The 71904-nt window shown below is 33.8% G+C and overlaps 4 protein-coding genes, 2 long non-coding RNA genes and 1 other non-coding gene across 12 annotated transcripts; 3 read left to right on the top strand and 4 right to left on the bottom strand.

The window, feature by feature from the left end:
- The first annotated feature begins 6576 nt into the window (after window positions 1-6576).
- TRNAG-UCC (transfer RNA glycine (anticodon UCC)) lies at window positions 6577-6648 on the top strand. The gene has a single exon. It is a non-coding gene; the product is annotated as a tRNA-Gly (tRNA).
- A 116-nt stretch (window positions 6649-6764) lies between these two features.
- LOC146933375 (NAD(P)-binding Rossmann-fold superfamily protein) lies at window positions 6765-12778 on the top strand. 2 transcript variants are annotated; one of them, XM_085705170.1, is made up of 16 exons: window positions 6765-6848; window positions 7089-7325; window positions 7466-7611; window positions 7698-7748; window positions 8823-8957; window positions 9142-9165; window positions 9309-9420; window positions 9882-10007; window positions 10115-10164; window positions 10415-10573; window positions 10655-10750; window positions 10840-10955; window positions 11044-11167; window positions 11626-11739; window positions 11874-11954; window positions 12261-12778. In XM_085705170.1, exons 3-16 carry the CDS (start codon window positions 7510-7512, stop codon window positions 12405-12407), a joined length of 1437 nt encoding a protein of 478 aa, XP_085561296.1. In that variant the 5' UTR covers window positions 6765-6848; window positions 7089-7325; window positions 7466-7509; the 3' UTR covers window positions 12408-12778. The 2 variants fall into 2 exon arrangements, with proteins under 2 accessions (XP_085561296.1, XP_085561295.1); XM_085705169.1 differs by having other exon boundaries at window positions 7450-7611.
- Window positions 12779-14191: 1413 nt separating this feature from the next.
- LOC146933374 (uncharacterized) lies at window positions 14192-19627 on the bottom strand. Of its 2 annotated transcripts, none has more exons than XM_085705168.1 (6): window positions 19432-19627; window positions 17427-18174; window positions 17219-17345; window positions 16847-17134; window positions 16163-16267; window positions 14192-16053 (listed from the first exon to the last, which is right to left on the bottom strand). In XM_085705168.1, exons 2-6 carry the CDS (start codon window positions 18167-18169, stop codon window positions 15568-15570), a joined length of 1749 nt encoding a protein of 582 aa, XP_085561294.1. In that variant the 5' UTR covers window positions 18170-18174; window positions 19432-19627; the 3' UTR covers window positions 14192-15567. The 2 variants fall into 2 exon arrangements, with proteins under 2 accessions (XP_085561294.1, XP_085561293.1); XM_085705167.1 differs by having other exon boundaries at window positions 17427-18169.
- A 2673-nt stretch (window positions 19628-22300) lies between these two features.
- On the bottom strand, window positions 22301-23936 carry LOC146933373 (putative WRKY transcription factor 65). Of its 2 annotated transcripts, none has more exons than XM_085705164.1 (3): window positions 23595-23936; window positions 23290-23439; window positions 22301-23083 (listed from the first exon to the last, which is right to left on the bottom strand). In XM_085705164.1, the coding sequence occupies exons 1-3, from the start codon at window positions 23729-23731 to the stop codon at window positions 22636-22638; spliced, it is 735 nt and encodes a 244-aa protein (XP_085561290.1). In that variant the 5' UTR covers window positions 23732-23936; the 3' UTR covers window positions 22301-22635. The 2 variants fall into 2 exon arrangements, with proteins under 2 accessions (XP_085561290.1, XP_085561292.1); XM_085705166.1 differs by having other exon boundaries at window positions 23290-23436.
- A 1806-nt stretch (window positions 23937-25742) lies between these two features.
- Window positions 25743-27493, top strand: LOC146933372 (uncharacterized). Its single transcript, XR_015008422.1, has 2 exons — window positions 25743-25907; window positions 26532-27493. It is a non-coding gene; the product is annotated as an uncharacterized LOC146933372 (long non-coding RNA).
- Window positions 27494-34117: 6624 nt separating this feature from the next.
- LOC146933371 (uncharacterized) lies at window positions 34118-38393 on the bottom strand. Its single transcript, XR_015007444.1, has 2 exons — window positions 38180-38393; window positions 34118-36670 (listed from the first exon to the last, which is right to left on the bottom strand). It is a non-coding gene; the product is annotated as an uncharacterized LOC146933371 (long non-coding RNA).
- Window positions 38394-59756: 21363 nt separating this feature from the next.
- LOC146933370 (uncharacterized) lies at window positions 59757-62011 on the bottom strand. 3 transcript variants are annotated; one of them, XM_085708392.1, is made up of 3 exons: window positions 61882-62011; window positions 61629-61778; window positions 59757-60174 (listed from the first exon to the last, which is right to left on the bottom strand). In XM_085708392.1, the coding sequence occupies exons 1-3, from the start codon at window positions 61969-61971 to the stop codon at window positions 59890-59892; spliced, it is 525 nt and encodes a 174-aa protein (XP_085564518.1). In that variant the 5' UTR covers window positions 61972-62011; the 3' UTR covers window positions 59757-59889. The 3 variants fall into 3 exon arrangements, with proteins under 3 accessions (XP_085564518.1, XP_085564520.1, XP_085564519.1); XM_085708394.1 differs by having other exon boundaries at window positions 61629-61739; XM_085708393.1 differs by having other exon boundaries at window positions 61629-61754; window positions 61882-62010.
- Between the last annotated feature and the right edge of the window lie 9893 nt (window positions 62012-71904).

The raw sequence follows: 71904 nt of genomic DNA, 5'->3' as shown, positions 1-71904 counted from the left end.
CAAAAAAAACAAATAATTAGAAGAAACGTTTTTATGTTAATTAATTATTTTAAATTTAAAATCTTGTTGTGAATAAAAAAAATGCAGCAAGAGAAGCTTGAAAATTAGCAAAAAAATGCGAGCAGGATAAAAAATGCAGAGATAAAAGAGAAGATGAGTTGTGCAAGAGGGAGAAAACAAAAGAGATATGTGGGAAATTATAGACATGAGGCGAGGACGATTAAGGAAGAAAATTAATTATTTAATTGCCAACCTACTAAAAAGGTAGAATTGATTTGGACTTGCCGCAAAAGCTAGGATCTTGAGCTTCTCATATAGATTTTTTTTTCCGACCCTGTTTCCCAAAAAAATTTCAAAGTCGACCCCCTATGAGAAAAAAATACAGAAATGACTCACTTTCTATTTTTTGTGGTTTTTTTTTGTCGTTTTCTGCCAGTCCCGCCATTTCAAACGGCGGGAATGAGCCGTCTCCTGACACATGTCACGTCGTGACAGGCTGCTGCAGGTTTTGTCTTTTATTTTTTATTTTTTTTGGTACCGCCATTTGAAATGGCAGGAATGAATATTTATATTTTTTTTTCGTTTTTTTAATTTTTTGGCCATTATTTGTTTATTTAAAACACAAATAATAATAAATGAAAATTAATGATAATAAATATTAATTTATTAATTTTAAAACACTAATTATTTTATTCATACGAAATAAAAACAAAAACTACTTTCTCCTCGGCAACCATTTACGCCAATATAAACTATGACCTCCCGTAGCACATAATTTATCTTTTTTAGTTCGTACGGTTCGTTGATCTTGCTCTTCCTCTTCCTTGATAGACGTTTGGCAAGTGCACCAAATACTATCGAAGTAGTAAAAATATCGATCCCACGAGGACTGTTTTTAACTTCAATAATTCAATTTACGTTATAGAAATAGGATGTGTAAAGTTTATTTTTAGTTTGCCACTAGGCAGAAGATTTGGTTTGATTTTAATTAAATCAAGTAACAGAAAATAAAGATTTGATAAGAAAATATGAGAGAAAGATGAGATCAGATCCGTCGAATCCTCTAAGTTCCCCTAATTTGTCTACTGCACCTATTTGTTATGAATCCTCTTCTAATTTACGATGATTAACAAAATAGCCCTAATCAATCCCTTGAGTTAGGACCCTCTTCTTAAACTACAGCCCCTAATTCCTTAGGTGGTCTAATAATTCTTGAAGGTTTTACCAAACGTTAACCTATTATCACTAACAAACGATTATCTATTCCTAGACTAATCCTGTTTATTAGAACAATTCAATTAGGTCTAAGTTGAAAGCCATGGTCAGTGGTCATTCATTCTCACGAAATCAAGTTATATGTGATCAAGATATAAAAAGCATTAAGAACAATTGAATTGAATAAACTAGAATTGAATTCATAAACAAAATAGAGTTTCACAGCAACATGTGTCAATTAGGGTTACAAAGATTCATCTCGGATCTAATCTCTAAGAGATTTAGCTACTCATAATCGAGTTTACAAATAGCATAATCAATGAAATAATCAAAACATACATGAATTGGTAAAAGGTTGAAGAAATCGCCCTTCTAGCCGTCTCCGATGTCTCAAAATCGCACTTTGCTCTCCAAAATCGTAACCCTTGTTCTTCAGATTGAGTGCAGTATTTATAGAAGTCATGGGCCTGACCCATCAAAATCGCGCCGCGCCATGTATATAGGCGTGCCGCGATTTCCCTCAAACAGGGAGGATGTAATTTTGCTTCAAAAATCGCAGCACGGCTTGAAATTGGCGTGGCGCGATTTCCTTCGAACAGACTTCAATATTTAAGCTTTTTGCACTCCAGAACAGTATAAATTGCATGAGAACTCTATCAAAATGTCACAATAAGTCCTAAAAATTACGTAATGACAGCATGTCATCATTCCTCTTCCTCTTCCTCTTCCTCATCTTCTTCCTGTTCCACATCCTCATCAGGAATTTCAGCATCATCATTAGTTTCTATAGCGACTTCATTTTGCACTTGTGGAGCTGAGTTGGTCCAGATTTCGTTAACGAAGTCATCGTCATTAAACCCTGCTGCCAGACTTTCTATAGTATTAGTTTGTGAATTTGTCCAATGAGGTGCGTAGTTTGTTTGGGGATAGTTTACAATGTGTGGGGGGGTTGGTAGGTTGAACGAGGAGTACTGTGATTGGTCTGGGTAACTGGTTTGTGTGGTGTACTAAGTTGGATTGTAGTCATCAAATGAATAGTTTGATGTTTGGGAGCTTTCTCCATGATGACTTTGTTGAGAATAGGTTGGATATGGGATTGGGGTGTTATATAAGATTTGGTTTGTGGGTTGTGGCGGTGATTGGTAAGTTTGGTTGTAGTTGTAGTTGGTGGATGGGTTAAAGCTTTGGTCAAAATATTATTTGTGTTTTAAATAAACAAATAATGGCCAAAAAATTAAAAAAACGAAAAAAAAATATAAATATTCATTCCCGCCATTTCAAATGGCGGTACCAAAAAAAAATAAAAAAAAGAGACAAAACCTGCAGCAGCCTGTCACGACATGACATGTGTCAGGAGACGGCTCATTCCCGCCGTTTGAAATGGCGGGACTGGCAGAAAGCGACAAAAAAAAAAACCACAAAAATAGAAAGTGGGTCATTTCTGTATTTTTTTCTCATAGGGGGTCAACTTTGAAAATTTTTTGGGAAACAAGGTCGGAAAAAAAAATCTCTCATATGAGTTTGGAAGGCAAAATCGATTTGGAAAAAGGAAACCAAACATGAAGGAAAATGAAGGAACAACGTTCAAGGCAACTAAACGTGGGTTTATGGGTTGGAAAAGCTCAACCAAACAGGCACTTAATATTGCTGACTTTGATGTGGTAAATCACGTTAAAGGATTAGAGGAAAAGGAGTGGAAAGTCACACTGTCACTGTCTTATTGAATAGAGCTACACAGTGGGAATGTCAAATGAATAAGTAAAATAAAAGGGTATGAAGGTGGTGGTGTAGGGAAGAATGGATACAGAAAAGACATTGATTTATTTGCGTGTCACGGCGATGGTGATTCCCTTGGGACATGATTTACCTATTTACCGAAAGTACACAGCCTTGTCTGGTTTTGATTACTCCCTCCGTCCCATATTAAGTGACCTAGTTGACCATGTCACGTATGTCAATGCACAATTTTGAACTTAAATATCTTTAATAATTTATTAGAAAAAATTATGAAAATTTGATATTTTGAAAATATTCACCGTGACGAATCCAACAAGATCTTATATGCTGTATTTTGTATTTATGTATTAATAGGAAAATGAGGTCAAAACATGTTATATGACTAGTACACTTTTTAAAATTAGGCCATTTAAAACAGGACGGATGGAGTATAAAGTTTGAAACACCAAATAGTAGTACAATGGTACATATATACAATAACTTGCTTTATGATGACCATAATGATGTAATTTAGATTCTTTTGAAAGAATAATATCATGCATTTGAGATATCAATAAGGGGAATTAGTCACTTTAGTTCCTGAATGGGTAAAGAGTAGTCACTTTAGTCCCTAAATGCAGAGAAATTGTAAAACAGTTCCTAAAGTAGACTATGTTGGTCAATTTCAAGGACTAAAGTGACTAATGGAGTCTACATTCAGGGACAAAATTGACTAACATAGTCTGCATTCATGGACTAAATTGACTAGCAGAGTCTGCATTCAAGGACTATTTTGCAATTTATCTGCATTCAGGGACTAAAGCGACGATTCCTTTCCTATTCAGGGACTAAAGTGGCTAATCTCCCTATCAATAATTGTTTGATCAATATCGGACAATTTTATAACAATTTTATTTTATAATTCAAAATAACACGGTTTCAATATAGATTGTAATGTGTTGATCAAACAATCATTGATGTCCTGATTGCATGGGAGCCGATCTATAATAATATGTGTGATCCTCTCTCATATGTCTTCCTTTGAAAAAGAAAAAAAAATTATGCCTTTCTCTTTTTCTTCTATATTTATGAATGACAAATATTTGTCCCATTTTTTTTGGTCTATCAATGACTAATATTTTAATACTGTTTTTTTTATTAGTACGAAATATTTAACCCATAATATTTTATTTTAGTTTATTTAAATTATTTTTTTATTTTAGTTCTTGTAATTATACAATTTTTTGTTTTTGGTCATCATTGTTTTAGTCTTTGCATATTTATTTATTTATATATTTATCAGTAACAAAATTATTCCAATGTGTTTTATATATGTTAGTGGAAAAAATTTGTCCTTTTTCTATTTATAAGTGACAAAAATTTACATCATTTTTTTTATGTATTAGGTACAAATATTAGTCTTGTGTTATTTTATGTATCAATGACAAATATTAGGTACAAATATTTTATATATGTTAGTTGTAAAAAAAAAAGTGGAAGAGTTTTTTTAAGGAAAAAAGTGGAAGATGTTAACTAAATAAATAATATGTATTTTGATATGTGCGTGTCTAAATCATTTTCATTTAAGTTTGTGACTAAGTATGTGTTGCTCATTCATTAAATAGTACAATTGAAAAGAATAAATTAACATTATATCTAAAATTAAAAGTCGCATTCATTATGTGTTGCTCATTCATTAAATAGTACAATTGAAAAGAATAAATTAACATTATATCTAAAATTAAAAGTCGCATTCATTATAATGCAAATTTTTTTTTTGGTACAAATAATGCAAAAAAATTAACAAATGTCATTGCAATTCAAATATTGGAAATATTTGAATAATATTATTTTAATATACTATATATATTTTGTGTGTGTAAGGTGATAATTTACATCCAAACTTATGAAGATGTAAGGTAGCAGCGTATATCCACTTGATTCTCAAAAAATAACAACTAGCATAATCTTTTGTGTTGCATTTAATCCAAACATCTTTGGGAGGGTGTCAAATCACTTCTTAAAAAAGATGCCTTTGAAGGATGAATATTTACCAAGAAAGCTTTTAAAACATGTAATACATGGAAACAACTCTACTGAGCTGGGCCTCCCAAATTTTGAGGTCTAAAATATTTTTTTATATGTATAATACATAGAAACAACCAATATATATTATAAACATGCCCATATAACAATATAATAAGGGTAGTGTTAACTTGTGCTCTTAGGACACATGTTAAGAAATCCAAAAAAGAAATATTCTCTAATATTTTATGCATTCAATTTATTAAAAAGTTAAAGATTAAATATAATACACACATTCCAATAAAGTATTTCTATATTTAGTTGATTAATTTGTGCCTTGAGAGCACAAGTTAGCATTTCCCATATAATAAAGGTAGGTTGTTGGTAGAGAAACACATTTATATGTTAAGTGGCGTGGTTTCAACTCCCAGCAGTTAGGCTTATTATTTTTTTTCAACGGGATCGGCCTCACTTTTGGCCTAATTTATCATGGATTTGTGTTCTAAATATCTTTAATACTCTCTTTTCCTTTAAAAACAAAATATAATTTTTTTTAGAACACTTGTAACTTTTGACTCATAGTTATCATGTAAAATAGCAAAGTTTTAGTTATAAACTTTATTTTCTCTTTTAACAAAAAGTTGTGGTTTTTTCACCAGAGGCCTATCTTTATAACCAGAGTCAAGCCTCCAATTTCATAGGAACGACCCTGCATCACAGTTACATAAATTGTACAAATAAAAAAATCTGATACCGTCTTCTCATAAGTTGATCATCGGTTGAAAGCTTATTACGCAATCATTTTCTAGAAAGCATGAATAATTTTTCCACACCAAATGATCATTACTATCAAAAGCAGAAATAATGACATTGTGCAGAAGTTGGCATTCAAATAAGGATGTTTATTTTGATATATTTGAAGGGCATGCACCAAGGGTTTCTTTATCCAACTATCATTTTAGGAATTATGTTGTTGTACTTGAATCAATGAATGCTAGTTTTTTTCATTTCTTGATTGCATATGTGTTTTCATTGGGTTGGGATTTCAAAATTCGGATATGTATTTCGTTATTATTTACTAAAAAAACAAACTTTACACGTCTGGATTTTGAATTTCAGAAAAAATGTGTTTCGAGAACCATGCGGGAAAAGAATTTCACAAAATATTTTGGATTGCTCAATTGTGAGGTGGCAACATGATAACTGCTTATAAAACTAACTTTAGGTTAATGATCGTTATTTTATTTTTTGAATGTTGCTTTAAGAATGTAGTAGTGTTAAATATCTTGAAAGAGAGTTTAACGTTTAACTATTCCATTGTGATTTTCCCTAACTCAAGCATTTATTCTTTTGTAATTCCCTGTATCATCGGTACCAGGTTCACAAAAAAATACATTGATGGAGAAGGATATCAAACAAAACTCAAGGGTGACCACTTATAAAAAAAAAACCAAAAACAAAAAACTTATGGTGGCCCTTATTTGAAAAATTAACACTTTTACTTTTTTTTAATTTTAACCAATTAATCAGATTTATCATTTATAGCATTTTTAGGTTTTGTGAAGCCCAAAAATACACAGATATTGATTTAAAACATTCTGATTGGAAACAGAACATGAAGCGTTTGTAGTCCAACGGTTAGGATAATTGCCTTCCAAGCAATAGACCCGGGTTCGACTCCCGGCAAACGCATTTTGTCCTATTTTTTGTTAATAAACTATAGGTATAGGGTACCCCACTTAACGAAGAATTGTGGTCCATGTTAATCTTCCACTGCTAATATCACCACAGCCATAATATCTTCTACTGCAACAACTCTAGTAACTTCCCTAATGGAATGGTGTTCCACAACTCTTTCTTTCTCTTCTTCCATTCCACTTCTCAATTTTCAGGTCAAAATTTCTTAACTCATAAACCAAAAACTAGCTTATGATTAACTATTGTTTATCAATATGTGATGCAAATAGCTTACATTAATTTGTATTCTTTTGAATCATTCATATTCATGCATGTTGATTATTGATTCTAACGATTGTTGTTAATTAGTAAAACTAATTTTATACTTATGTCTCATTGATATGTTTTTTTGTTTTTTTGGCTTTATCTTGTTTTTCTGTTACTATGTGCTGCAGAACCATACATTTCCTAAGAGGAATTTCTGTCACCAAATTTCAAACCCTACATTGCCTAAACCATTTCTTCAGAATTATGGTAGACCACAGACATTAATTTATGAACAAAAATCAACAAGACTTTCTACTGGAGCATATAGAACAAACATATCAGCTAAAGCTGGAAGACAAAGTTGGGATTTTGGAAGATTTGTAAAAACATTATACTTCTTCAATGGACCCCCATCTCCAGCTAAGGTAACCTTTTATTTTTTATTTTTTTTAATTATGTTAAATTGGTATAATTCAATGAATAATAGAGAGAAAGATAAACATTGGTATGGATCAACTAATGAATATTTATCATTTCTGAATTGTGAAGTTCTTTGACTTTCTAGTTGGGAAACTATCAAGTTCTTCCACAAGTGAATCAGTTAACTCGATGGGGACTTCGGATATTGTTCTAGTAGCTGGAGCTACGGGTGGTGTTGGTCGAAGAGTGGTTGACGAATTACGAAAGAAAGGAATTCCAGTTCGAGTATTGGTATTGTTTTGTGACTTACCTTTCAAATTATTTGAATTCAGCGAATGATAAATATTGTATTTAACTTCTGTATCGATATTTATCAGGTTAGAAATGAAGAGAAGGCTCGAAAGATGTTAGGCTCTGATGTTGACCTGGTGAGTTTTAAATGAATGTGCTGAAATACTTCACAAATGATAAAATTATCATGTATTTTCTAGAGATGAGAACGTTGCGTTGGATGTGTAGAAGACTAGACGAGATAGAATTAGAAATGACAACATTAGAGAGAGAGAGAGAGAGTTGGAGTAGCACCTATAGTAGAAAATATGGTAGAAACTAGACTTAGGTGGTTTGGGCATGTAGAGAGAAGACATGTGGATTTTGTAGTAAGGAGAGTAGATCAAATAGAGGGGAGTCAAATCATTAGAGGTAGGGGAAGTCCCGGAAAAACTATAAGAGAAACTATTAAGAAGGATCTAGAGATTAATGAGTTGGAGAACAACATGGTTTTTGATAAAACACTATGGCGTCGTTTGATTCATGTAGCCGACCCGACTTAGTGGGATAAGGCTTGGTTGTTGTATTTTCTTTGTTATTGGTTCATAAATTTCAAATTGAAGTTTTGATGTTGTTGAAAATGAGCTGTAATTGGACCTAATATGATGGATCCAATAATAATGGAAAAAACATGTTACTTCTGGAGGATATGTGTTTGTTTGCAAGAGATAACAAATTGACTGCCAACCATGTTCAGAGTCTAGACTCTTTACCACTTTTTGCATGAAAAATTTACAGAATTGGACCTAATATGATGGATCCAATAATAATGGAAAAAAGATGTTACTTCTGGAGGATATGTGTTTGTTTGCAAGAGATAACAAATTGACTGCCAACCATGTTCAGAGTCTAGACTCTTTACCACATTTTGCATGAAAAATTTACAGAATTTTTCAAGACTAGTTGGTGGATGATAATGATGTTCACCAATGCTAAACTTGCTTTATATATAATGTGTCTAACTGTCTATGTCATAGAGATTCGACAAAGTTTTACGTTGGTTGTCGAGGCCTAACACAACCCTCTCCTTTCGCCCGGGCTTGGGACCGGCTACTCATAGCAAGGCTATGCCTAGGCAGAATTGCTTTATATATATTGTGTGATTACATATATTATACAGCATAAAAACTGATAAATTTTCTTTACCCTCTATTACTTTGTGGCCAATTAAGGTTATTGGAGACATTACAAAAGATAGTACTTTGATCCCTGAATACTTTAAAGGAGTGAGGAAAGTGATCAATGCTGTTTCTGTCATTGTTGGCCCTAAAGAAGGAGACACTCCAGACAGAGCAAAATACAGCCAAGTATGTTCACTCACTTTATTAAGAATAGAATTTGATTTATTCTATCAAAGTAATTCTATCATGACAAATGCATGGGATATTGCTGACTTATATCATTATCAACCAATTGATTTTCTTAATGTAGTAGTTATTGAAGGCTTCATAATTATTTCTCTCTAACTGATTGAATTTATTTTTGATGCAGGGGATTAAGTTCTTTGAGCCAGAGGTAGTTAGCTGATTTTCCTTTCTGCTGAGACTATCTTTGGAATCATATTTCTTGTCTATTTACTTTAGAAGTCCAGTTTGTATGCAAGCTTCTTAAGAGAAATTGTAGAATATTTTCTGTTAATTGTTGGTTATTGAAATCAGATAAAAGGTGATTCACCAGAAAAGGTAGAGTACATAGGAATGAGAAACTTGATCAAGGCTGTGAAGAACAACCTTGGACTTGGAAGGGGGAAGCTGTTATTTGGATTTGAAGGTAGGTTGCTAATTGACAGAAATGCTTAATTGATTCAACTTCATTATTGCTTGATCTAATTTTCAACATATGAATGACCAGTGACCACTAACCACCTAACTAGAACTATGCACTTGACTACTAACAAGAAAACCATTAAAAGTTAAATTTCTTTTATTTTCTGAGGGGGAGGGAGGATGAAGTATGGTTCATGCATTTCAAACGAGATTATCTTGCTGTTGACATTTGATGACATATTCTTGTAGGCTAATAATAGGAGTAAAATTTAAAGGATGAAATGTTGGATATTGAGTTGAACATTAACTTTTTTGACTGATTGGAATGGCCTTCTGAATTAGCAGAAGACTCTCTCTGTTGCATGGATTGACTTTCTGTTACCATTGCTTTGTTCTTTGTGACAAGTGATTTTATTTGCCTTGTGCAACTTATTGATATTATTATTTTTTTTATTTTTCTTGCAGGAGATAGTTATAGACAGCTTTCTTGGGGCGCTTTAGATGACGTGGTAATGGGTGGAGTTAGTGAAAGTACCTTTCAAATTGATCCAAATGGTAGTGAAAATGGTGGACCAACTGGTGTTTTTAAAGGTATGTGTCAGATTTCAGTAAACGCATGCCATTGCACTTTGGGAGGACTAGAATAGCCTGTTCTTTGTTTTTTGCCGCTCAAAATAATACACCCTTGTCTAATCCAGGTCTTGTTTCATCGGCAAATAACGGTGGCTTTACAAGTATCAGAACAAAGGTAAACTTAAATTTTTTATATCAACTTTTCAGCGAGGCCTGGAAATTGTAGAATAGTGTTCTTTATATGCACTTGAATCAATATGTAGACCACAATACAAAAACAATGGGTCACATTATGAAGTAATTTGATTCATATTATTTTTTCTTGTTGCCTTGACGAGCATATTTATTGTCATTTCACTTTAATCAAGTACTTTGGGAAACTAAGTTCTAAAATGAAAAGAAGAGTTTACATAAATGGTCTTCAGAATTTTTCAGAACCGGAGGATCTCTCTGCATATGATGGTTTGGAGTTCCGTCTAAAAGGTGATGGGCGTAGATATAAAGTCATTGTTCGCACAAGCGCTGATTGGGATGCTCTTGGGTACACTATAGGCTTTGACACAGAGAAAGGCAAATGGCAATCGGTAGTTGAAATCTAATACAATAGATACATTCTATCTTATCTAATGACAACTCTCAAGTATTTTTTCTTCTCCTTTTCACAGATTCGATTGCCATTTTCTTCTCTTAGGCCCATATTCCGAGCAAAAACTGTATCTGATGCTCCACCATTTGATCCAAGCAATGTCGCATCATTGCAGGCATGGCTCTGCTGTTAGTATTTCTTTATGTCTTTTGGCCTTGTAATCTCCCACGCTTGTTTTTAATGATGAAGCAAAATTCTCTGCAGCTCATGTTCAGCAAGTTTGAATATGATGGTAAATTAAATGAGACTTTTGTGGAAGGTCCGTTTGAGCTTCCGGTGTCTAGCATAAAAGCATATATAAATGATCCAATAACACCTAGGTATATAGCCTTATTTTCTGGTTGTCTTTCCCTTCTTCTTTTTTTCATCCCTATATGCTTAATTTTTTGCTGTGTTTCTGTCATTAAGATTTGTACATGTGAGCTCGGCGGGAGTTACCAGACCGGAAAGGCCCGGACTTGATCTAAGTAAACAGCCTCCTGCAGTTCGATTAAACAAGGAACTGGATTATATCCTCACATTTAAACTAAAGGTAGAAAACTGTTGATGGCTCCTTATTTGGCAGTTAGCAAATTTTCAGGTCTCCAGTCTGCAAAGAATGATGTTTGTTAGTCTACTTGGTCTCTAGTTCGCAAGACTGGTTTTGTTAGATAATACTTTCTCAGATATGAAACTTGAAGCTGAAATTGAAAATCAAACTTTTTGTCATTGAGATAGAGCTAGACCTCTCAAACATCTATTTTTTGCTGTCCAGATATGTGTAGCATTTTTATTTTTTTAGTCTTCGTGAAATCTGAAAGATTGAGGTAAACTGTGAGCTGTTTAGATGTTAAAAACTGGGGTACATTTAGTGGTCTGCTTTCTACATTTTTATCAACTGAGTAATGGTGTTTACAAATGCAAATTCCATTTGCTGAGCTGGTATTTAAAATGGGATTGTTATTTCTGTGTTACATCTTCATTTGCTAACGACAATTAATGTTGCGATAGGGTGAGGATTTAATTCGTGAAAGTGGCATTCCATATGTGATTGTGAGGCCTTGTGCATTAACTGAGGAACCTGCTGGAGCTGATCTCATCTTTGATCAAGGAGATAATATTACGGTATTGAGAAAACAAAAGTTGGATACTTTTCTTGGTTTAAGAGCTCTTGCCAAACATTAATCTCACAATATATCTCAGCATAGTAGCATTGTGCTTCTGTGTCACTCACCTTTTCCAATTTTATTTATAAATAGGGTAAAATATCAAGGGAAGAGGTTGCCCGCATGTGCGTAGCTGCACTTGACAGCCCTTATGCATGTGACAAAACATTTGAGGTCAGCCTTTTCCTTTATAATTTCCAATTCAAATTTTTCATAATTTGTTTAGTGTTAGTACTTTTATGTTTAATTTCAGACGTAATTTAAATGGTAATATCAGCCTTTGATAATTATTCTATAGTTGTTTCTATCTGCTAAATACCACAATCACATCACAGTGCATTGCCATTTTATACAGGCGAAGTGTATGTAATTGTTAAGGATTAGATAAACTATGTTTCCCTATATAGATGAATCTAGTAACTTGATTGTGGACAGTCTCACTCTAGTTTCGAAGCTTTACATGATCTATATCTATTTCAGGTCAAAAGTGTTATTCCATTTAGCGAGCCGTTTACTGTGGATCCAGAAAATCCTCCTCCAGAAAAGGACTATGACATATACTTTAAAAATTTAAAAGAAGGCATAACTGGGAAGGAGGCCCTCCAACAAAGTCCTACGCCTGTTTAACATTCCTGCATTGTAGTTCATCTATGGATATTGCGGACATAGTACAATATTGAGAGCTGCACATAATCTTTGAATCCAAAGAAATATATAGACCAAACAAATCTGGGATACTTCATAAAACTAAACATGACTGTTCCTTATACAAGATACATGTATGTTCATAGTACTTAAACAGGCTTTCCTTTTCCTTGTTTGCTTTAGCAGATAGGAAGGCAAAGAATTTTCATATTCATAATCCAGACGACCACACCACACTTTCATAAACCAAAATAAATTTTGTTTTGACACTTATATCTGTATGAAACATTTATCCTAGTCTGATTTATTTTCACTTTAACATATTGGTATTTGACATTTTGCTGACTCCAAAATATAAGGTGCAACAATATTGAATAGGAAAAAGGACGCCTATATATTGAGTTCACTTACTTTTAAAATAAAATAAAGTCCTCTTAATTTTTTACTTCTGCATTTGATGTGATTAGGCTGCTGTGTTTCCTAATATAGTACCACTTGATTAACAACAAAAACGAGACTCTCCTACCTGTTGATTGGAAATGATGTGGTCATTTTCTAGATTTTAGTCTTTCTATTGAAAAACCAAGTCCTGCTTTGATTAAAAATCAAGTCCCATGTTGATTAAAAATAGAGTCTGAATAGTTATCAAAAGTGACACTCCTTATCTTGCACACCAGTTTTGTAATAATGAGTTGAGCACGATAAAAAAAAAAAAAAAACATAATATGCAATCGAAGTTTATCAATTCGAACCACCCACCGTTTATATTCACACATTAAGCCCAACAGTGTTGGTCATGGGTGTATCGAAATGTGCAAATATACTGCACTCGTTTTTCTTCTTACAATTCTAGAAGCAAATCTATAATATGGGATAGCAAGGGCAAGAATGGGAGATGAAGAAATAGTCCCATTTCTCCCTTCTTTCTTTGTTTGTGAGTAGAGAAAAGAAAAAGATAGGGCCCACATGTTTTTAGTCTCTCTTTGCAAGTTCTTTTCATACCCCAGACAAGGAAAATATACCTCTCTCCAACTTCATCCAAACCAAACTGTATATGATTGTTTTGGATGTTATAGAATAAGTCTCATTTACTGTTGAGAGACATGTGGGTAAGTTGATGAAATATTCACATGTGTCCTCTCTAACCAACTGTCATCGGGGTCTCAGACTTGAACTACAGTTCACAATGCTAAAGTTTTGATTCCAGATTGTTGTCATGAAAATATCATGATTTCATGTTTTTGGGAAAATACCTCAATTGGTTCTACATTTTGAAAGTTAAAAATGATTCTATATGTGTCCATACTCCATATAGGGTTTTGATTGTAAGACTCACAAGGCACATGGCCCTTCGTACGTTTTTGGACAAAATGGCTTAGTCCCATTTTGTCAGTACAAAAAAGATAATGTATGAAACGTTATATCATCACAGCGAATTTATTCGAAAAAATTTAATTAATTTATTAACACATTGCCCTAACAAATAAGGAATGTTATTCCCACTTCAAAGAGTCCTTTATAACAAATTTAAACAAGTGATTCACTAGCAGCTTTAATCACGTTAGATCATGTTAATGTAGCAAAAGGACCCCATAAAGGTACCCTAGGAATCTCCGCTAAAAAAAAATTCATTCAGAAGTCACAACAAATGAAATAATTCATACTATATATGCTTCTAACATGAATGAACATATACAATAAATTATACGTCAATTTTGTCTAGGGTAAAAGAAAACAAACATTCAAATAAATATAGTAAGTTCATATGAATGAATATGATAATTCAGTAACACTGAAAATTTTATTCTCTTTGTATTCTAACATGATTCAATGATGAAAATCTTCATTCATACTTTCTTCACATTCTCTGTCAGAAACAACAGAACACCTGCCAAAAGAACAAGATTGGAACCAATGAAACATGAAAATAAAGAAGAATCTAATGTACACAGAAACAGATTCTGATTTTCTTGGTATGACTTCGTCTTCGTGCATTTTTGCTTCTAAGTCTTTCAAGCATTTCTTGGTCGGTGAATATGCTTCCTGGTGAGCTCAAGAACACTGTGCGTGGAACCGGAGGAGACCATAATCCACTTTTTTCATAATCAAAGTCGAATTGTGGTTCATCATAGAATTTCAGCAGCAACCTATCAGAGACAGACTTTGAAACAAATTGAACCTTCTGTGGATATGTTTCGTGGGAAATGTGGTTTTCAGCTATCATTTCACTCAGAGTTATGAGAACTATAATTGAAAATATGAAGAATGAGAATGGTAATATGCCAATGTAGTAGTGCATGTGATTGAGATAATGAAAATACAGGTTGGGAGTGATGGTAGCATTTGTAAAAAGGAGACAAATTTGAAGAGGGGCTAATGATGCAGAAGGTGGGAACTTTAGACAAGGACGTGTATGGCTGTATGCAATCATAGATAGGTCGTGAGCACCATCATATGATGATATAATAATTAATTAATTGGTTTGAGATTCTAGTTTGGTGTTTGTTTGAAAACCAAGTGTATAGTTTGGTTGTATAATGAACTACATTTATATATAGGAATTATTTGGTGGTATTGACGTAACGGAACAACACAACCTCAAGTGTGGCCTGCCCCTAGTTGGTTGGTTTTATTTCAATTTAGGTTGTTGGTGACAACATATTCAACAGAAGCATGTGTAAATGTGGACTATGCGGGACTAATCATTTCTGGGACACCATATTTTTCCACACGTATTTATCATATGCAAATTATATATTGTTTTTGATAAATAATCATATGGAAACACAATTAGGAATTATATGCAGATGACAATAATTTGGCTAAACAGTAATTTATGATACATCACATGGTATTAGTCTTGTTTACTGCTGGGCTGTTATGCACAATTAATAAATATATGCACAACATAATTTAGTATAACATAACAACTACTAGAAAAAAGGCTTATAGAGACGACCGTATTTAGAGACTTTAGTGACTAATTTTCTGTCACTACTTCCGTCTCAAACAGATGGAGTTTTTTTTTAAACTAGTGGTCAATTAAACATTTAATATTAAGTGCTTGAAAGTACTCATAAAAAAAAATACATCATATAAACATCATATGTTTTAGTCCTAACAAAATGCAACATACTTTTTTTCATTCAGATTCACTATCTAATTCCTCGTCATAATACTCACCACCAGTGTCATCATCATCACCAACCTCATCATCATCATCATGAACTCGGTCTCTGGTATGTGACATGTGCCGAAAGTTCAAGCTTTCCATCAATTGTTTTAGCATTTGGTTGTTTTGCTCAACAGCTCTGTTTGTTTTAGCCAATTCCTTACGAAGCTGATCTCTTTCCTTTCTCATTTCCTCAAATTCGTGTCTTTGTTGATCTCTTTCATTTCTCATTTCTTCAAATTCATTTCTTTGTACCCACTCAGTTGATGAAGAACATGAGCCACGATAATTTGGCCTCCCCTTCCCTACTAATACAGTAGATTCCATTCCAAGACCATACACTCGTCCTTTGTTTATTCCTGCAACCTCGCACCACACATCTAATTCTTTTGGTGGGGGATTCCCTTGCAAAGACGATGCTTGGGTCAATTCTTCCAATCTTTGTGTAAACTCTCCCTGTTAACACAAATATAAGCCTAATTGATATTTTGAAACACATTAAAATAGAATGAAACAACATAATAAATAAGAAACAATATACAATTTAAAGTTGAGAGCGCATTACGTGCACATGTTCCGATCTTCTGTCAACCCAGGTGTTATTCTTACGATTCCGGTGTGTGTAAAGAAACAAATCTGAAGGATTGGGAGGGGTGCCATTCAATTCCGTCTAAAAAAAAAATAAGAATATGAATTAAAAACATGTTAGGATATAATATATTCTCAAAGACAACTCAAATGTGCAACCAAGCTTCAAACATGGCATTGGAAGAATAATGATAAGAATAACACTTATAAATTGCAACCTCAAAAGGTTCAAACACTCCATTCATAATTTATATACACTTCATTCATAACAGCAACTCCATACGTTTCAAAGTCTCCATTCATAATTTATATACATGTCAATCAGAATTTTACATAAAGCAGAATTTTCACAAACCAGAATTTTCCACAAAGCAGAATTCTGCATATCAGAATTATGAATTATCCACAAAGCAGAATTTAACATAGCAGAATTCTACCCAGCAGAATTTTCCATACTGCAGAATTTAACACTCCAGAATTTGATCAATTATGCAAAATGTCTACAAAAAAAATAGGATTTATACATAGGCAGTTGAGGCTATATAGTCTATTTCACATAAGCATTTACACACTCCTTCAACTTATACACAGCAACAACACATATTGCAACTATTGAATCATATATAAACGTTAATATAAAGAAAAAGAAAGGAAACTTAACCATATTAGCTCTATGTTGGGATGTGGTGATTGAGCCACAGGTGTGAAAGGACCCTCCAAAACCTCCACGGTCAGATGCTCGATTTTTTTTTGCTTGTATGCTCTTCTTTTTAAATTCATGAGTTCCCCAATGATCACATAATGTACTCCACACAGCTGGACGAATCCATGTTGGTCTATTCATTTGGCTACGGACCTTGTTTAGATTGTTTTTCAATACTGTTGCACCTCGTCTTTCAAAGTTCTTTCTAGCCCACACATCATCCGGTGGACAAAATGAAAATTGTTTCTATAAATATAAAAAGAAACAGTTAGATAAATTAACTCATAAATATAGATATCAAAATTAAACCTAATTATATATGAAACATACCTTAAATTCTGCAAACCACAAGTCTCTTGTATCAACGTGTATCTTTTTCCATGAGGGCCATGGCTCAGTAAAATTAGTCCTGATGATATCTCCGATCCCATTAGCAGCAGGATGCGAAGGCAAAAATCTACAAACAATACAGGTCAGTAGTTATGAAGTTTACATAAAGTATGCTGAAATAACTGAAAATACATATGAATATATTTACCCTTGTCCATCAAGGTATAAAGTTTTCTTGCCACCATTGCTTTGTGTCTCAGATGCAACAATAGTTTCACTAGATCCTGGGGTGTGTGCTCCTTCGGAATGAGATGATTGTGAATTAGATGGTGATTCTACCCCTCTTGTTGAGGGTGGTGTGACAGGAGATGTCCTAGGTAGACGTGTGACATGAGATGTCCTACGTGCTGGTATAACATGAGATGTCCTATGTGATGGGGCAGTAGCAGATGTCCTAAGAGGAGGTGCAACATGAGAAAGTGTGACATGAGATGTCCTAGAAGGAGCAATGCGAGATGTACTAGAAGGAGGTGTAGCATGAAATGTCCTGAAAGATGGTGCAGCATGAGATGTACTAGAAGGTGCAACATGAGATGCCTTAGGAGGAGGCGCAACTTGAGATGTATTATGAGCCTGTGCAACACGAGATGACTTGGGAGGAAGTGGAACTTGAGATGTATTATGAGCAGGTGCAACACGAGATGCCTTAGGTGGAGGTGGAATATGAGATGTCACAGGAGGAGGTGCAGCACGAGATGACCTAAGACGGCGTGCAACAAGAGATATCCCAAGACGAGGTGCATCATGAGACGTCCTAGGTGATAGAGTAGTAGTATGAGATAATGCAGAAGGTTTTAAAGAAGACGGATTTTTATGTATTGAATGTTTGAGATGCCGTTTCGATTGACGACTCTTGGAAGGTTTTTCTTTACCCTGATCTTTGCCTGCCATCTGCACTTGATATAAAAAAGTTAGAATTAGAACTGTTTATAGCATACTTAGCATGATAGATGCGAAAGAAAGAAAAAAAATTGGTTTATTGGTATTGCATTGATCTCTATTTGCGTTTTGTATTCTCTTATGATAGACATTTATTTGAATCCTAAAGGTTGAATGATATTGTTTAATATGTATATATATGGCCGAATTTGAAGAAAGAAACTGCAATTTCGATGAAGAATACTGAACTTCTAGAAGTTTCGAAACGGTTCACAAATCATTATTAAGTCCTAGAAAATTCTACTAGCCAACAAAGATGACAAAGGTATTGCATAATCTAGCAGCATTTCTCAAATCTAATAATATAAGATTATAATTAATATGCTAACATAGTAACATGTGGAACTAAATTGATGAAGGGACAGTCAGAAAAAGGGCATGGTCTCAAAATTGTGATAGCAAATTATTTCATATGATCAAAGGATATACAAATCATCACATTCAAAATAGAACACAGCCAAATTCAGTGTTGAGTGGATGCCTAGAAGTAGTAGGAATACTATGCAATGAAACAATTGAAGGAAAGCTAAAAACTTTGAAACCTATTCATGAGTGATGACAATGAAGTCAGTTAGATACTATACCAACAACAACAACCAAGCATTATACCACTAAGTGGGTTCGGCTACATGAATCAAATTACGCCATAATGTTCTATCATAAACCATATTTCTACCCAACTCATTAATCTCTAGATCTTTCTTAATAGTTTCACTTATAATTTTCTCGGTCTTCCATTGCCTCTAGTGATCTGACAATCCTCCATTTGATCTCTCCTGACTACAAAATCTACATAGTTTTCACCATCTATTCTACTATAGGTTCTACACAACTCAATTTAATGTTGTCGTTTCTAATCATATCTAGTCTAGTCTTACCACACATCCAACACAACATCCTCATCAGTGCTACACTTATTCTATTCCCATGTTGTTTTACCACCCAACACCATCGGTCTTACCGTTACAGCTACAAAAATAAAACTCCCAGTTGTATATTACTAAGCCTTAACGGAACTTATAAAATCATACATTTGCAACCAAGATTGATTCTTTCAAGGAAGATGCAATTGCAGATCATAGAAGTTAGAAATAACGAATAGAACTTAATTCAAGGGTCCTACTTACTAGTTGGAAACATTCAATACTATCATACTAGAAATCAATGCATAAACAAAGTATCCATAAGTAAACATCGTTATCTAAGAAAACTACCTGTTGCAGAGAAAGAGGAAGCGTTCGGTGAGTTGCAGAGGATGCGTTCGGCGGTTGAGCAATTCGCACGAGAATGCAAAGATTCGATTGGGAAGACTGAGTTCGATGGCTGTTTCTTAGGGTTTGCAAGAGAAGGTGGGAGTTATATGCGCAAGAGTTGAGTTCGGTCGCTAACTCAATCTCTAAAATGAGTCTTGGACCGTCCGTCCCAATGGGAGTCTTAAAAATTTAAGACTCGATGCCTATTAGCTAAGTCAATGTCAATGTGACTCATAGTTCATTAATAGGTCTTATTTAAGAAATTTGTCTATAGATGGTAGGTTGGAGAGATTGAAAAACTATAAATAAGTTATATGTACTCCCTCCGGTCACATTTATAAGCAAAAAACAACTTTTTAGTTACATTGAATACTTAATGTATCTAACATATAAATGCGACCAGATACATTAATTATTCAATGAATCTAAAAAGGCGTTTTTTGCTTATAAATGTGACCGGAGGGAGTATATGTGAGACTCATTTAAGTATCTAAAAATAGATATCTTCATTGTAGGTGCTCTTAATGAAAAAATAGAGTTGTGAAATGGGTCGGCCCAATCTAAATTGATCTCATGGGCTAAATTGTATAAATTGGCGAGAATTTTTTGTCGATTTCATCATACTTACAAAACATTATTGGAAACTAGCATAATGGCCATCCGTCCGATTTTTTATTGTGCTAATGCCTATAAATTACAAACAATATTTCTAATGAAATTTTGATTTTGATTCAAATTATAGCTATATATAATAGATATTTTGCAATTTTATATTGTAACAAACTATAGTTATCTTTTTCAATGGTATTAACAATATAGCAAATATAATATAAATTCTTATATTTTTAAAGAACACCAACAAAATAGCATTCTTATACCTATAAAATAGCATTCTTATAGTAAAATTTGTTTAAGGATATAATTAGAAGTGATAAAGTCAGCCCTAAACCATGTATTCTCTTTATATATAATATATATTATATAATCTTATTCATATCTAAATGTTGTTACATTGTCCGGTATTTGAAGTTTAGTTGCTCGAATATTTTTTTATGACAAATGTTAGTATATTAATTGTTATATTATGTTTTTTTTTGTTAAGATTATTACTCTAGACTTCTTTAAAAAAACACTCTAGACTTTTAACAAATATATCACATTTGAGACATTTCCAGCATTTAAACAAGAGGTTAGTTTGCATTTGCGTGAATATTTGATGTTTCATTTGTGTTTCTTTTTCTTCTTCTGGATATTGTTTTTTTTTTTTTAGAGTTTTGGGTTTGTTTTCGAATTTTAGAAGCCGAAAAATGTTCATCGGCATTTCGACGTCTAAAATCAAAAATAGGCTATGGATCTTAAATTTTGATCTATCTCAGAATTTTGGTCATCAAATTGTTTTGTCTTTGGGCTTTGATTTATTTCAGATGCGTTCAAACTAACCGTATTAGAGGTAACATGATGAGAACGACTGCCTCGACTTGGCCTTGGCTAGGCAGGAGCGCAGGAGGTAGGACATACTCAGAGACCATCTTGACAGACGGGGCTTCTCAACAATCAAGACTTGAAGGCCTTGGCTCACATACACCATCAGGCATCAGACCGTCAGTGGAATGAAGCACCTTACTGATATGGGTTATACCCTGACCGACCATGACTTGATGGTTGCCTTTTCAGAAAGGTGACATGAGGAGACATTCATTTACTATCTTTCGATTGACGAGATGACAATGACATTGAAAGATGTGTCCTACCAGCTGCGTTTCTCCATCAAAGGTCTTCTGCTTGACCACGACGCAAAACTGACCTTATATGAGGGGTCGAGTTAATGGTGGTCATGAAAGGAGATGACCCTTAGGAGGTTGACCAAAAAGTGGATGGCATAACATGGCTCATGTGTAGTTCAACTTTTTTTATATTCGAGAAAAAGGAATTTTTTTTTTTTTTTTATATATTCTAGAGCAGAGCGGGTATCTAGCAAAGTTATGAAGTGTTATAAGAAATAGTTGTTGTAGATAAATGAATTTATGCTTGTAGTTTTATTTTTTTTTTGATAAATTTATGGTTGTAGACTGTAGTTAAAGTAGATAGAAGAACTAATCAACTATATGGTAAGATCTTCATTTAAGATATCAAATCAATTAGAGTATCCAAATTTAATCTCTATCTGAAATGATAAAACTATTTTTTAACGGCAAAATGAAATTTTATTAGATAAATTATGAAAGAAGTAAAAAGAGTACATCACCTAACAAACACGAAGAAATAGTAGGGGTATTTATTCCACAAATGAAAACTAAAAAACCTAAAGTGGAGGATTTAAAATCCACTTGGTGCATACAAGGTCCTCTTTCTTTATAACAAGAAGACACATTGAAGAGGTGACCTTAATGTCCTCAACTGCATCTACAACTTGAGACTTATAATAGGAGTAAATGTTATGAAATTGGTAAATGAAACATCTATAATAATTTAACATAAGAGAAAAGAAGAATGTAATTCAAGCTTTTAGAAAATGATATTTTTTTTTGTACACTACCTTCAATCACTATTATAAGCAAAAAAAAATAATTTTATAAATAACGATTGGTGTTTTAGTCTATAATATAGATTAAATATATCAATAATTCAATGAATCTAAAATGTAATTTTTCTACTTAACAGTGATTAGATGATGTCCATCTCAAGGTAAGAAAAGAGTATAGTGTAACATCTCTAAATAAAATGTGTAAACGAGCGCATTTAAGATAGGTTCTATACTTCTTCTTTTTTGAGGAAAGGGTTCTATACTTCTACAAGTAGATATTCAAAAAGTCAGCGAAGAAGAAATGGGTGCCGCCACAAAACAGATAACATTAAGATCTTGAAAGTAACATGGCGCAAGCTGCTCATAAGGAAAGACCAAGTTATGTTAATTACAAACCACGTTGAAAATTGGTACATATTTGCCACATCATTTCCTTCCCCAATCCTCTCTTTCCATTCACACCAAAACCTACTCTTTGTTTCTTCGATCTTCATTTTTCTACTAATCTCAACAAAATAAAAAAAATTTAAAATAACGACAATCTGAAAACAAGAAGAAAAAAAAGTAGAATAAAATAGAATGTAGTATCTTTTTCTTGTGTAGGTACGCACGAAGAACGTGTCAAACGGGGCACCAATTTGTCAAGATGTGGTCCCACACCATGGAGCCGTTAACCGCCGTCGTGCATCCAACAACCCATGCCGGAACACCGTAGAACACTCCGGCAACTCTCCAAGGTCAGCAAAAAGCAACTCATCCTCTTCCTTCATCGGCAAAAACACGGACGCCATGTCAGCATCAAACTCTGCCATTATCTGACTCTCCAGAATAGCTGATGACTTTGTGTCTATCTCTCCCAACCACCCCAACTCGTCGTCCAAGACCAAGTGGCCTGCAAATTTCTCATCGGGTTCGACCGGGGCTGGTTCGGTTTTCTTGAGGGAGAGTCTTGTTGTAGTTTTTGAAACCGGCCATGCATGGTTGTGGTCGGAGGAGTAGGTTATGATGAGCATTGTGGGGTCCACACGGCTTCTTTCTACTTGTTTCCTTGCTGGACAACCTTTGCAACTGCTACACCTGTAGTACGCTCTGTACATGTCCCAATTCACACACAGACAAAACAAACCTACTTTCAGTTTCTTCTACTTTCACACAAACCTTAAAATTACCAAATATACTTGTCATGATCTAAACATATAAGATGCAATAAAATTATTTATTTTTATTTTACATGACTATATCAGTATATTTAATTAGTTGCTACATTACATTAGATTACATTTATAGATACATACCTGGGATAAGGGGAACCTTTGATGGGTTTTTGGCCATATTTTCTCCATGCCCATGAATCTGAAGGTGGTGTATTACTCTCTCCTTTTAGCCTTGATCCATGAGGTTCCTTGATTGGGATTTGCACCACCCTTTTCTGTATGGCTCGCCTGCTTTAACAATATATACAAAACAATTCAGATTATTATTTTTAATTTTGTAACATCTCAAGATCGGATTGAGTAGTGGGAAATTATGGTCATTAATCATTAGGAAATATAATTAATTGGATTGGATGTGTAATTAGAGTATAAGTGTGTGTACTAACCTTTTCTTAGATGAAGAAGAAGAGTGGGAAGTGACTGAGCCATCGATGTTAAATGAGGTGGAAGAAGGAGTGGAATCTTGAGATATGTCAGTGTCTTCCTCTTGGTGAGTATGTGGGTTTTTGAATTTTCTTTTCATTTTCTTGGGATTTGGAGCAGATTAGCTTGTCTCTGTGTGGTAATGTTGATCTAATATATGTGATGATTAATGTGGCTATGGACGTATCTAAGCATGGAAATGGGCTTAGGTAGATTGCACAAAATGAAAGGCAAGTCGACAAATAAGAAATTTAAGGGAGAAGGAGGTGAGAGATTAGGCAAAGGCCTTTAAAAAATGGGGATTCATGTTGACAGATTGGCTACGCTACATTTATGGTCTTTGTTTATTAGGGGACGTGCGAGCAAATACTTCATCTTATCGAACCTCCCACTAATAATATCAATGTGTATGTGTCATTTGAAAGCAACTTTTGGTTTCTTTAGTCGTCGTTATTTTATAGTATATGATAATTTTCCTTAAGGATAAACTCATTGATTAGTTGAAGGGAACTAAGTACCCCTTTTTGTCTTATATGTGCACCCTTATTTTTTGTTTTTGAATCAGCAGATATTATTAAGCTCGGTTAGCACAAGCTGTACTTAACCGGCAAAGGAGGAAAAAGAGTATAATTAAGTGCCTTGTAAAATAGGCCTATGTGCACCCTTATTAAAACCTAATTTGTATTTGCATTGTGTGTGTTATATTTGATGTGTAATATTAGATTAGATAAGATTAATGATAACTATAAAAAATCATTAGTGAGATATAGTGTGTGTTATTTTTTTTTTGAAGAGAGTGTGTTATATTTGATGTGTAATATTAGATAGGATTATGAAAACTATAAAAAAAACATTAGTGCGATATAAGGAGTAAAATACACCACTTCTAAGTCGGTTATATAAAAATTGGATGTGTAAAACATTCATGAGTTTTTCTTTTAAAGAAAAACATTAATGAGTTATATTTATGAAATGAAATATATGCAACGCGATTTAAATCGGTTATTTAGACAACTAGCGTAGAAAATATGTCTAAGTGGTTTATATAGTCGACTTAAAACCTACTAGTAATTTTAACGAAACCATTTTGAAGAAACCATTGTCATGAAAGAAATCATTGTTCCTCTCACGTTCACCCTCTTCTTCAGATCTTGTTGTCGTCTCTAACCACTCTTGATTTGCTTTCTCTTACTAATGTCATCTTCTTCACATCCTGATGTCCTAGTCTCTAATGCCTCTTGATTTGTATCTCTTACAATCACTATATTCTTCTCATCTCGTCGTTGTTACTTGGTAAGTTAGTTTTTTTTAGAGAAAGTTAGTTATCACTTCTTTATTAACCTTATTGTTTTTTCTGTCAAGCATGTTTAAATATCTAAATATGTACTACATTTTTTTGTAAGCTTTGAATGTTGAATATGTTCCAAATTTTTAGTTCAAATGTTTTTGTCGTTTGCATATGTTTAATCTTTTACGATATATATAAGGAAAATGCTAACAAGTGCCCTAAGGACATTGTTTAAGCATCTAAAAGTAACAACTTTTGCATTGGAAATTATACGGTCATGACTTTAACATGTGTTGGACTTGTATTTTCAAGACATAGTTTCTTTTTGTGGGTTCCTTAAACAATGCCCTTAGGACACTTGTTAGCAAGACCCTATATATAAATATCTTCAAATAATGATTTTTATGATCAAATTTATTTGGATCTACATTATAGAGAATGGGGTTCGCAAAGTTTAAATAACAATTTTATTATCATAATTCTTTCAAAAAAAAAAATTATCATAATGAAGTGTATTAAGATCCCATTATTGACTGAGTCACTTATGGCTGGATCTGGTCACTCTCTCTAATGAGAAAGAGAATGCAAGCCTATTGGCTGATATGGTTCATCAAAATTATCAATCACTAGAAAACAAACCAATCTTTCTAAGGTTTCTAATAGCGTGAAGCAATGAACTTATTTTGTGTTTGTTTATTATCATACGATGAGCAACCCAAATTTTATATTGCGAAACTCGTTGAATCCATTTTCTATAATTTTCGTTTCTATACTTCGTCAGAGAAATAATAAAGAAACCAATCCACAAATGAATAAAAAATAAGAGTGAATATATCTAACGGATAAGAAATTTTAGTCTTAATTCAATCTCAAACAAATAAGAAAAAAATTAATCTGATAACTAATCATTAACTTTTGCAATTAAAAAAAATTGTATTTAGGTGGAATAAAAAATAAAATAAAAAAACTAAAATAATATTATTGTTAGGTATGCATCTATGAAGCCCCGATACGGATACAGATACGGGTACGATACGATACGGGTACGCGAATACGTCAAAAATTTGAAATTTAGGATACGATACGGCTTGGATACGTTGACAATTTTTTTTAATATATATATATATATATATATATATATATTAGACATAAACGCACAAAAAATAAATAGCGTGAAATCTTAAAACTAATTACACCAAGTCAAAATACAATGGACCATTCACCAACTAAGATAGCATCCTTTAAACCAAAACATACCATATAAACAACCTGCACCATGATGATACTAAGGTAGTATGAAGATAGTCACCCTTTTCAAGTAATGGTCAATATAATGATCCCAATTTACAAAAATTAATACTTGTGATCAAAATACAAATAAAAATTTCAAATAAAAATTAAATTAAATTAAATCATTCGTATACTTCTGGGATACGTATCCGGGAGTATCCTTAACGTATCCTTAAGGTATCCAATATATTTTTAAATAAAAATTAAATTAAATCATTCGGATACTTCTGGGATACGTATCCGGGAGTATCCGCGGAGTATCGGTATCCGATACGTATCCGACACGGGTACGGCACCATTTTGGAGTATCCGGGCTTCATAGGTATGCATTCTCCAAAAAATTTGACGCCCTTACCTTACGGCATCGGTGACGCACGGCCCATTATTCTTTTCACCATAAAGTCCTTCTCATCTGGGTGGGGTTTAGCATGGGAATGGAAAGTTGTTTCCCATAATGGGAAAGTTATTTTTAATGGTTAGATCAAATAAAGAACATATTCTTATCATATACTCTCAACACTATATTTTTTCACATTATCTCCACTTCCATCACCCTTCTCTCCTCCATCCTCACTTACTCCCCACCTTCAATGGCATCAAAATTTCCTTCAAACAAAAAACGTGATTTCCACTAACCCACCACCACCACTCCACCAGCAACATCAAGTTCATTGTCCTACCTCTTCTAAATCACGACAACCATCTCTCCTCGCTCTCTTTATAGTTTTTTTCCTCCCAAATTGAGAAATGAAATACCAAACTTATTATTTTACCACTCACAATTTCTCACAAACCAATCTTCTTATTTATTTTATATTATATATTTATTTTGATTTGATACTTTTCACTTGAATCCCACAATAAAAGAAGGTAATTTGATTTGTAATGGAAATTTAATGTGTGAAAATTGGGGGTGATGGGTTTGAAAGGTTTTAAGCAATATGCTTTACATGATATGAATGTTGTTGTTGTTTTTAGATTAAAAACTTTTTCTCTGATTTATTTCATTTCCCAGATCTAATTTCATTTTTATTTGAGGTGAGGAAGAGTTTGAAGGTTTTTCAACTTATGGAATGGTTGATATGTTGTTGGGTTCTTGTGCCATAGACAATTGAACAAAAGAAAGAATAAGAAGAGGGTTTGGAATTTTATTGTCTTCACAGGAGGAGGATTGACGTGGTAGAGAAGATTGAGCTGCATCAAATATTTACGTTTGTATTTTTTACTACCAATATTAACCGGAGTTCATAAGAATCAAACATATGAATAAAGAAAAGTTATTGATGTGGTTTGCGTTTTTTTCAAACATAAGAATCATACATATTAACTAGATTTGATTCAGTAGACTAAATCAGCAGGAAACAATGGGTGTGGTGGGTGACTGCATGAATGGGGAATGGAGGAGAGAGAATGTTGATGGATGATATAGTGTGGGCAGACCATCATAAAATATGTGTTCCTCTTTAATCTGAAGGTCAAAAAAAACTTTTTCATGATGGGAAACAATTTCATTGTCGCAAGCTAAATGCCACCTCTGATCTGATCCTTATACTTTCATTTTTGCTTATTTTAATTTAAGAAAGATGCTGAAGAATCAAAATATTTTTGACCAAAATAATCTAACTTGTTCATTGACTTTATCATTTTCACATTACTACTTTATAAAGCAATTATTATCCTTAATTAAAATTAGGCTTAAATATGTTTTTAGTCCCTACACTTTCATCAGATTTTGGCATTGGTCCCTGCACTTTTTTTTGTTTGGAATTGGTCCCTGCACTTTGTAAAAATATTGATATTGGTCCCTGCACTTTGTAAAAATATTGGTATTGGTGCCACGTGGCATGAAATGATTGGGCCACGTGGCACTCCGTTAGTTTTGTGTTTTTTTTAACAAAAAGTTAACAGATGGACCAATACGAATATTTTTACAAAGTGCAGGGACCAATGCCAAACAAAAAAAAGTGCAGGGACCAATGCTAAAATTTGATGAAAGTGCAGGGACCAATGACATATTTAAACCTTAAAATTATTAGTTTTTTCCGTTGTATATTATACTTGTTATTGATCGGGTAAAATGTCAATCTATCATTTGATCTGGTCACCCTAAATCACTACTAAACCAGAACTCCCTCGAAAACCACTAAATCGAAACCATTCAAATCGTATCTTATGACATCGTATATACAAATGTCTAAAAGAGACAACTAACCAAGTTAGAGTTTTGGGTTCTAAAACCTAATCCACCGAACTCATCGACTTTACTCATGTACAAACTTTTTTAACCTAAAAACTTCACATTCATGATGAATTTTTATTTGATCATCTGAGTGTTTACCAATACCCCACCACTTTGAGGAATTGTTGTTCAACATCCACCGATTTCACCCGCCAGCAACTACTTATGCTAAAGATGCATTGAAGGAATTGTTGTTCAACATCCACCGATTTCACCCGCCAGTAACTACTTATGCTAAAGATGCATCGAATTTTGTAAAAAAGTGTTTGATATCGTCTGAAGCTTAGTCAGGGAGGATATGAGGTATTCTGAGCAACCATTTAAAACTAGCTTCTCCTATATACACCCTCATGTCACTATTATAAAGAAAAATATTATTTTAGATGCATTCAATTAATGATGTATGTGATCTTTATTATAGACCACATACTTCATTTAATAAATGGATCTAAAATATTGATTTTTGTTTATAATAGTGACCGGATGATGTTTAAATTATATTGTGAGACTTTTTTTTGGCTCAAAATTCTAAGGCATAAAATTCTAGATTGTTTTGTTATTTGTTTGGCCCTTGCGCCAAACCCGTCTTCGTGCTGAAATTCCATGGAAAACTTATTTCATTTTGTCTTTTTTATAAAAACATACATTGCGTAAATCAATGATACTCATCTTGTGTATGGATGCTTACTGGCTTGGTTACAGAACACAAATCAATAGAATGTAATTCACATGTCATGTATAGATCCTGAAACATGTTGTAACGTGTAAGTCGCATTAAAGTTGAAGACCTTAATTTTCGATCCGTATTATTAATTTATTTTGCAGTTTTATAATCAACATGTTCATCTAATCCATTTATTTATTTTTATACCAATAATCGAATCTATTTATAAATAAATTAATGTAAAACCATGACATCTGGTAGACAATTTTGAAAACTCATATAATATAATTATTACGATATGAGTTGTACCTCATTCTCCACATTTAATTGGTCTAAAATCATTATTTATTTTCGTTTTATGTAGCATTTGATTTTATATGCATTTTTTTTAAAGATAATGTGATATGCATCTTTGTATTTTTTTGATAAATTTAAACTGACTTACATATGATTACCAAGAAACTGTTCCTGAAGTTTCTACTTAAAAAAAGTTGGAGTTGTATGATGTTTAAAATTAGGGCTGGACAACGGGCGGTTCGGGGCGGTTCTCGGTCTCAAAATCCGGAATCGGTCAAATCGACGGTGTGAATATTACAGTCCGTTTCCGTCCGTTTGAGCCTACGGTTTCGACAGTTGGCGGTTCGACGATTTCAGCGGGTGGTCGGCCGGACTCTGCCGGTTTTGGATTCTGGTACAAAAATTACAGAAAAAACGAAATAACAGTGAGGAAGAAAGGTTTTGGATTTGTAGGTATTCACAACTTATTACATGTAAAAAATGAAAAATGATTGTGTTGTCTGTGTTGATAATAAAGGAAGAAGTAGAAGAAGAAAGAGTTGAGATTTGTGGAGCTGATTGAGGAAAAGCTCTAGATCTGAAGGAATTGTAGTTGTAGTAGTGGCAGACTACTAGTTCCAGTAGGAGATGTGATGCGTGTATGCTGATGTGCAATGACTATGATCATAAAGTAGTGATTTGAAAATATAAAATATTAAAAATAGACATAAATTAATGCCTTGAAAGTGAATAGTTTTTGAGAGTTCCAAGACAATTGAGAGAGACAACACGTCTTCCCTATGCAAGCCAGCTTTCACATTGTAAAAGTGTTAATTTTTATCATTCCTGGCATACAATCGGTCGGTTGCTGGGTACCGATGGATTGATTTTTGCAATTCGAATCCGACCGTCCATAACTGTATAAAACCGAAAAAGCATGAATCACCAACCCGCGGTCCATATACACCCGACCCGAATGGTCACGGTTTCACCGGTTTGGCCGGTTTTCGGGCGGGTACGGATATTCTGTCCAGCCCTATTTAAAATACCGTAAAGGAAGTTACAAGTGGTTGTGCTTTATTAAAAAGGGTGGCTAATTTACATTCACCTAAAAATACTAAGATGTAAATTAACAAACTACACCCACTTATATAGCTTGCTAATTTACACATTAAACTCAGATTAGAGAAATGATATTTGTACAACCACTTTGTAACAACTTTTTGACAACATTCTCTCTCATACTCACATTATACTATTGTTCTCTCTCTCTTCCTTTTTCTCTCTCCATTGTTTTTGACCAATGAAAAGAAAGAAAAAAGAAGTTGTCACATAAGTTGTCTAATATAGTTGTTCAAATAACACTACTCATAAATTAGAGGCCCCTATTAAAAAGTAGTGGAGGGGTTGAGTGTCCCCGCATTGCTACAACTTATATGAATTAGTAAATGGCAATCAAACCGAAGAACTTAGTTTGGACACTGGGTTGAGACAGAGGATTCAGCTTTTTACTCTTGGCTTTTGAAGGTATGAACTCTTTGATTTGTGCTCCATCGTATGTGAGTTTCTTAAGAGGTTTCCAGATTTCTAATGACGAAGAGTGCTGGACTAGATATTTCATTTACCGGTGACTGAAAAAATTGGTTCAATCAATGTTGGTCTTAAGATTTTTGATTTTCTGAATGAATCAATAAAGTTGTACCCTTTTTTATTATTGAAAAATCTTTCTTTTTACATCTTTTGTTGCAATAGATTCATTCATAATTAAGGTTCGTTGAAAATATATTTTCAATCGAATTAATCAGAATGAGTTAAAAAAAAATATCTATATAATACTAACTACTAAGTAAAAATATGTGTCTTGTACGTTTGTCCTTTCCGTCCATACTCAAGAGGAGTACCTTATGATTCAATGTAAAAATATGCTACTGCTTGAACTAGTATATGGGATTGAAGGTAGATTTTCACAAGGATTTACTTGGTGTTAATTTAAATTCGTCATGCTGCTAAATTGGGATAAAAGTTGTACCAAAAAAAAAAAATTTGGGACAAAAGTTTGTCCGACAATGGGGTTTGGTTGGAGATGTGTAAAACGCGTAAATTTAAATATGTTTTATTAGAAAATTGTTGTCGGAGGTTATTAGAAAATTGTTATTAGAAAATTTGCTTTAAAATTAACAAATTCACTATTGTTGTTAGCCTTCTTCTTTCTAAGCATATAATCAACATTTTTCAACAAATTTATTTTTTCATATGATCTTCCCATTTTTATTTTGTCAAATAGTCTAGTAGCTGGACTCACACATTTTAAATGTGAAGAAACAGGGAGTTTGAGATTCAAACCCTAATCCCTGCATGATATTCTCCTTGTAGTTACCAAGTGAGTTGTGTTTATAGAACCATGATCTTCACATTTTAATTTCCTCTTTTTTTGTCTTTATGATGATAAATGATTTATACAACATTTACACATTTTCAAATTGTTGTAAAAATTCGTCATAATAATTATTTCTGAATAATAATCAACATATATAAATACAAGCCTCAATAAAATATAGCTAAAAGAGAGAACAATAAACTTATCTGTTCTTCAAATTGCGGTAATTTGATGCCGGCAAAATCGAAGTAAACAAACATGAAACCATGAAAGTGATAACCTGCAAAACACTAAACCATTATTATGTAACCTGAGGCGTGACATAGTCACTGTCCTTGAGGATTTTATCCGCCTCATAAGCGCGTATCCTCCCAGGATACAACAGTTCTTCCCCGTTATGAATCATAACTGGAGGTGACAGAACAGCTTGAATTTGCTAAACACAGGAGATACAATCCAGGAATAAAATATTGAAAGAGAACAGGTCGCTAGTTTGCTGCTGGTGGATACTATTTATATTGATCAGAATGAAGGAAATAAAGAAGGAACGTGCTCATTATTTTTTCCTACTAGTGGGGAAGTAAGGCATGATAATAGGAAAATTTCTAACAGACTCATGGTCAAAGCAACACCAAACAGAATTTAGAAGAATAAGTTTTGGACTGAGTAAAGCATCACGTGGTCAAAACACCATGACATGTAGTTTATAAAATCATGAATTAGAGCAGGTGTCAAAATGACCAATTTATGTTAACTTTTGAAATAAAATAAAACTCTAAAATTACAACAATCCCCCACATATTTCAAAAGCTAAACTAAAAGGTAAAAAAGAGTTTTTCCTGGATAAACATCGTAGATGTAATGCATCGGAACGGTGTAGCAAGCTATGGAACCCGTCCTAGATTAATAAGACTTAACACACAGTGAATTGGTTTAGCAAGCTATGGAACCCAAGACACTTGTTGTATGCCAGAGGTCTCATAATCACACTACACCCCCACAATTCATGTTGTTACGCGGTTGTGCGCGAATAGGCCGTGCGCGTGCCTGGTATTCATGAGTGCTCTAGAGATTTTGCCAAGATCTCATTCAAGCGGCCCCACTTGACACTCATATAGGCGATTTCATCAAGTGTATGCTGCAAGTCATACACCACCCATAAAGGATATGATAATCGTTGAAAGCATTATAGCTTATCCTCTCAATATTGCAGTGTCTAGCACTTACTCAAATACACCATAGGAAAGAGACTAGGATTAAATTTAGCGCTAGCAGAACTAACATGTGACTTGTTCTTACCACATTGAACCTTCTTCATGGGATCTCCAATCACAAAGGTTGGGTTCCTATCACATGTCAATTTCGATTGGCTTAAGTCTCAATCCCCTCGATGCTCACAAATTTATTTCATCCCAGGGGCTTTATTAGTACGTACTTTACACACATTGATGAAGACAAAAATTTATTTCATCAAAGAATATTGACTAAGACGTCTCTCAGTCAATTAATCTCATATTCACCAAGTTAACAATTATAAACTTGTTTTTTATAATAAATTCATACAGGTCTGCTTAGTTGTCTACTAAGTGACAACATATGCATCAATAAGATAAATTTATTTATAAATATATTGTCATTGGATTCATATCTAATTAACGTCATTGTATTATTTGAATACAATGGATTATCCACTTTAAAAAATATCTCATATATTGTCAAACTGACTTTTTGATATGTTTCATCGGGTCTACTTAGATAAATTCTAAGCGACAAACCCCCACATTGGAAAAATATAACTCTACGTGTGGATTTATTATACAGGTCTACTTGATTTTTTTTTTCAAGTGACGACATCTCCGTAAAGGGAATAATTAAATCTATGATTAAATTTATTATACAGGTCTACTTGAAATGCTTCCAAGTGACGACACCCACACATTGGGGAAAATAAATCCACTCATATAAATAAATCAAACATCATTGTATTATTTTAATAATACAATGGATAATCAACAATACATGATATCTCTCAAATATCGCATTCTTATATCAAGTATCTGTTTTATCTTGGTTTTCGGGTGTCAAACATTGATTACGTTTGAACCTTGTTAACCTTTGATATCTCATTTTTTCTTAGGAAGGGAAAAAATAAGCAAAACCCTTGAGAATCGAGGTCCGGGAGTTGTTTTCGCTACGGGAAGGTGTTAGGCACCCATAACGACTATAGTATCCTATAGGAACCGTCTTTACTTTCTACGCGCGAGCTTTATTTTTAAATGCTATTTGAAAAAATGATATTTATACCTAAGAGTTTACTAAGTGAAGAATTGGAGGGAGAAGAAGGTTTTTGGATTTTATTTTATTTGAATTGAAGGAATATTGTTTCCTTGCCTACGTACCCTTTTAAGGGATCAAATCCACCGTAGTTCTCTTCAAAAAATGTTTTTGTTTTTTGTTGATTGATTTTAAGTTTGAAAATGGAATTTTGAAGAATGAGAGAGAGAGGCCTCAAGGGCATAAGATTGTGAAAATATGAGGTTGAATTAGTCATTTTGCAAAAAAAGTCTAAGTATGATTAAGAATTTGTTAAGATTTTATTTAAGAAACGAAAAGGAAAATTCAATGGGATTTGATCCCAAGGTTTATTTAGAAAATGATTTGAGTGATGTTGTTCATGTTTTTTGGAAAAGAGAGTTTTTTCTAAGTTTCAAATCTCCTAAACATACATCTAAGCATACATATCCTAAACATACATCTAAAAATATCTATGTGATGTGTGTGCATGTGTCGGTGCTTGTGTCGGTGTACATCATTAGAGTCCATTGTCCTTTACATCATTGGCCTAGATACATGCTATGGTCTTGCAAGAATTTAAAATTGCATGAAGTAAAATACAAAATTCCTAGGACTTTACATACTAAGTCTTGGCATGAGAATTAAAGTGCAAGAAATAAAGTGAAGGAGGAGATGAAGTATGGAATGCTCATGATGTATGAAACATGAAACAAATGGATTAGTAGTACAAGATATAATATGCAAAATAAAGCAAGTAGAAATTGCACAACAAAATGGACAAGACTTAACCAAAAAGTAACAAAAACTTTAGCCAAAAAAAAAGGGAAAATGGACTTGAAAAATTGCCCTAACATCAAAGCAAATTCCAGACTTAAAATCCTCATATCAATGGTAATTTTCAAATGGTTTATTTCAGCCATATTATGAGAATCATAAGGACAAATATAAGCCAAGACCTATAGTGCATTTTCAAATCCATTTCACACATTATTTCCCATTGTAACAATACACATTACTTACAAGACAAGAAGTTCACAATTTGCATTTTCGAAACAGCCAAACAAACACAATTCCCAAGAGTAAACACATCACATATTTGCATATTAAGTGTCAACATAATGTGGCAAAATATTAGAATCAAAAGCATGCAAAACTTCACAAAAATGGACAAGAAGTACCACAAGATCACAAGAAAATTTTGCATAGACTCTTATCCATTTTTTTAACATGCAAGGAAGAAACACAAGAATCAAGTCTCATATATCAATATTAACCACAAGAATGTTCAAACAATTTGGAAGTTTTTTCAAGATTTTACCAAAGTTAAAATACTAAACTAAACAATCAATCAATATTTTCACATATATTTTTCTAAGCAATTTTAACATATAAAACACATCAAGAATTAACAAAAAATATCAAGAAAAACAACTAGAAAAATTTTAGAAATTTTATCAAGCAATTTGGAGCAAACATGGGTGTAAAAAGCAAGGAATTGTCAAGAACACACAAGGAAGGGGGGTGTGCGTAGCAGGAGACCTACAGACATGGAAATTGGGCCTTAGGGGAGGTAACAGGCCACGTTGGGCACAGGCAACGGGCTGAACCGGTTCACAGGCCTATATAAGGCCTTGAACCGGTTTTTTGTTCATTTCATCCTTTCTTTCACTCTCTAAAAGTCTGCAAACTCTCTCCCTCTCTCTCTCTAGGACTGACCACCGGAAGTTAAACGGAGAAGACGGCTGAATACGCTCCGATGCGGTGGTCGGCCGTAGCGCCGCCGCACTGGAGCACTTTTTATCCTTTTTTCTAAAAATTTTTACACAGGAAGCTTCGTCTTCGCCTTCTCCGTTCAAATATGAAACTAGTTGTTTCAAAATCAAAGTTGTGTGGCCTAGATCTACACTTATGGTTTCGAAAAAAAAATTTAGCAAGAAATGATGAACAACTTATGAAATGAAACTGTTACCTTGAGTTTAGACCGGAGATAACGAGAACGCGACGAAAGGCTTCTAAGCACCTTCGATTTTGCTTTTGTACTTTCGGATTTGATTCTGTTTCAACTTGTTTTGAATGATTTCGAGTTTATATGTGTTGAACTCGATTTGAGCTGTTCTTACGATACTGTTGATGTGTGAACCGTTTCGCAGATTTCATCACTGTGATTCAGTCTTGTGTTTGTGTTTGATGAATCTTCTGGAAATTTTTGAGTAGGAATGAGGTTACGGTGGTGATTTGAATCGATTACAGTGTCGAATTTCTGGAATTTTGTTGAATTAGGGTTCGGTGATGATGAGTGTTGATGATGATGATTCTGGTGTGAGAATCTAGAGAGTTTTTGGATTGGTTAGTTGGAAAGTTTGTTATGAATGTTCTTGATATTCTTGATGAATATTCATCAAGTTCATCAAGAACTTTGGGTTTCGATCGAAAAAAGCAGAGAGAGAAAACTGGAATGTGTTTTTGATGATGTGTAACAGAATGAATGGTCCTGACCCTTTGACTGTGATGACTGGAATTTATAGCTGACACATGTGATATTCTGGCCTGTCATAATCTGCCACGTGTACCTGGACTGTAACTAACTCCCTTTGGGCTAATCTGCAAAAACTGAAATAAAAGGACTAAAATGCAAAATAACAAAAGGACTAAAATGTAATTAAAATAAAATTGGTAAAAAATGTAATTTGAAAATAACGTAAAGTGAAACGATTAAAAATAACAAAACGGACTAAAATGAACCAATTACTTAAATGAGGTACTTTAAAGTAACCTCTCTCTGCCAAAATTTCGTGTGAAATGACCAAAAAGCCCCTGGGGACTAAAATGACTCGAAACGACTCAAATGCAATTTTAAAATGGTTTTTTAACAGGGAATTGAAGCAAGAGTTTATTCAAACCAATTGAAAAGACTCAGAGACAATTTTTGGAGATTAAACAAAGTTTTAACACTGGAAATGACTAAAATGCCCCTAGGAGCTAAACTGACTCAAAATGATATCAAATGTAATTTTTAAAACGGATTTTGACATGGAGTTAAACAAAAACTCATTCAAACCGATTGAAAGGACTCAGGGACAACTTTTCAAAGATTGAAAGAAATTTTAACATAGGAAATGACTAAAATGCCCCTAGGGGCTAAACTGACTCAAAATGACTTCAAATGTAATTTTTTTGAAATGGATTTTAACATGGGAATGAAACAAGGGCTTATACAAATCAAATGAAAAGACACAAACAATTTTCAAGGACTAAAATGAATTTGAATGCAGGAAATGACTAAAATACCCTTTTTCCATGAATTTTGCAAATGACATTGAAATGAGATGCAGAGAAAGATGCAATTGATCAGAGACACATCAAATGACTTGAAATGCAAGAAGAGAAGAATTGAGCTAGTATTTTTAGGTCCAAAATTAGGGTATAACAGTGTCATAACAATATACAGGTCTAAGATTATTTCTAAGCGACAACATCTCAATATTGCGCTAGTTTCAAATATCTCCGTAAGTTTCTTAATCCAAGTTTGGTGCCAATAATAAAATTAAGTATTGTTTCACAATAAATAAAATATCTCAAACCATGATATTGACATAAGCGGAGTCAAAATAATTCTCATTATACATATAAATTTCCCCACAATAAATTGATCACATTATTTGTGCAGCTATAAAAACGTGACAATTTCTCACTAATATTTCATATTCATATCCAGTTTTCACAAATTTAAGATTCCCTAAACATGTATAAATCAATCAATAAAATAAAGAATGATCCCTTCTAATTTAATAGCAATTCATACATGTTTCTGCTAAAATTATAAGTCATGTAAACAAAGTCTCTATCATTCTCAAATAAATTTGTGAATAGTCTATACTCAAATTGTAGGTTGTGATAGAGTCTCAAATCAAAAAAGAATATTTGAGTTAAATGAAAAATAACATTACCGCATGTATGACCCCTTATGGATGATTTCAAGGGGAGAAGAGTTTAAAACTTACAAAGAAATTGATCACCTTGAATGAACAGAAAAATTCAACGAACCATTTGTTATACCAGAAAAATTATGAAAACTTATTCACCATTAGTTCCGTGCACACCAATTAGTTCACCACGTACCTATATTTGATTTGATGAAGCAACCATCACTGAAGCAATTTTTTTGTAGCCAGCTCAACTCCATTTAACAGGTTAGTAGCGAAAGGTAAGGCTTAATTCCCGAGTGGACGAGAAGAAGGAGCAAGCCCTAGTTGAAGTTGAGTTTTACAAGCATCCAACAACTGCAACAAAGATACCATAAGATATTACTGGATTGATCAGTACGCTTAATTTGTAAACTGCTTATTGATTTATACCAACACAGCCTATTACCTTCTATTATTCTAGAGGCGTACTAATTACCAGCATGTTCTTAAAATAATTAAGCATGATAAAGGACAACAAAAGTAATCCCAAAACAATTGTATATTATATAATAGATCAACAATAATTTAATTATACGTAACAATAATCAACAGGAACATCAAACATATATATGATAATTACTCAAGCACTGATCAATTAGATTAAGAGGATGAACAAAACATTGCTTTCAATTCTCGTCATTCCTTTTCAGCTTTGCCATCAAACAATTATAAAATCCTCAAGATTGTTGTAAAAATTCGTCATAATAATTATTTCTGAATAATAATCAACATATATAAATACAAGCCTCAATAAAATATAGCTAAAAGAGAGAACAATAAACTTATCTGTTCTTCAAATTGCGGTAATTTGATGTCGGCAAAATCGAAGTAAACAAACATGACACCATGAAAGTGATAACCTGCAAAACACTAAACCATTATTATGTAACCTGAGGCGTGACATATGTTGGAACAAAATGTGTTTAACAATGAACCTTAAAGGGTTTTGATGATAACAAGGTATTAAAAATTGTAAATTGGACTAGCTAATATTTGTTCAAGTGTACAGGACCATAATTATAAAGTTACATCATCATTGGTTCTGAATGAGCAAATAAAGAGCTATGGAAACAACAAAAATTTGAAGCTTGGACGCTCCTGAAGGCAACTTGCTACTGAAGAGAAAAAGCGCTCCTGAAGTCAAGCTGCTCCTGAAGAAATAGTGCTCCTGAAGTAAGCTGCTCCTGAAGAATAGTGCTTCTGAAGACAAGAGGTCCAGAAGCCACATCATCAGAAGCTGCGTCATCAGAAGCTGCAGAAGTCATATCATCAGAAGCTGCATCATCAGAAGCTGCCTCATCAGAAGCCATTTCACCAGAAGCTGAATATCAACTGGATTTGCAAAGAATCAAGAATTGAAGAATTATCAATGCAAAAGCTGTCTATTGGATTCGAAAACACAAACAAAGGATTAGTGGAGTTTGCAACGGTCATTTCAAAGGTGTTTGAAGGCGTGTGTTTGCAATTTGGACGAAAGCGTTGACATTGTACTTTGTACGAATTGTACAACCACGTTCTCCACTACTCTGTTTTGTGTCCGTGCTACAGGACAAGAAAACAGCTCCAGAATACGGTTTCGCCTGCATAGATGTTCCTTTGGATAAGGAATGGATTTCAAATTTGTTCTTCATAAGACAACAGCCAAATCAGGCAAAAGATTATTGGTGAAAGATCAAGCTTCAACAACGACTCTTTGGTGTGCTGGCAATTTCACAACGTCTCTCTCACACCTCTATATAAAGGAGTGAAGACCTAGAGAATTGGTAATGCAAGAACGCTGAACGAAAGACTCACAAGATTTTCACAAGTACTAAACCTCTGCTGAAATTGTTCTGCATTCACTTAGAATTTCTGTGTCTCAAAGTCATATCTTAGAAATTCTTAAGTCCATTGAGTCTGTATCTGATTTGTATTGTGAGCACCTCTGATTGTATATCAAGTGTTCAACCTTAAACAATTTTCTGTGTAATTTTGTTTAGTTAGGAAGTCTCTTGCAGTTGTGCTTGAGCAGGAAGTCTCTTGATTGTGTTCTTGAGCAAAGGAAGTCTCTTGCTTGTGTGCTTGAGCATTGGAAGTCTCTTGCTTGTGTGCTTGAGCATTTGTAATCAGATATTACTCATAGTGAAATCTCCTTGGAAGTGCAAGGGGGACTGGACTACTTCCGGATTGTGGAAGGAACCAGTATAATTGCTTTGTGTCGTTCTTCTTCTCTCTCTCTCTCTGTTTTATTCCGCTGCATTTAGATTCTGATTATCACTTCAGAAGCTGTCTCGCTTAGCTTCTGATCAGTGTGTTCAGTTTTTAGGAGAAACGAAGAATTTTTCTAAAACACAATTCAACCCCCCCTTCTTGTGTTTTTCTCACCTTCAATTGGTATCTAGAGCCTTGGTCTGTTGTGTAACACTTAACCGTGCAACAGTCAAAGATCTGAGAAAAACATGTCTACTCCTACTCCTACTGGTCCTGGTGATACTAGCTATAAACATGTCTCACATGATTATAGTGATAGTAAGAAAACCAGTATTGGAAAAGTTCCAAAGTTCAATGGAGATGCTGAAGAGTTCTCTTGGTGGAAGACCAACTTTTACAGTTACATCATGAGCCTAGATGAAGAATTATGGGATATTCTGGAAGATGGTGTTGGTGATTTAGTCCTTGATGAAGAAGGAGCTGCTGTGGATAGAAAGAAACATACTCCAGAACTGAGGAAACTTTACAAGAAGCATCATATTATCAGAGGAGCTCTTGTCACTGCCATACCCAAAGCAGAATACATGAAGATGAGTGACAAATCCACTGCTAAAGCTATGTTTGCTTCTCTCTGTTCAAATTATGAAGGGAGCAAGAAGGTCAAAGAAGCAAAGGCTCTCCTGCTTGTACATCAGTATGAGTTATTCAAAATGAAGGATGATGAAACTATTGAGGAGATGTACTCAAGGTTTCAAACCTTAGTTTCTGGTCTACAGATTCTAAAGAAGAGCTATGTTGCTTCTGATCATGTAAGCAAGATACTCAGAAGCTTACCTGCCAGATGGAGACCAAAAGTGACTGCCATTGAGGAAGCTAAAGATTTAAACACTTTAAGTGTCGAAGATCTTGTTAGTTCTCTCAAAGTTCATGAGTTAAGTCTTAATGAACATGAGTCTACTAAGAAGAGTAAATCAATAGCTCTTCCATCCAAAGGCAAGTCATCAAAAGCTCTCAAAGTGGTTGAATCTGAAGAGGAAGAACAGTCAAGTTCAGACTCTGAACCAGATGCTGCAGAAATGGCCATGCTCTCAAACAGACTTCAATATCTGGCCAAGAAGAACAGAAAGTTTCTCTCCAGAAGGGGTAACTCCAGAAGCTCAAGGAAAGAAGATCAGAAGGGATGCTTCAACTGTAAGAAGCCAGGTCACTTCATTGCTGAATGCTCTGATCTTCAAAGAGAAAAGTCAAAGGACAAGTCAAAGAGGTCTACATTCAAACCAAGCAAATTCAAGAAGCAGATTAAGCAGAGTTTAATGGCAACCTGGGATGATTTAGGTAGTGAATCTGGATCTGATAAAGAGGAAGCTGATGAAGATGCAAAGGTAGTTGTTGGGTTGGTAGCAACAGCAACTTCAGAAGCTGGGTCAGATTCAGACTCAGAAGATGAAAACGAGGTATATTCCAAAATTCCCAGAGATGAACTTGTTGAGTCACTTAAAGAACTTCTTACACATTTTGAAGTAAGAACCAATGAGTTGAAGGATTTAAAAGAAAAATATGCTGATTTGGTACAACAGCAAAAATCAACTTTATTGGATCTGAAAGCTTCTGAACAAGGACTTAGGGGCTTTGACTTCATGTGTAAAACATATGAAGATCAGCTCAGGTTCTTATGTCAGAAGCTACAAGAAAAGTGTAATGAAAAACCTTTAAGTAACCATGAAATTGCTCTTGAAGATTTTATTATATCTGGCATTGACAGAAGCAGAGTGGCTTCTATGATTTATAGCATTTACAAGAACAATGGCAAAGGAATTGGTTTTCCAGAAGTGAAACTGGAGAAAACCAATCTAAAGTCTTGTTGTGAATGCATCAAGGAAGGTCTGAAAACATTCTTTGTACCAGAAGGGGCTGAGTTGGAAACTGTTGTTCAATCAGAACCTGAAGCTTCTAGTTCTAAGGCTAAGATTACTTCAAAGCCAAAGAACTCTAAGTCAAAGGCTATGATCAAATCTGATTCCAAAACTTCAAAGGTTAGGATCCTGAAAAGATCAGAACCTATTCCTCAGAGTCTGGTGAAACCAAAATCTGGGGTTCTGAAGTCTAAGTTTCAGAAGAAGACAGTTACTGCTTCTGAAGTACCAAAACCTAAGGTGATGGTTAATCAGAAGCAACCCAACTCACAGCACAAGGTACAAGAAGTGAAGAGTAAAGCCTTAAGTACTAACCTTCCAGGACCCATAGAACAATGGGTACCTAAATCTAAAAATGTCAATGATGCAGGTATGTCTAAGAGCAGTGCCAAAGCAAAGATCATGGTACCTAGACAGTGGTTGCTCAAGACACATGACAGGAGACAAGTCCATGTTCCTCAGCCTAACAATGAAAGAGGGAGGAAATGTGAAATTTGGAGGCAACCAGTCAGGCAAGATCATAGGTACAGGAACTATTGGTAACTCCTCTACCTCAATTAATAATGTATGGTTGGTAGATAGTCTTGAACATAACCTTTTGAGCATTAGTCTATTTTGTGATAATGGTTATGATGTGCTTTTTGAAAAACCCAACTGTACAGTAATCAACAAGGAAGACAAATCCATTGTGTTCAAAGGAAAGAGAGTTGACAATGTCTATAAAATCAATTTTTCTAAACTGGCTGATCAGAAGGTGATGTGCCTACTATCAGTGAATGATAAGAAATGGATGTGGCACAGAAGGTTGGGACATGCTAACTGGAGGTTAATCTCTAAGCTTAGTAAGTTACAACTTGTGAAAGGGCTACCAGACATTGACTATTATTCAGATGCACTCTGTGGTGCATGTCAGAGAGGGAAAATTGTGAAATCATCTTTTAAAACAAAAGATATTGTTTCAACCTCAAGACCTTTAGAATTACTCCATATTGATTTATTTGGACCAGTAAGTACTGCATCCTTATATGGAAGTAGATATGGATTAGTCATTGTTGATGATTACAGCAGATGGACTTGGGTGAAATTCATAAAGAGTAAAGATGTTGCGTGTGATGTATTCAGTAGCTTCTGCACTCAAATTCAATCTGAAAAAGAATCAAAAATTTTGAAAGTCAGAAGTGATCATGGTGGAGAATTTGAAAATGAGCCATTTGAAGCTTTTTGTGAAAAACATGGAATTTTCCATGAATTCTCTTCTCCTAGAACACCACAACAAAATGGGGTTGTAGAGAGAAAGAATAGAACTTTACAAGAAATGGCCAGAACCATGATTCATGAAAACAATTTACCAAAACATTTTTGGGCAGAAGCAGTGAATACAGCACGCTATGTTCAAAACAGGATCTATATTAGACCTATTTTGGAGAAAACAGCATATGAACTCTTTAAAGGAAGAAAACCCAATATCTCTTACTTTCATCAATTTGGATGTACATGTTACATTCTGAACAACAAGCTCTACCTAAAGAAATTTGATGCCAAGGCCCAAAGAGGAATCTTTTTAGGTTACTCTGAAAGGTCAAAGGCATACAGGGTGTATAATTCAGAAACACTCTGTGTTGAAGAATCTATGCACGTTAAATTTGATGACAAAGAGCTTGAAGATAAAACTTCAAAGCAAGGTGAAAGTTTTGCAGAGATACAGGTTCCTGAAGCTACTCCAGAACCTGATCAGATAGCTGAGTCTGAAGATAGTCCAGAAGCTGAACCCACATCAGAAGCACAAGATGAAGCTGCTTCTGATGAAGCACAAGATGACTCACATCAAGAAGATCCTCCCAGAAGCACATTCAAACACAAGTCTTCACATCTTGAAGAGCTAATCATTGGAAACAAAGATAGTCCAAGAAGAACAAGATCACATTTCAGACAAGAAGAGTCAATGATTGGACTAATCTCAATGATTGAACCTACAACAGTTGATGAAGCACTTTCAGATGATGGATGGATCCTAGCTATGCAAGAAGAGTTGAATCAATTTCAAAGAAATGATGTGTGGGATCTGGTACCCAAACCTCAGCACAAGAACATTATTGGAACAAAATGGGTATTCAGAAACAAGCTGAATGAGCAAGGTGAAGTAACAAGAAACAAAGCCAGACTTGTTGCACAAGGGTATAGTCAACAAGAAGGCATTGATTACACTGAAACGTTTGCTCCAGTTGCAAGATTGGAAGCAATCAGGTTACTTCTTTCCTATGCAGTTAATCATGGCATAATATTATATCAGATGGATGTCAAGAGTGCATTTCTCAATGGTGTCATAGAAGAAGAAGTGTATGTTAAGCAACCTCCTGGATTTGAGGATATTAAATATCCTGACCATGTTTTTAAATTGAAGAAATCACTATATGGCTTGAAACAAGCTCCCAGAGCTTGGTATGATAGACTAAGTAATTTCTTAATCAAAAATGATTTTAAGAGAGGACAGGTTGACACTACACTCTTCAGAAGGACCCTTGGGAAAGATATTCTTGTTGTGCAAATATATGTTGATGATATAATATTTGGTTCTACTAATGCATCTCTTTGCAAGGAATTTTCTGAGTTAATGCAGGATGAATTTGAAATGAGCATGATGGGAGAGCTGAAGTTCTTCCTTGGCATTCAAATCAATCAATGCAAAGATGGAGTCTATGTTCATCAATCAAAGTACACAAAGGAGCTTCTGAAGAAGTTCAAACTTGAAGATTGTAAAGTGATGAACACTCCAATGCATCCTACGTGCAACCTGAGCAAAGAAGATGAAGGAACTAAAGTAGATCAGAAGCTGTATAGAGGTATGATTGGTTCTTTGTTATACCTCACTGCATCTAGGCCAGATATTTTATTCAGTGTATGCTTGTGTGCAAGATTCCAATCAGATCCTAGAGAATCTCATATGACTGCTGTCAAGAGAATCTTCAGGTATTTGAAAGGAACAACCAATCTTGGACTCCTTTATAGGAAATCCTTAGATTATAAGCTAATTGGATTCTGTGATGCTGATTATGCTGGTGATAGGATTGAAAGAAAGTCAACCAGTGGCAATTGTCAATTTCTGGGTGATAATCTTATATCCTGGGCTAGCAAAAGACAAACAACTATTGCTATGTCTACAGCAGAAGCAGAATACATTTCAGCTGCAAGTTGTTGTACACAACTACTTTGGATGAAACATCAGTTGGAAGATTATCAGATAACTGCTAACAGTATTCCCATTTATTGTGATAATACTGCTGCTATTTGTTTGTCTAAAAATCCAATTTTGCATTCAAGAGCGAAGCACATTGAAATCAAACACCATTTTATCAGAGATTATGTTCAAAAAGGAATTTTAGATATACAATTCATTGATACTAAAAATCAATGGGCTGATATATTTACTAAGCCTTTAACTGTTGAAAGATTTGATTTTATAAAGAAAAATTTGAACATGCACTTTGTATCTGATTAAATGCTTGCTTGCTCCTGGATAGGATTTTAGGTTCTGAAGTTAGTTCAGAAGCAGTAGTCCATCAGAAGCTCTTTATTGAGGTTCTGAGGAAAACTCGCTTCTGATGATGACGTCAGCATCTGAAGTCCAGAAGCTGGATTTATTGCTTCTGAATAGTTGAATTAGTGGAAACGTTGGAAGTTACCTTTTAAAAAGTAACTTTTGGCCCACTAACTTGGTAGTTACTCTGTGAACTTCTTACGTGGCCTGTATGTGTTGGTGTATAACTAAAAGGGCAATGATGATTTAAAAGCTTTGAAAGTACTTTTCACGCGCCCCCAATTTTGTCATTAATGTTATGTTTGTTTGTCTCTTTTGAATTGCAATCGTTTTACTTTTAACACTTTGTCAATTCACACACTACTCACTCACAACAAACACATTTGCTCTCAAACCTCTTGCGAAGTAAGCGCATTCTCTCAACCTTAGAACCCTAAAATCTTCATCTTCTTCAAATCTTCGTAAATCATCAAATGGCATCATCAAGCTCAAAAGTTTCAGAATCTACATCAAACAAGCAAAGCGTATCAGAATCTGGGTCCATCTACAAAAAGAAGACTATGGATATTCCATGGGAATCCTTAATAGTTCAAGTAGAGTCACCGGTGGATTTTGCTTCACTCAAGAAGTATGAAGTAAACATGGAAGGTTTGATAGAAACTCAGATGATGTCTGAGTATTTCAAGATGCTAAATGGGCCAACATATGTGAACTTGGTCAAGGACTTTTGGTTAAAAGCTGAAGTGTACAATGAAAAGCCTGCAAAAGTCGTAAGCAAACAAGCGGGGTCAAAGAAAGGGAAAATGGTCATGGATATGAATCATACATCATTTGATAGCTTAGAAATAAGGTCTGAAGTGATGGGCATTCCTATAACCATCACTGAGGACGTTATAGCTAAAGCTTGTAGGATGCATGCAGAGGGAAGATTCCAAGAAATAGTCAGGAAGGAAGATGTCCTGCTAAAAGGTTACTACAACTCTCTTCTGGGTGGGAAGAAAGATGCAAAGCCTTCAGAGATGGAGATTCACAACAGAATGTTGGTGAAATTCAGTAATGATTGCTTCTTTCAAAGAGCAGGAGGGTCTGACCAACCCAACAACCAACAGAAGCTAGCAATTTATTTCATGACCAATCTTGAAAAGATAAACTTCCCCGGATATGTAATGGATCATCTCTGCTGGGCCATAAACGAAAGCACTACAAGAGGAAGAAAACAAGTACCCTATGGAAGATTGCTTTCTGAAATCTTTCATCAAGGAAGGGTGCTGGAGTTCTTAAAAAGGACAAGGAGTGCTTCTGATAAATGTTTCGAAGTTTCTACTGCTGAAAGGACTATCAGTAGCAGGAGCTTATGCTCTATGAAGTTCATCAAAGAAGCCCCTAAAGATGAAAAGTGGTTAGAGATGACAACTGCTGAAACTGAGATAATCAGGGACTTTCCTCCCATCTTTAAGGAAAGTGACTCTGATTTCCTAGTTCAATCAGTAGCTGAGTACGTCTTGGAGGAAGATGCAAGGTCTCAGGAGGAAGCTGCTCTTGCTAAAGGGAAAGGCAAGAAGGCCAAGGCAGTTGCTGTGTCAGAAGCTGCTGTTTCTGAGGCACCTGAAGGGAAAAGGGCCAGAACTAGTTCTGAATCAGAAGCTGCTCCTACTAAAGGAAAGAAGGCCAGAACTAGTACTGAGTCAGAAGCTGCTAAACCTGTTTTTATCAAGGAAAAAGGAAAGATGCAGAAGGTTGGTGCTGCTTCTATTCCACAGAAGAGGAGAAAAGGTAAGGCAGACTTGGTAATCACTCAAGAGCAGCTGGATGAAGCTCTTGAAGAAATAGAGAAAGAGGAGGCTGATCCCAAGCTGAAGAAGAAGAAGGCTCCCCTTCAACTTGTGAGTCCTATGGTTGAGATGACTCGAATAAGGAAAAGGATGGCAGATGAACGTGCTGCTGATCTTATATCAGAAAGAAAGGATCAAAAAGCTCAATACATTCATCAAAGAGATGAAAAGCTCAAGGCTTTGGGATTGGAGGACTGTGATAGGTTCTACAAAGATAAACTGGCTGAAGTAAGAGCCATTGCTGGTAAACCTACTGAAGACAATGAGGAAGACGATATGATGCTCGTCTTTGAAAATGCTCCAGCAGAGGGAACTTCAGAAGCAGTTTCTCAATCTGCTGATCCACAGAAGATCACTTCTGAAGCTGACCCTGCAGATCAGGTAATCCAGATTCCAGTCACCTCTATCCCCACTTCACCCTCTTCACCATCAGCACCTGAACAAATAGAAGACACTTCTGTCTTAGACAATCTTGCTCTCCACTACTCAGGTGAATTACCCATAGACAAAACTTCAGAAAAGGCCTCTGAAACAACTCCAGAAGCAGCTGCTTCTGAAAATGTTGTTTCAGAAAACCCCCATCAACAAACACCTGAACCACAAAAACCCACAACACCCCCACAATCACCAATAGCCATCATTGACCCCCAACTCAACAATCAAACAACAACTTCACTACAACAACCACCAACTGAAACTGAATTTCAACCTTTACCTGAACACTCTCCAGAACCAACTCCCATGGATGTTGACATCTCTCAAGTCAATGTTCAAGACTCAACCTCCACCACACACATTGATTCTGACCAGCCTTCGTCTTCAAACACACAAACACACCTTACCTTTCCAATTCCTAACCCCATTCAAGATTTAGAAAACAGTGATTCTGATCTTGAAACCCTTGATCATCCACCCACAAACATCCTGGAATCTGGATATATTAATTCTGAGCTTCTCACAATCTTGAGTCAGATGCATAATCTGGTGGATCAAAGAAGGACAATTGATCTCACAGGTGCATATGAAGACTCCTGGGCATCTCTTCAAAACCGGGCAGCTGGGGTTATTGAAGAAATCAAGGCCAAATGCATCAGAGTCAAGCAAGCTTCAGTCAGAAGGCTAATGGAGCAAGTGAATCAGAGTCTTAGAGTAAGAAGTTCTACACTGCTCCTGGCAAACCAGCCTTTCTTCTTTGAAACGGATTACTTGACCAGAGAAGCAAGGCTGTGTAAGCTTCTGAAGAAACAGATGGCACAGCAGCAGCAAGAAGCTAGAGAAAGGGAACAAGCTCTTCTTCAGAGGCAACAACAACTTGAAGAACTGTTGAAGAAGAAGATTGAAGAAATGGAAGAGATGAAGAAACAACAACAAACCAACCCTTAGTTGCACACCCTTGTGTTTTTCTTTGTTTGTTGTCTGTTTTAAAATTTCTTAGTCCTTGCTTCTGAAACCATCTTGTCTTATTTCTCTTGCTTCTGAATGCTTACTGATTCTGACTGTTTAGCTGCTTCTGACAATTGATATACATGTTCATATATTTTGCTCTGACTTATTTAGTTCACTTTCTTTTATACTCTCTCCTGTTTGAGTTTTTCTCATATCTTTTTGTCTTTTATGCTTAAATTTATTTTAATTTTTTTTTTGATAATGACAAAAGGGGGAGTATATGTGACAAGTATTTAAAGGCTCTGAGCCCCATTAATGGCATTTGAAATTTTTGAAAACCTTCTATCATTTTTTTTTACCTTATTGGTATAAGCTATGAACGAACGAAGGAGTATCAAAATTCAAGTAAAATTAATTGAACCATTCTTCTTATCTATAAGTTAATTCTTTCAATGATTCAATTTTGTTTTTAAGCTCTGATAATATTATTGCGCGAAAAATGAATTTAATTAACCTGGATAGAACTTAGGGGGAGCTTACAAACCTCACCTTAAAGACTATCAGACTCAGGGGGAGTTTGAGCTTACAAACCTCAGATTCTGAGCTTACAAACCTCAGAACCCCAAAGTCAACTTGTTAATTAGATTAACAACAATTGATCAATTTTAAATACTTTTGTTTGTCATCATCAAAAAGGGGGAGATTGTTGGAACAAAATGTGTTTAACAATGAACCTTAAAGGGTTTTGATGATAACAAGGTATTAAAAATTGTAAATTGGACTAGCTAATATTTGTTCAAGTGTACAGGACCATAATTATAAAGTTACATCATCATTGGTTCTGAATGAGCAAATAAAGAGCTATGGAAACAACAAAAATTTGAAGCTTGGACGCTCCTGAAGGCAACTTGCTACTGAAGAGAAAAAGCGCTCCTGAAGTCAAGCTGCTCCTGAAGAAATAGCGCTCCTGAAGTAAGCTGCTCCTGAAGAATAGTGCTTCTGAAGACAAGAGGTCCAGAAGCCACATCATCAGAAGCTGCGTCATCAGAAGCTGCAGAAGTCATATCATCAGAAGCTGCATCATCAGAAGCTGCCTCATCAGAAGCCATTTCACCAGAAGCTGAATATCAACTGGATTTGCAAAGAATCAAGAATTGAAGAATTATCAATGCAAAAGCTGTCTATTGGATTCGAAAACACAAACAAAGGATTAGTGGAGTTTGCAACGGTCATTTCAAAGGTGTTTGAAGGCGTGTGTTTGCAATTTGGACGAAAGCGTTGACATTGTACTTTGTACGAATTGTACAACCACGTTCTCCACTACTCTGTTTTGTGTCCGTGCTACAGGACAAGAAAACAGCTCCAGAATACGGTTTCGCCTGCATAGATGTTCCTTTGGATAAGGAATGGATTTCAAATTTGTTCTTCATAAGACAACAGCCAAATCAGGCAAAAGATTATTGGTGAAAGATCAAGCTTCAACAACGACTCTTTGGTGTGCTGGCAATTTCACAACGTCTCTCTCACACCTCTATATAAAGGAGTGAAGACCTAGAGAATTGGTAATGCAAGAACGCTGAACGAAAGACTCACAAGATTTTCACAAGTACTAAACCTCTGCTGAAATTGTTCTGCATTCACTTAGAATTTCTGTGTCTCAAAGTCATATCTTAGAAATTCTTAAGTCCATTGAGTCTGTATCTGATTTGTATTGTGAGCACCTCTGATTGTATATCAAGTGTTCAACCTTAAACAATTTTCTGTGTAATTTTGTTTAGTTAGGAAGTCTCTTGCAGTTGTGCTTGAGCAGGAAGTCTCTTGATTGTGTTCTTGAGCAAAGGAAGTCTCTTGCTTGTGTGCTTGAGCATTGGAAGTCTCTTGCTTGTGTGCTTGAGCATTTGTAATCAGATATTACTCATAGTGAAATCTCCTTGGAAGTGCAAGGGGGACTGGACTACTTCCGGATTGTGGAAGGAACCAGTATAATTGCTTTGTGTCGTTCTTCTTCTCTCTCTCTCTGTTTTATTCCGCTGCATTTAGATTCTGATTATCACTTCAGAAGCTGTCTCGCTTAGCTTCTGATCAGTGTGTTCAGTTTTTAGGAGAAACGAAGAATTTTTCTAAAACACAATTCAACCCCCCCTTCTTGTGTTTTTCTCACCTTCAACATAGTCACTGTCCTTGAGGATTTTATCCGCCTCATAAGCGCATATCCTTCCAGGATACAACAGTTCTTCCTCGTTATGAATCATAACTGTGTTAGTTTTGTTACTAATTCAAGTTTAGTTTAGTGGTAATCATGTTTAAATGATTATTCACAGTTTGTTTTAGTTTGTTTTAAAATTTGTTACAAGTTTGTTAGAGTGTAGCCAATAAGAGGTTAGGGTTTGTTACATTGCTTATGCTTTAAGCTACCTAACTAGTTGTGTATATAAGCTACAACTCATTGTACATATTTGATATCATTCAATAAACAACTTTACTTTCATCAATTCATACTCTTTCTCTTCTCTTAATTTCTCTCAAAACTCATAATACCCCATAACCAGAAACTGCTTCTGGTTACTGCTTCTGATAGAAACTGCTTCTGATAGAAAACTGCTTCTGGTTTTCTGATTGCTTGTTCAACAAGCTTGCTGCGCTAACAAATTGGCATCTAGAGCCTGTGGTTTTGATAAAAAGGGTTAAACAAGATCTTCAATCACGCAATTGCAGAAAGAAACGCTGAAGGAATCACCATGAACGGTAGCAGCAGTTTCAATACGCATCTTCCAATTCTTGAAGCACGTAATTGGGAACGATGGAGTGCAGTGATGAAGAACCTGTTTGGTGCACAAGATTTGCTTGAAATTGTGTAGAATGGTGTAGCTGATTTAGCAGCGAATGCGACAGAAGTGCAAAGGAACGCACACAGAGATCTGAAGAAGAAAGATTGCAAGGCTCTGTTCTTGATTCAACAAAGTCTTGATGAAGCCAACTTTGAAAGAATCTCAAAGACGGTTAGTTCCAAGGAAGCCTGGGATATTCTTTCAAAGTACCATGAAGGTGATGATAAGGTGAAGATGATTAAACTTCAATCACTAAGAAGGAAGTTTGAGTTGATGCAGATGGAAGATGATCAGAAAATTGCTGAATACATCTCCAAACTTATCAATTTTGTGAATCAGATGAAGGCTTGTGGGGTGATAAGTGCCAGGAAGTAGTATTTTAAGCATTCATTTATGGCACGTTTGTTACTTGTTTCACAAGTTATCTAGGGAAAAGCCGAGAGAAAATTGAATTTTGACCTCTTACGCTTTAGTCATCTTACTCTACCCATTTGTGCAGGAAATGAATGTCAAGACATCAAGCAAGAATCAAAAACAACAAATTTGGGCAAAGGCAATCTCGCCATGGCGAGCCACTGGCGAGCTAAAAGGCGAGCAACTCCAGAGAGCTCCAGGCCACTTCGCCACAGAGATGGCCATGGCGAGAAATTTCGCCAGGCGAAATACTGGCGAGCTGAATGGCGAAGAGTTCCAGAAAGTTGGAAGATCAGGACAAGAGAACTTCGACATGGCGAGCAAAATTCTGCCTGGCGAAGTAAGGCGGTTTCATCTGAGCTTGGTGACGTGGCAGAAACCCACTGGTGAAGGAAGCTCATCTCGCCATGGCGAGACAAATTCCGCCAGGCGAAATATAACTTTTTCAGATTCATATAAAAGCTCAATTGCTCTCATTTCAGACATTATCTTATCATATCTTAGAGAGGGAATAGGGCGAAAATACAGTGTATTCATTGGCCAATAGTGTTTGATTGAGATTTCATCAAGATCCTTGGAGAAATCAAGTTCATTGCATGGATTCTCAACTCTTCTTCCACTTTTGTAAAGTTCTCATGACAATGATGAACTAAATCTCCTTAGTTGGAATTAGAGGTACTTGATTGAGCTTAGAATGTAATCTTTAATCTTGTAATATATGATTCTAGCATTTTATATGATATTGAAGTTATTCTTGCAATTCAATTCTAATCTTTGATTTAATTGATATTGAAAAGTACTTTTGAATCTAGGTTTAGAATATCCATCTATCAAAACAACAATTCTAGACAGAGGATTGATGTTTCGATAATCACACAAGGTATTGGAACTTAAAACTTTCGGATCGTTGAATAGATTGAGAAATCATCGATTAAACGATACGATCAACAATTGGGTTGTTTAATGGTTTGGGAAATCAGCCATTGAACAATACAATTGATTTCATAAGATTATTTGGACACGAATAATCTTGTTGAGCGATACGTGATAATATCGGTAAAAAGCTAGAATTCATATAGGTGATTATTAGGTTATGTTTGACGCTTAATCAAATAACTCTAATTCCAACGCTTTTACGCCTTATTACTCTCCACTTTTACTTTGGCAATTTAGTTAACTTAGTTAAAAACAAACAAACAACTTATCTTTTAAACTTAAAATGATATGTGATGTTGAACAATCTTTGATATCGCACTAGTCCCTGAGGAGACGATTTATACATACTTATCTTGTTTGATGCAAAAAGACTACATCATGGGGAAGCAATGACAGATCAACAGATTGTTGAACAAATCATGAGGACTCTATCTCCAAGATTTGATTTCATTGTGGTAGCAATTCAGGAATCAAAAGATGTCAAGACATTGAAGATTGAGGAGTTGCAGAGTTCTTTAGAAGCTCATGAATTGATGGTTTCAGAAAGGAGCAGTGAAAGATCAATTCAACAAGCCTTGCAAGTTCAAACTATCAAGAAGGATGAAAATGATAGAAAGAATTCCAAGAAAGGGAGGAAAAACTCTAAGGGAGGAAATGGATCTAAAGGCAAGAACAATGGATCTGAAAAGGGTGAATCTTCAAAGGAAGGAAATTCTAATCAGAAGAAGAAAACTGATAAGAAGAAGATTCAATGTTTCAAATGTGAGAAATTTGGGCACAATGCTTCAGAGTGTTGGTCTGGTAAAGGAAAGCAATCAAAGAATGATGAAGAGGAAGCAAAAATTGCACAAGATGATTCAGATTCAGAGTCATTACTCATGATGGTTACAACAACCAGTAATGAGAGCTGCAATTCAGAAAGTTGGTTCTTAGATACTGGGTGTTCTAATCACATGACTGGTAACAAGACATGGTTAAGGCAAGTGGATCCTGGAAGGAATACAAAAGTGAAGCTTGCAGATCATAGAGTCTTAGTTGCAGAAGGAATGGGGAATATTGCTATTGAAGGGAAGAATGGAAAAAGGGCAATAATTGAAGAAGTTCTCTATGTTCCTGGAATGCAGTGCAATTTACTGAGTGTGAGTCAATTCATTCAGAAAGGATACTCAGTGGTTATGAAGGACAACACCTTCAAACTGTTTGATAAAGATCAAAGGTTAGTGTTGAAAACTCCTCTTGCAAAGAATAGAACTTTTCAGACCAATATGAAAGCTGTGGAACTGAATTGCTTATCAGCTATAGTGAAAGATGAAGATAGCTGGCTCTGGCATTATAGGTATGGTCATCTCAATTTTAGAGGTCTTAATCATTTGGTTGATAAAGAAATGATACTTGGTGTACCTAAAATTGAAATACCAAACACTGTCTGTGGTACTTGCTTATTGGGAAAGCAACCTAGAAATGCATTCAGTTCTAGTATGGCTAGTAGATCAAAGGAACCACTTAATGTTGTGTATTCAGATGTTTGTGGTCCTTTAGAGGTTCCTTCATTAGGGGGCAACAAATACTTTATTAGTTTTGTTGATGAGTTCAACAGAAAAATCTGGTTATATCTGATCAAGGCCAAAAGTGAAGCATTTGAAATGTTTCAGAAGTTTAAAATCTTGGTAGAAAAGCAAAGTGGAAAGTCTATTAAGATTTTAAGAACTGATGGTGGTGGAGAGTATACCTCAAAGGTGTTTGAGAAGTTTTGTGAAGACAATGGTATTGTGCATGAAGTCACTGCTCCATACACTCCACAACATAATGGTTTGGCTGAGAGAAGGAATAGAAGCCTGCTTGACATGACCAGAAGCATGCTCAAGCTGAAGAAGATGCCTAACACTTTCTGGGGAGAAGCAGTAAGAACTGCAGCCTACATCTTGAACAGATGCCCCACTAAGAGACTTGATCAGATTCCTGAAGAGATTTGGACTGGTTGCAAGCAGTCAGCAAAACACTTAAGAGTGTTTGGTTCACTATGTTATATGCATATCCCTGATGCAAAGAGAAGAAAGCTGGGAGACAAGAGTGAGCCTATGATATTGGTTGGTTATCATGAAACAGGTGCTTACAGATTATATCATCCTCTAAATCATTCAATAGTGATTAGTAGAGATGTTAAAATCAGTGAAAATGAAGCATGAGATTGGAATAGGAAAGAGAAGAGTTCCAGTCATACAATTCCCACTGCAATTGTAGAAGATGATCAAGCTGAACAAGTTCAACTTGATACTGAAGTTCAACCTGAAGTGCAAGCTGAAGAAAATCCAGTCATCAGAACTTCAACTAGACAGAGATTTGCTTCAACTAGATTAGTTGGACATGAAGTCACTCCAGATAATTTAGTTAATGAAGATGGGGAATTTGTGCACTTTGCACTATTAGCAGATGCTGAACCAATCAATCATGAAGAGGCACTGAATGAGAGTGTGTGGAAAGGTCCAATGATTGAAGAGTTGAATTCAATCAACAGAAACAACACATGGGAACTCACAGAACTGCCTGCAAACAAGAAACCAATAGATGTGAAGTGGGTTTTCAAGTTGAAATTGAAACCAAATGGTGAAGTAGCCAAGCACAAAGCAAGACTAGTGGCTAGAGGATTCATGCAGAAGGCTGGTATGGATTACTTTGAAGTATATGCTCTAGTAGCAAGACTTGAGACTGTGAGATTGATAGTGGCTATAGCTTGTGGCAGAAACTGGCCAATGCATCATCTGGATGTAAAATCTGCCTTTCTAAATGGTCCTTTACATGAAGAAGTATATGTGACACAGCCACCAGGTTTCAAAATCAAAGGGAAGGAGAATATGGTGTACAGATTACACAAAGCCCTCTATGGTTTGAAACAGGCACCAAGAGCTTGGAACAAGAGAATTGACTGTTTTCTTGTGCAGCAAGAATTTGTCAAATGCAAGTCTGAATATGGTGTTTATGTGAAGAAAGGAAATGAAGGTAATCAACTTCTTATCTGTCTATATGTTGATGATCTGATAATGACTGGTAGTGATGAAGCTGAAATAGAAGCATTCAAAACTCAGATGATGAATGAGTTTGAAATGTCAGATTTAGGAAGATTGACATACTTTTTAGGCATGGAATTTACTGAAGATACAGAGGGTCTGGTGATGCATCAAAGGAAATATGCATCTGACATATTGAAAAGGTTCAATATGAGTGACTGCAATCCATCATCATCACCTGCTGAGACAAATGTAAAGCTTGTGATGAATGAAGATGAAGAACTGGTGGATCCTACATTGTTCAAACAAATTGTAGGGTCATTGAGGTATCTATGCAATAGTAGGCCTGATATTGCATATGCAGTTGGTATAATCAGTAGATTCATGAGTGAACCAAGAGTATCTCACCTGCTAGCAGCCAAAAGGGTGATGAGATACATCAAAGGGACACTGCAGTATGGTATTCTATTTCCAAAAGGCTTGAATGATAGTTCTATGGAACTGATAGCATATTCTGATGCTGACTGGTGTGGAGACAAACAGGATAGAAAGAGCACTTCAGGGTACCTATTCAAGTTCTTAAATGCTCCAATTTCATGGTGTGCTAAGAAGCAACCAATTGTAGCATTGTCAACCTGTGAATCTGAGTACATTGCAGGATGTATGGCAGCATGTCAGGCAGTCTGGTTGGAGAATGTACTCAAGGAAATGGAGATAGAGGTTAGCAGACCTATATCATTGTTCATAGACAACAAATCTGCTATAAGCTTGGCAAGAAACCGAGTTCTGCATGGGAGAAGCAAGCATATAGAGGCTAAGTTTCATTTTCTAAGGGAGCAAGTAAACAAAGGAGCACTGCAGATTGTTCACTGCTCTACTGAGCTGCAGCTTGCAGACATATTCACTAAAGCCTTGAAGGTTGACAGGTTCATCAAGCTCAGAAGCTTGATTGGAATGAAGGAAGTGGAAACTTGAATTAAGGGAGGATGTTAGTTTTGTTACTAATTCAATTTTAGTTTAGTGGTAATCATGTTTAAATGATTATTCACAGTTTGTTTTAGTTTGTTTTAAAATTTGTTACAAGTTTGTTAGAGTGTAGCCAATAAGAGGTTAGGGTTTGTTACATTGCTTATGCTTTAAGCTACCTAACTAGTTGTGTATATAAGCTACAAATCATTGTACATATTTGATATCATTCAATAAACAACTTTACTTTCATCAATTCATACTCTTTCTCTTCTCTTAATTTCTCTCAAAACTCATAATACCCCATAACCAGAAACTGCTTCTGGTTACTGCTTCTGGTTTTCTGATTGCTTGTTCAACAAGCTTGCTGCGCTAACAAACTGGAGGTGACAGAACAGCTTGAATTTGCTAAACACAAGAGATACAATCTAGGAATAAAATATTGAAAGAGAAGAGATCGCTAGTTTGCTGCTGGTGGATACTATTTATATTGATCAGAATGAAGGAAATAAAGAAGGAACGTGGTCATTATTTTTTCCTACTAGTGGGGAAGTAAGGCATGATAATAGGAAAATTTCTAACAGACTCATGGTCAAAGCAACACCAAACAGAATTTAGAAGAATAAGTTTTGGACTGAGTAAAGCATCACGTGGTCAAAACACCATGACATGTAGTTTATAAAATCATGAATTAGAGTAGGTGTCAAAAGGACCAATTTATGTTAACTTTTGAAATAAAATAAAACTCTAAAATGCATATATTTAAATATGTTTTATTAGAAAATTGTTGTCGGAGGTTATTAGAAAATTGTTATTATAAAATTTGCTTTAAAATTAACAAATTCACTATTGTTGTTAGCCTTCTTCTTTCTAAGCATATAATCAACATTTTTCGACAAATTTATTTTTTCATATGATCTTCACATTTTTATTTTGTCAAATAGTCTAGTAGCTGGACTCCCACATTTTAAATGTGAAGAAACATGGAGTTTGAGATTCAAACCCTAATCCCTTGCATGATATTCTCCTTGTAGTTACCAAGTGAGTCGTGTTTATAGAACCATGATCTTCACATTTTAATTTCCTCTTTTTTTTGTCTTTATGATGATAAATGATTTATACAACATTTACACATTTTCAAATAACATATTTTTTATTGTGTATACTAGAAAGTTTAGCGTTGTCAAAAAATAAAATAAAAAGATACTAGAAAGTCCAGTATTATGTTTTGTGCTTATTATTATTGTTTTTAATTAGCTTATGTGCCCCCAACCCAAAATAAAAGGCTTTATAGACAAACCATAACTTATGCACTTTGTATATGATCTGAAAATTCTTAAATGTGTAGCATATTTAATTTGCCGTATTAAGATTATTTTCTGCCATTCTTTTAATTAATGATAGCTTAACAAATTGACTTAGCCATCAAAAGTTTCAATATATTAGAGAGAGAGAGAGTAGGGAAGAGTGGGATAGCGAGCGGGGTAAAGGGAAAGAGTAAACATTATTAGTAAACTACCTCAAAAATACAAACCGATTCTAAATCGATTTTAAAATGAACCAAAACTGATTTTAAAAAGTGGCTCAGTACAAAACTATATGAAATGGTTCAGCTGAAAATATGGTTCAATGCAGTTTGGTTAATGGTTTGGATCAGTTAACTAGATAATTTGAACTCCCCTTCAAGAGATTGATTGCATAAGTATGGTTTTGTCGATGGGGACGTTTTAGGGGTCTAGTTAGAGATTTCATTTGACGGAAAGATTTACGCACAAAAAAAATTCAAGATGGGGTGGACTATGGTCATGATAATTTGTTTAATAATAACATTATGAATATCTGTTAAAACTGCATAGAGGTATCTATGTTAAAGATGTATTTTCTTGTGTTTGCAGTTTAGAAGTGTTCGGATTCTATTATTCAAAAATTTAAAAAACACACTTTAGATTTCATAATTTAAATGGAGATAAAATGAAATTTTTGAAAGTGCGAGATAAGTTTTAGAAGATCTATGGTTTCAATATTTCTGTAGCTTATTGGGCTAATCCCATTATACAAATATATGAGTTTTTTTCCTTAAAGAAAGAACCAACTTATTATTATTATTTTTGTAAGTTGGTAAAAAATAATACTTGCAGGTAGCTTAACAAAACCAATAAGCTTATTTTTTACATTAGTTAAAATGAAAAAAGTAATAAACCGGTATTAGTCTATCAAAGAATATATTTGGAAGAAAAATGCTAATTTGGAAAAAAGTAATACCGGTTTATTACTTTTTTCATTTTAACTAATGTAAAAAATCTTTTCAACACTAGTCTCTTGGACATGGCTCTGATAAATAAAATATTAGGGTGAGAAGATAATGTCTCAGTCTAAAGCAAAGAAAACTTTTAAGATTTAAAGAATACTCCATTCGAGAAAACTTGAACCTCGCACCTCCATATCCAAAAATGTAGTTTGGATGGATGAGTGTCCATCAACTGGACACTTAAGACTATACCAATGTTGGGTGATAAGGGGTCCTGGGTATCATCATATTGACTTTTGAAAAACAAATAGAATTTGACATCACACGTTATAATCCAAAATCTTATGGTAGGGTGGATCCATTTTTAACATTGAATCGAATTTGTTGCTTCGATATCTTGGTCGATAGCAACCAGTATTTTAAAGGAGGAAGAAGAACGTGGAAGAAGTTCTTTAAAAAAAACGTGGAAAATCCAAACTTTCGAAACAATATTTATTATTCCAACGTCATTCAACAACAGTGTTACATATTTATAACAGAGCAACATGAAATAGGTAAAACTGGTTGAGTTGCAGAATAAGATGTTACACAAATTAATGTACTTGGAAAATTCACAAATTATTGAAGTTATCAAGTTCTTCCGAACCCTTTTCACCACCCTGCTTTTCAATAGCTTTTAGAAGCACTTGAGTAATATATGTAACATCAAGAGTTTGATCCTCAGCCACTATAATAGCTTCTATGGAAAACCCATTTTTGCATGAAACTCTTGCTTGTTGAACATTCACACAAATCTCTTCAAAAGCCTGTAGAATAGAAACCAACTTGTCACCTCCTTTTTCACATGTAACCTTCACCATAAATGTTCCTGCCCTTATTTTCTCTATTTTAACATCCTGTTAAATTTTGCAAAACATATAAAAAAAATCATCAATATCATATTACGGTAACATTGTAATTTTGTTGAGTACTGAGGGCGAAGGCAGAAATTTGATCTTAAGGGGACCAAGACAATTACATCGGCCTAAAAATGAAGTTCTATGACAAAATATGGTACTTGTTCATATTCATATCTAAAACATTTAGGACAATATCTAGGAAAATTCTTAGTTTATTTAAGGGATTGTTTGGTAACACAATTTTGATTTTATTGCTTATAGTTTATGTTTATAAGTTCATTTGACTAAAAAGACTCGTTAGGTAACCGTCACTTTTTCACGAGCTTATTATAACGTTTTTTGGTAAGCTAATTCAAGTAACTTATAGTTTATCATTATTTATCTCAATTTTACCATTGTAATCTTAATAAAAAAGTTAAATATTCATTAAATATATCATTTTTATGTCATATTTATAAGTTAGTTCATCCATTAATTCTACAAAACACTATAAATTCAATCAACCAACTTATCTGCTATCAACTATAAGCTAGCAAACTCATCTGTATAAGCTAGTTTATGCGATATTCGCTATTCTTTACCAAACAAAATCTTAGAACACTGTAAAAATATTTCAATATTTTAAAATGAGGAACATAAAAGGTTTTTTTTCTTTTTTTTTCCGATAAACTCAAATATTCTCTGCACATAACTCAAAACTATGTTTTTGAAACAACTAAAATATGATATTTGAGATTTAATTTTTAAAATTTAAGTGTGGTTCTTCAATTCATGCCTCACCGCCTCAAAGTTTCTTTCAATTTTTTCTTTCTTTTCGTCCTTATCATAGTATAATATATATTTTTTTTCCGTGAAAGCTAGAGGATAGTATAGCTTATTAATATTATATCGTATACATGATCATATATGAAATCATTTGGGGCGGGGGACAGTTGAGCATGGCTCATAGTCATCCTTATTTATTAATTTTGTTACGTCTGCAGCAGCTTAACCTAATTTTTTTCCGCTCATTTGCTTTATTAGGTTTGCAATTATTTAACCTAACAAATTCCATTTAAAAAAATGCATTGCACACCAATTTATTTCCTATCCGCGAGAGGGATCAGTGAACACTATAAACCCTAATCATTCACGAAATAATAGAGAATTACAACTGCTCTTTAGTGGCCACACTTGGCCGCATTGCATAACGATCATGTTCATTGTTTTGCGATTTATCATTTCTTTACTCTTATGTAATTAGTTGTTGTTCTAACCGGGACCATGACTTTAGTAGGCCCCGCTATTAGCTCGTCCTTTGTTGATTGCATGTTTGCATTTAATTGAAGGTGATAGTGTGATTTTGTTGAAATGGAAAGTGTAATTTTTACACTGCGACCCTGTGATCCTGTCAAACTCACCAACAATTCAAAGTTTCAAACAAGAACTAAAGAGAATAAAAATAAAGATACCTTGTTATCTTTGTTGACATTATTTAGTAGGCTAATGTAGCATCTTCTCGTGGCTATCAGGTTTTTATACTCTCTTTTGACAGTTTCCAGTGCCAGCTTTAGCTTTTGTATCTGTAGAAAAGTACTCTTAGCAATGGAATTTCTGTTAGCCTTCAAAACAAACCAGCAACAATTTTATTGCTTGAAAAATTAACAAATATATATAGTGGCTACATTTGTGCAATAATGTAAAAGAGAAGGCAGAATGTTGTACATCATTGTTGTTGGAGTTGGTAAGGAAACGCAGAATGTGAAGTCTTCTGCGCAGTGCTACTACTACCCTTTTCTGCACCTTGCAAGCCATTACTTTATTATTATGTTTACTGGTATTTCTATCTCGTGATTTCTGAATGTTGAAGTGTGAGAATACTTTAACTCCTGTATGATATTTATAGTTGGTGAATTGGAGTGTGGTGTCTTGGATTCTTGCCATTGGATTGGAATTGATAAAAATAAGCTATGGCTACTTTCTGTCTGTCCTATATGTGAAATATGAAATGATGGGTTAGGGTTATTAACTAAATATTTTCTTCTCTTGAAAATGATGAAATTTTAATTGAAAAATATAAATATCCTTAAGATTTTTTTTTGTTGGACAAGACTTTGTTAAGATTATTATTATAAAAGAAAGTTAAAGACCAACCGTTGCGTGAATTTTCTTGACAATGTACGAACGCGTTTTATGGTTGGGTGTGACCTTTCGACATGTTTTTCCGTAGTATTTAGAATTTATATTTTGAAGCTTGAGGACCCAAACTAAGTCTTGTTTTAAGTGTTTTTTTGTCTCTATACAAAAAAATGAAAGTAAAAGGTAAAAAGGAGAGCAGAAAGTTAATTATTATTATTTTTTAAAAAAAAATTATTTGATACAAGAGAAAGTAGAACTCTAAATTGTCTGTAGAAGAAAAGAAAGTTAAAGCCTCCTTTTTCTTGGTTAGACAAAAGGTAAGAGTAAAAACCAATAATTATAACCGACAAAAATTACCTTGTGTTGAAAGGGAAAAACATTTTATGCAACTTTCCTTCCATTTTGGGAGGAACTTTTTTTGTGGACCTTCTTGTAATATTTTATTTAATTATATTTTCATATCTTTATGCGGGGCATGTATATTTAAATAAATTATAGGGCAAATTACAATCACCTCCCCTGAGGTTTATTAAAATGACACTGACACCCCCTCGATTTTTAAAACTTACACTAACCTCCCTTAAGTTTTCATAAAATAGATTAACACTTCCCTTATCTCTTAACACCATTAAGACTCCGTTAATATTGTTTGTTTTTTTACGTCAATCACACCATTAAACAGAAAACAATTTTGGCCGGGTTGCAGTTTTGACAGCTTAAGTGCACCCGCTCTAATGATAATATCTCCCATCATTTCATATCATAATGCAACTAATAAATATTATACTTGCACTCTCTGTATTTCGGCAGCAAAATTCAAGGATTGAACCTCACCAAAATTCAAGGCCTTACCGGATGGTTTGTTTACTATATAATCATCGTTCCTGAGAGGAACTTCTTCAATTGATTATCTTGAATTGATCCTTTAGAGGCATACCACTTCATGGTTTTGCATGATCATCAATATTGTATTTGTTCTTCTAATTTAAACCCCTCGTTGTTCTTTTGAAGTGATACGGACAGTAATACAATATACACAGTTAAAGTATTTGTAACCATGCCTTGAGAAATTGTATTGAAATTAATAAATTAAATTGCAATTTGGGGGAGTTATTAATACCAAGATAAAGATAAAGAAAATGGGAAGGGTTTTGTTGGAGATGGAATTGAATTTTCTTTTTTTGGTGAATGATGAAATTGAAACGAAGAAAAAATTGCAATTTGGGAGAATAATTGGATGATGATATGGAGATGCATCACAGAAAACTTAATGATTTGCTAATGATTATGGTTTGGCATTTAGTCCATATGGAATGGATGGTGAAAACCAACAACGATCCCTTTTGTTTTTTGTCTGATGGTGTGACCATGGAACTGAAAGAAAAAGAAAAAGAAAAAAAAAAGCAAAATTAACTGAGCATTAACGGTGTTAAGAGGGAAGGGAAGTGTTAATCTATTTTATAAAAACTTAAGGGAAGTCAGTGTAAGTTTTAAAAATAGAGGGGGTGTTAGTGCCATTTTAATAAACCACAGGGGAGGTGATTGTAATTTGCCCTAAATTATATTAGTTATTAAATGACTTAAATATGATTTTAGTCCATATAAGTATTTTAATTTTTCGTTTTAGTCCTCTTAAAAATTTTCTTTGAATTTTAATCTCCCAAAAGTTTTTTTATCACCACTTTTGATTCATATTTTTAAGTCAACTCATGTATAACCCTTATATTTTGAATAAAAATTTTCTGAAATGTTTAGAATAATATAAGAATCTCTCTAAAAAAATAGATTTCTTTAACAAAACATTAATTAATTGTGAATTTTTAAGTGTCAAAATTAACATAAAAATTCGTATTTAATTTTGGTTTTGTTATAAAAAATTATTCTTTTTTGGAAGAGATTTATTTAATATTATAAACATTGTCAACTTGAGGATTACCCATGGAAGATAAAAAACTCATTCATACTCTCATCGCGTTTTTTCATTGTGGTTATTATCGAACCAAATATAGGATTGAACACACTTCAAGTTTTCCTCAATGGTCTGTTTGATTTGGTAGAAATGATTGAGAGAGAGACACACAGACAAATATTCTTAAAAATCAAGTGTGAATGATCAAGTTCCTGACTAAAAATAGAGAAAACATTGCATATATTAGAGATTAAACACATATATTCGTTGTCGCTCTCGACGCTCCTCGGACTCCCTAATAAATATAACGTGGAACCAAGATTCTATCCATTAAAAAAACTTGAAAGTGATGTTGAAATCATATCTCCATTATTTTCTCAAGTTTTTTTTTTCAATTAAAAAGAAATACGAATTCGTTTCTCATGTAAGATTTCATGGATCCACCAAATTTACATTCTTCCCGCAACATGATGAAAATTTGAAAAAGGAGAAACGACAACAATTTTTTGGACTTGCACACAAATAAAGGCTTACTATACTGGAGCGTATATGAGTTTGTTATGAGGTTGGAGTGACTCAGTGAGTACGTGAGCGTTGCAATGCAACAAATATATTACTATTTATTAACTATTTCGATTTTTTTTATTGATTGGGTGATTATTAAACATAGGTGAACAATGATTATTAAAAAAAAAAAAAATTAAATAGGTGAACAATGTGTCCCATATAACATCTGAGAGGTTCAAATGCTAAACAAAAATTTGATATTTGTGGGTTGTGATATTTGGATTATTTTATGGGTTGTGATATTTGGATTATATTATTAAAGGGAGCCGAGCCCCTAATATGGACCTCAAAAATAAAGGCTCATTCGTAGACCTTTACATATTACTTGCTGCAACCGGTCATCCTCAATTTAGTTAAACAGTTTAATTTAATTAGCCTTGAGTGTGTCCTCTCCATCACTAAGCTCAATTCTTTCTTTCACTGCACGACCACTTAAATTGCTTCACCTTTTTCATTGTATCGTCACCCAACGCACTCTCACCCTTCTTCAAGCACCAACCGGCGTGAAGCTTATGGATGTAAAAAGAGAAGAAGCCCTTGATAGTGATACAATGACTTAACCATCAAACTTAGAGACTTTGTGTTACTAATTTTTTTTTTAATTCTTCGTGGGAATCGATTTTTATTATCTAAATGGGATTAAAAATAAAATATCTGAAGTATTGTTTGCTTTTTGTTTCTGTCAAGCAGCCAGCCAAGAGATTATAAGAGTATAATTCCCTGATTGTATTGATATCATTTTTGAAAATATATACAACTGTTTACAAACCTATTTAGGAAATTAAAACAATTCTCATGAATTGTGATTCATGGCTAATGAATGACTAATCAATACTAATGAAAGACTAATCAATATTTACAAGTGAAACAATGAATATAGACATATTCTAATAGAGATTACTCAAGGCAAAAATAAGAAATTAGGCCAACATATATGAATTGAATGTTACGTACTTTTCGTAAAACAATTTTGAGCAACTAGACATTGAACAAGAAGAAAATAAATGAAAGGCTCAAAACGAAATAGTGATGATGAAGTCCAATCTCAGTAGATCTGTATAGAAAATCTTCCATGGTTGTTTTCGAACTCCACAGATCTGGCTGCAAAAACTCACAAGTAAACTCTTCAATGCAGATCTATGCAGGTTGAGAAGATTAGAAGCATGTGAATTGTTGTCTATATTGTTCTAGTGGGGGCCGCATGGAATGAATCAGGATAAGATTGGTACTAGTATTTACACAATAAATTCTAGTAATTAAAGTGAGAGTAACCGATTGCAGCCAGTCATTTACACAGGTCCACCAGTGGACCTTTATTTTTGAGGACCATATTAGGGGCTCCCATTATTAAATTAATAAAATAAATAATTTATTTAAACTAATTAGCTTAATAAAATCAATCAATAGTATTGGTATTTGTGGTTTGAAATACTTTAGTCATTTAACATAATTAATTGTATTTCTCTCTTTTTACTCTCTATTCAACCAAACAAAAGGAAATAAAGAGATCAAACTTCTTTCATTTTTTTTACATATTTGTTTCTTCTATATATATTTTACACTCATTATGGTCCTACACGACTCGAGATATTAGTATCCGTGGTTGTGCGCCGATATCTGATTCACACTTAAAAAAAAATAAAATTTCATGGTGGGGTATATTTCTATGTTCTCCTCATATATCCCTTCTCTTAAATATCTCCCTAGAATGCCAATGTGACACAAGTGATATATTAATAGAATCTCTTAAGCATGTGATAAAGAATTCAATCTCTAATTTATGTATGTAACATAAAAGATCTATTGAGATGCAACAGCTAGGTTTTCTTTCTTTGATTGCTTTATCTTTTACATGGTTAGATTGATTTTTATGAATTGTTTTCTTTGATTTATTTATGTGCTTTCTTAAACGGGCTTTTGCATATCTCTTGTTTATATGAGAAGTTGGCAACAATAAGACTTTAGGAGCTTTCTTGAAGCACCATCTTTGAATTATAGACAAATATAGTGCAGGAGTTTTGAAGAAGAAATTGATTATCCTGTCAACCATCTACTGTATTTTTACTCGGATTACATATTACTTGGCTGCATTGTTTTTGCATCTTATTTGACATATTTGTCTTTATTGTGTAATTCAAAGGTACTAGTAATGTAAATAAGTTTACTAGCAAAGTAACTCTATGTATTGCATATTTGCAGCATACTGCCAGGTGCAACCCACATGTTATTTTTCTTTCTTCTGTGTTTTTTATTATGATCTTGTCTTTCTAACTATATATTTGTGCAGATTTCACATGTGTTTGCCCAAATATTAGATGGGACATTGAACTTCATTAGATAATTAACAGGGATTAGTACACCCAAATATTTTTATGCATCTTTTTCATTTGTGTAAAAAATTCAACTATTTTGAGACACGTGTTTTTTTGTCAAAATAAAATAAAATAAGACACATGTTTTATTTTCTTTGGCAAAGGGGGCCATTTTGATTTATGATTGCAACTGAAATTTTGAGGAAAAAACACATTTATTTAGGGATGGAAATGAGTTAAGTCGGACTAAGTCTTTTAAGGCTTAAGCACGTCTTACTTCAAAAACTATAGGCCTAAGTCCAACATATTACTCGTCATAGGCTCATTTTTAATATATGGTCTAACCTTTTTAAAGACTTATTTTACACTAAGGCTCAACAACAACACCTATAAACCTACTATTAAATAAGTCAAAACTTATGAAGACATAAAACACGCAAATAGGTCTGCTACTAAATAATGAAATCTTACAAAGGTCTAATCATACCAATATATTTGCTACTAAATAACAAATCATATCAAGGTTTGAGTTTATGAAAAAACTTCAACAATATCAACAATGAAAGATATATTATATATAAAAAGTTGGCTTAAATATGGTTTTGGTCCCTGCAAAATAGGTCAGTTTTGATTTTAGTCCCTGCAAATTTTTTTTATAGCTTTTGGTCCCTGTAAAAATAGGTCAGTTTTGGTTTTAGTCCCTGCAAATTTTTTTTATAGCTTTTGATCCCTGCAAAAATAGACCAGTTTTGGTTTTAGTCCCTGCAAATTTTTTTTATAGTTTTTGGTCCCTGCAAAACTATGTCAGTTTTGCTTTTAGTCCCTGCAAATCTTTTATAATTTTTTTTATAGTATTAAAAAATTCTGGAAAATTGAAAAATTAATAAAAAAATTAAAAAAATTCTGGAAAAATTAAAAATTATTAAAAAATTGAAAAAAATATTAAAAAATTCTGGAAAATCGAAAAATTAATAAAAAAATTTTAAAAAATTAAAAATTAATAAAAAAATTTAAAAAATATTAAAAAATTCTGGAAAATTGAAAAAATAATAAAAATGAAAAAATTGAAAAAAACGGAAAAAATTTAAAAAATCTGGAAAAATTAATAAAAATAAAAAATGATTAAAAAAATAAAATAATCTAATAAAACGAAAAATAATGAAAAATTCTGGAAAATAAAAAATATTCTGATTAGTATATATGTCGAAATTTCAAAATTCTGGAAAAAATGTATTTTTCGAAATTTCGAAATTTTGATTAGTATATATGTCGAGCTTATGTTTTTTCAGTGTATTTTTTCCCTTATTCTCGGTTTATAAATACACAAAAATTCCCGGAAAATTTTTGAGAAATACTAATGAAAATTTCAAAAACTTCGAAAAATTTTCATTAAAATTTCATTTTTCCAGAATTTCATTTTTATTTTCGAAAATTTAAAATTTCAAAAATTTCATTTTCCAGAATTTTAATTTTTTTAGAAAATTTTCGAAATTTTGTTTTTTTCAGAATTTTTTAATCTTTTTTATTTTTTCCAGATTTTTTCCGTTTTTTTCAATTTTTTTCATTTTTCAATTTTTCAGAATTTTTTTAGGTGGATTCTAGGGTGAGGGATCAATCAAGTCCCTCACTGGTGGAGCACCTAAAAATTACCATCAGATTAAATCAGTGGTTCAGATTTGTTGATATTATAAATGAGAACAACAATACATCTCCACACACAACTGTGTCTCTATCACAATTTCTTCTTCATTTGCTTCTTTTCCTACTTGCTCAAATCTGCAGAAGTTGCTCCACGAAGATGTAAATTATATGAAAAAAATTAATTTTGCAATCAATTAACTTCAGAAGAACAAGCCTTTAAAAAAAAAAAAACTTCACAAGAACAATGGTTTAGGAAATCAATTCAATTTTAACCTTTAATCGATCTATGATGCTAAAACCATGAAAAACAAAACAAAGAAGCAACCAATGCTTAATTAATTAAAACAAAAAGCAACCATATGTGTAATTAAATTACATCATCCATGGTGTGGCTAATGTTGTTTATGCTAATCTACCAATAGTTCTATTTCCTTCATCTAAACACTGTACCTGAGAGGACGCACATGAAATATATATTATTTTGTCAGAAAAGTTTTGATTTGCAGCAAGAATCTTCGAGGGAATTTGGTGGGTTGGAGAGGATAGGGAAGAGATAATGCAGTTTTTTTTTTTTTTTGACAAAAGAGATAATGCAGGATTGTGTGTGGAAAATTGTTAATGTTCTCATTTTTAATATCAACAAATCTAAACCGTTCGTTAAATCTAACGATACTTTTCGCGTGCTTCACCGGTGAGGAACTTGATTGATCCCTCACCCTAGAATCCACCATTTTTTTATATTTTTTATTTTTTTTCAGATTATTTTTATTGATTTTTCATTTTTCCAGAATTTTTAAATATTTTTCATTAATTTTTAATTTTTCCAGAATTTTTAATTTTTTTATTAATTTTTCGATTTTCCAGAATTTTTTAATATTTTTTTCAATTTTTTATTAATTTTTAATTTTTCCAGAATTTTTTAATTTTTTTATTAATTTTTCAATTTTCCAGAATTTTTTAAATTTTTTTATTAATTTTTCGATTTTCCAGAATTTTTTAATATTTTTTCAATTTTTTATTAATTTTTAATTTTTCCAGAATTTTTTTATTAACTTTTTTAATTTTTTTTAAAAAAAAACTATTAAAAAAATTATAAAAGATTTGCAGGGACTAAAACCAAAACTGGCCTATTTTTGCAGGGACCAAAAGCTATAAAAAAATTTTGCAGGGATTAAAACCAAAACTGACCTATTTTTGCAGGGACCAAAAGCTATAAAAAAAATTTGCAGGGACTAAAACCAAAACTGGCCTATTTTGCAGGGACCAAAACCATATTTAAGCCTAAAAAGTTTAATATGCCGGCTTGACAGACTTAATAAGCTTTTTTTAAGCCTTAGTCTGATCTACTCCCTCCGGTCCTATTTATAAGATAAAGTTGACTTTTTAGATACATTGAATAATGCATGTATTTAGTCAAGAACCTAAACCAAATACATAAATTATTTAATGTATCTAAAAAGTAAATTGTTTCTTGTAAATAGGACCGGGGTGAGTATTTAAGTAAATAGGCTTTATAAAAAGTTTGAGTCTGATCTTTTTATTAAACAAGCTAGACTTTAAATAGACTAAGCATTAGGCCCATATCGGATGATCTGGCCTATTCTCACCCTTTCTTTTACCGATTAGAAATTTGATTTTGATTTGTGTCAATTTTTACATATATGACCACATCATAAATTAATCATCTGAAAAGTGCTTGGGCTTAGCATATGCTTCTGATGTATGAATGGTTGCTTAGGCAACAATTGTTCTGAAGCTTGAAATAATGAGACACAAGTAATAAGAAAGATGATAAAGCCAGAACAAATATGTAAAAATGCCTAAATTGATTAAAGGAATCTGACATGATGTAGTTTCATGTGCTATTTACAAGGCACCTCAATCAAATATTTTCACTAGTCCATTATAATAATGTATTTTTTTTAAGGAAGCATTATAATAATGTATTGGTGGCTTCAGATTTTAGGGAGGTATTATGAAACAAATGTTTATCGTTGAAGTAAAATACAGAGAAAATCTTGTGTGGACTAAGACCAAGAATTTTGGTTTGGTCACACACACAAGATTTTCTCCTTCTCTCTCTTTTCTTATCTCTTCTACATTTTCTCTCTCTTCTCTCTTCTCTCTCTTCTCTCTTTGTGTGTGACCAAACCAAAATTCTTGGTCTTGGTCCACACAAGTGTTTCTCTAAAATACATACAGAATAAAATAAAAAAAATCGAAGTCAAATAAACTATTACCATTAATAAACCACACCCAAACACAGGAATGTCACATTACCAAACAGAGGATAACGTATCAAAGTTAGCAAAGAACAGAAACACGACACAACCAAGACAGTAAACGCCAACACAAGATTTTTAAGATCCCGCATATCCTACAACATACAAAATTGAAAAGAGAAATGATATTTAAACAACTATATTTTTAAATAATTTTTGTGACAACTCTCTCTAATACTCTTACAACATTTTTATTCTCTCTTCTTTTTCTCTCTTTATTGTTATGATCTAATAAAATGAGAGAAAAAAAGTTATCACTAAACCCGATCCAAACAGTAAAAACAATTCAATCTCCCCATGAATAGTGATCACAACATTTAGTAGGTAACAACTGTATGTATTATTAAAATAATTGCATAAAACTTCACAAAAGAAATTAGATTGCAATAGTTACACTTATACATTAATTAATAAAATATTATAACAAACTTTTAAACATTTCCATTCTATATTGTCTACTTTAATATGGTAATCAATGTGTACAAGCACGGGTATATCATTTAGTTACTAAAATATCTAGCTATTGAGCTACATATCCACGGGTGGGTGGCCATGAGGATGGGTGAAAGGATTGGCAACTCAGGGCACAATTTTTTAAGGCACTGAAATATTTATTTTTACTTAGTAGTTAATATTATATATATATATATATATATATATATATATATATTATCTTAATTTGTTTTGATTAATTTTATTTAAAATATATTTTTAAAGAACCTTAATTAAGAATTAATTTTTTGCAATAAAAAATACAAGAATAAAGAAATTCAAATAATTAAAAAGACACATCTTTAATGATTAGTCCAGACCACCAAAATATTTTAGGACCAGCCCGTACATATATGCTTACAAATGGAAAGATCTTCCAAAATGCGCATGAGATTCTCATCTCATC

This window comes from Medicago sativa, chromosome 4 (assembly GCF_051527215.1).
Source record: "Medicago sativa cultivar Bolivia chromosome 4, Bolivia_mono, whole genome shotgun sequence".
NCBI lineage: Eukaryota > Viridiplantae > Streptophyta > Magnoliopsida > Fabales > Fabaceae > Medicago > Medicago sativa.
The sequence above is the reverse complement of the archived record's forward strand: the minus strand, read 5'-3'. Positions and strand labels throughout refer to the sequence as shown.

Bases quoted from the DNA above. Each gene is read 5' to 3' on its own strand.
- LOC146933375 (XM_085705169.1), top strand. From the start codon at position 6,789: ATGGAATGGTGTTCCACAACTCTTTCTTTCTCTTCTTCCATTCCACTT. The intron at 7,749-8,822 runs GTGAGTTTTAAA...TGGCCAATTAAG, and splicing joins TAGGCTCTGATGTTGACCTG to GTTATTGGAGACATTACAAA. The intron at 8,958-9,141 runs GTATGTTCACTC...TTTTTGATGCAG, and splicing joins ACAGAGCAAAATACAGCCAA to GGGATTAAGTTCTTTGAGCC.
- LOC146933370 (XM_085708392.1), bottom strand. From the start codon at position 61,971: ATGGCTTGCAAGGTGCAGAAAAGGGTAGTAGTAGCACTGCGCAGAAGA. The intron at 61,779-61,881 runs GTACAACATTCT...TTTGTTTTGAAG, and splicing joins CCAACTCCAACAACAATGAT to GCTAACAGAAATTCCATTGC. The intron at 60,175-61,628 runs GTATCTTTATTT...AAAATTTAACAG, and splicing joins ATGTCAACAAAGATAACAAG to GATGTTAAAATAGAGAAAAT.
- LOC146933374 (XM_085705168.1), bottom strand. From the start codon at position 18,169: ATGGCAGGCAAAGATCAGGGTAAAGAAAAACCTTCCAAGAGTCGTCAA. The intron at 17,135-17,218 runs GTATGTTTCATA...TTATATTTATAG, and splicing joins TGTGGTTTGCAGAATTTAAG to AAACAATTTTCATTTTGTCC. The intron at 16,054-16,162 runs GTAATGCGCTCT...TTGTGTTAACAG, and splicing joins GAAGATCGGAACATGTGCAC to GGAGAGTTTACACAAAGATT.
- LOC146933373 (XM_085705164.1), bottom strand. From the start codon at position 23,731: ATGAAAAGAAAATTCAAAAACCCACATACTCACCAAGAGGAAGACACT. The intron at 23,440-23,594 runs GTTAGTACACAC...ATATTGTTAAAG, and splicing joins TCTTCTTCATCTAAGAAAAG to CAGGCGAGCCATACAGAAAA. The intron at 23,084-23,289 runs GTATGTATCTAT...GGACATGTACAG, and splicing joins AAAGGTTCCCCTTATCCCAG to AGCGTACTACAGGTGTAGCA.